The sequence below is a fragment of the Pongo abelii genome, chromosome 17 (assembly GCF_028885655.2).
Source record: "Pongo abelii isolate AG06213 chromosome 17, NHGRI_mPonAbe1-v2.0_pri, whole genome shotgun sequence".
NCBI classification, from domain to species: domain Eukaryota; kingdom Metazoa; phylum Chordata; class Mammalia; order Primates; family Hominidae; genus Pongo; species Pongo abelii.
In genome coordinates, this window is record NC_072002.2 from 1,222,231 (window position 1) to 1,285,378 (window position 63,148).

Here is a 63,148-nt window from a genome sequence, read left to right on the forward strand (position 1 = left end):
GACATGTTTGGATTTTTCTAGAGGACAGTAAAAGCGAGATTAATGAGCTTTGAATTTTTTATTTTTTTTTTAGTTATCTGTAATTTAATTTTATTTGAAATATTTACAGTTCATATTCTGATTATATAAATGATTGCATATTGTAAAAGATTAAGAAAGTATAGAAAGATTAAAAGAAAAAATTTAATTATGCTAACCACAAGATATAACAATAACAATATTAATTCAATATTTTCCTCTTCCAGTAGACTTCTTTTTGGATTTTTACCCGTGTTTAACCAAATAGGCTTCATAGCTTTTATTTTTCCCTTAAGTTTTTACTATGGAAATGTATAAGCATAGCCAAATGTAATATGACTAAAATAATTCTGTGGAAGCATCTCCCAGCTTCAAGCTTTGTTAATATTTGCCAGTCTCTGATCAACTCTCTGCCCCTTTTTTTTGTTTCAGTATTTTAAACCAAATCTCTAACATTGACTTAGAATAATATTGTTTGACTGATTGTCATAATTGTCAAACATTGATGATCATAAATTGCTTGTATCCAAGACCGTGAAAGGGAAATGCCAGCAGCTACTCTAAGGTTTTCATTCGTTGCAGCTTACAGAATGGTCCTTACTTGAGGACGCTAGGGGACGCAAGAGAGTTTTACCTTGGAGAAGGATGGTGATGAATTTTTTGTTCCAGTGTAGAGTTTGCCTTGCTTAAGTTTTATAGCTCCTTGTTTCTTATTTCTCTTTATCTAAATTCATACTCTGAAAGTTCTTCTATTTCTGGGACCATGTCATATTTTTCTCTATGTGTCCAGCACATCGTACAAAGTTGTTAAGTGTTTATGGTTAGAGTAGCTACTCAACAGACAGCTGGCATCAAGGATTTGCAGTGTAGAATTGGAGCTAGGTATCAAAATAGAATAGAAATAACCCCTGGATAGATTCCTTAATCTCACTTAATATTGGTAGGTTATATAATCCACCAACTATTTCAGAATATTGAAGAGTTGAAGAGCAATGATTGGTTATGTTTTGATAATCTAAAAAAGATTCCTAAGAAACAAGTTGTTAGAAATGATAGCAACATTGATAGACCATGCCTTATAACTGAGATTCTGATTCCAGGTTTTTAAAACAGGTTTTTAAAAATTGTTTCCACAGTAAAATTGACTATTTTGTTATTTTTGGGGTACAATTCTTTACAACACAGGCATAGTTTGTGTAACGACTATCATAGTCAGAAAAAGAACATTTCCATTACCCCAAAAACTCTGCTCATGTCTTCCCTCATAATTACCCCTCACCATACCTGTAACCACTGGCAACTACCATAAGCACTAAAACTCTATAGCTTTGTCTTTTCGAGAATGTCATATAAACGGACTGACGCTATATGTAAGATTGAGACCGGATTCTTTTACATAGCAAATTGCTCTTGACATTCATCCAAGTTGTTATACGTATCAATGCTTCATTTCTGTTTACTTCTGGTTAACAGAAGTATCCAGTTTATGGATATATCATAGTTCATCTACTCACTGGCTGATCGACATTTTCCCCCACTTTTTGGCATTTCTGAATAGAGCTGATATAAACATTCATGTAAGGTTTTTTTTGCTTATTTCTGTAGGATACGAAGCCAGGAGTAGGGTTACTGGGTCATATGGGAAATGCATGTTTAACTTTATAAGAAACTGCCAAACTCTAGTAACTGTACCATTTTGCATTCTCACCAATGATGTAGAAATTTCCAGTTTATTTACATCTTCATCAGCACTTAGTATTTTCCTTATTTTTTTATTTTAGCCATTCTAAGCATTGTGAGTTTAATTTACATTTCCCTAATGGCTAATGGTGGTCAGCAGATATTACTTTTTTGTTGTTGTTTCTTTGCCATCCTTATATCTTCCTTGCGGAAGTGTCTGTATGCATGCTTTGCCCAGTTTTACAATGGGTTATATTTTTCCTATTGTTGATTTTTGAGAGCTATTTATATATTCTGACTATAAGTCCTTTGTTGGATGAGTGATTTGCAAATGTTTCTTCTCAGCCTGCAGCTTTTCTTTTCATTCTCTTAATAGTGTCTTTTGCAGAACAAAATTTCTAATTTTAATGACATCTGATTTATCAATGTTATCTTTTTTGAATTGTGCTTTTGATGTCATATCTAAGAAGTCTGCCTAGCCCCAGGTCATGAAGATTTTCTCTTGTTCTAGCAGTTTTATGGTTTTACACTTAAATCTGTGATCCATTGTGAGTTAACATTTTAACAATATGCGATGGTTAAGTTGGGGTTTATTTCTTTACATATGAATGACCAACCATCCCAACACTACTTATTTGGGTTTATTTTTGTACCAAGTTCTGCTAAATTGATCTATGTGTGTCTCTCTTCACCACTACCAAGATATCATTTTTACTGTAGCTTGATAGTAAATCTTAAGAAAGGATAGTTTGATTCCTCCAAATTTATTCTTTTTTTTCCAAAATTGTTTTTAGCTATTCTGGTTCCTTTGCCTTTCCATATGCATATTAGAATCGGCTTATTTATATCTACCAAAAATTCAGCTGGCATTTTCATTGACATTATGTTAAATCAGTAGATCTGTCTTTATCTCATTGAGTTTTCCAGTTCATTAATATAACAAGTCCCTTCATTTAAGTGTTCTTTATTTTCCTGCAATAGTGTTTCATGATTTTCTGCATACAGATTTACACATGTCTTGTTTAGACATATGCCTAAGTATAATCAGCCAACTGATCTTCGACAAAGTAAACAAAAACGTAAAGTGGGGAACGGACACCCTTTTCGACACATGATGTCGGGATAATTGGCGAGCCACATGTAGGGGAATAAAACTGCATTCTCATCTCTCACCTTATACAAAAATCTACTCAAGGTAGATTAAGAACTTAAACCCAATTCCTGAACTATAAAAATTCTAGAAGATAACACGGGATAAACCCTTCTAGACATTGGCATAGGAAAGGATTTCAAGACCAAGAACCCAAATGCAAATGTAATAAAAACAAAGATAAATAACTGGGACTTAATAAAACTAAAGAGCTCTTGCATGGCAAAGGGAGCAGTCAGCAGAGTAAATAGCCAACCCACAGAGTGGGACCCCTGACCCTGACCCCTAATCACTGACCCTAACCCTAACTCCTATCCCTAACCCTTAACCCTAACCCCTAACCACAACCCTTATCCTCACCCTAACCTAACCCTAACTCCTAATCCCTAACCCCTAACCTCTCTTAACCCCTAACTCTAAACGTTGACTCCTAACCCCTAACTCTGACCCCAACCCCTATCTCCAACCCCTAACCCTAAACTTAACCCCTAACCCCTAACCCTAACACCAACCTTAACCCTAGGTTCGTTACTACGTTTGTATTCACTATTTCAATGTTGATTATTATGACTGCTGTCTTAGGACTGCACGGCAGCGAGGGGATTGCGGATCTTATATTAATATTTTTGTATTGAGGCAGTGCATTAGCATTACAGGTGCTTGTTACATGAGGAATAGGGGTGTCATATTTTGGGTGTCATGTCTGCATTAAGAATGCTGCATTTGTCTTCCGAGGCAGCGGTGTGGATCTCGCACTGCGGCCGCCTCGCCTTGGCTGGGGAGAATCTCGGTGGGCAGGATTCAGAGGGGCTTTTGGTTTCCCGTTTTCCATACTGAACCCTTCTAACTGGTCTCTGACGCTGATTATTCAGGGCTACAAACAAGAAGGGTTTTATTCACCGTCGATGCGGCCCCGAGTTGTCCCAAAGCGAGGCAGTGCCCCCAAGGTCTGTGCTGAGCAGAACGCAGCTCCGCCCTCGCGGTGCCCCCGGCCCGCCCGCCCATATCTGTGCTGAGGAGAACACCGCTCCGCCTTCGCTGTATCTCCCAAGTATGTGCAGAGGAGAACTCCGCTCCGCCCTCGCGATGTTCTCCAGGTCTGTGCTGAGAAGAAAGCAGCTCCGCCCTCGCGAAGACCCAGCGCCGGCGCAGGTGCAGGGAGGCGCCCAGCAGCGGGGCAGGTGGCACCACCAGGGGGGTCCTCAGTCCTGGAGCGTACGCATTCCAGAGGCCACCCAGACCATTCCCCGCCGCCTGGGCGCCCAAGCAGCAGTCGCTCTCTGTGTGCAGGCAGCAGCTGCCTGACAACCCCCGAGCCCCTCGCGCTCCCAGCATCGCAGAACCAGGGCCAGGTTTCCCAGTGGCTGTGGCCAAACCAGGCATTCTGCCCGGCGTTAGCGGCTGCACAGGAGCGAGAACTGAGAACCCGCCGCTCAACTCCGCATGGGGTGACTGCCGGGTGCCCGTGCCAGCGGCCCCGATCTCCCTCAGGTGGAGGAGTGGGCGGGAGGCACGGCGTGGGGGCCCTCAGGCTGGGCGCGCGGGCGATCAAAATTAGATTTTGATTAAATCTAATTTACATGTATTTTATTTTGTTATCTGTGCTTTTCTGTCATATTTCAAAATACACTTAAAACTCAGAGGTCATAAAGGTTTACCTTGTGTTTTCTTCTAAGAGTTACATATTTTTAGTCCTTAAATTTAAGTCTTTTATTAATTTAAAATTAATTTTTGTGTATACTGCAAGGTAGGGGTCTAACTTCTCTCTTGTGCACTGACATCCAGCTGTTGAAGAGACTGTTCTTTCCTCCCTTGACTAGACTTGGCCACCTTGTTGAACAGTCATTGACCGTATATGTGAGCACTAATTTGTAGGATCTCAAATCTGTTCTATTCTATTGGTCTAAAAGTTTATTGGTCTTATGCCAGTACCACACTCTCTTAACTACTGTAGATTTGTAGTAGGCTGTGAAACTGAAAAATGTGAGTTTTCCAATATTCTTTTTCAAGACTGTTTTGTCTGTCAGATCCTTTGAGTTTTTGCATGATTTTAGAATAAGTTTCTCTGTTTCTGCAAAAATGCCTTTGGAATTTTGATGGTACTGCATTGAATCTGTAGATTACTTTAGATGGTATTGTCATCTTAACAATATTGTCTTACAACCCATGAACGCAGAATGTCTTTCCAGTTATTTCCACTCTCTTTAGTTTTTTTCAGCAAAGTTTTGTGTATACCATCATGGTTAGATTTATGCCTGAATAACTTATTCTTTGATGCTATTATAAATGGAATTTTTAAAAATGTTTTCATAGTTCTTTACAACTATACAGAAATATAGCTCCTTTGCCTATGTTTGTTTTGGATCCTGCCTCTTTTATTAGTTATAAATGGTTTTGTGTTTTGTTTGGAGCTTTATACACCTATGATCATGTGTAGATATAATTTTACTCCTATTTTTTATTTCTAATTTAGATGCTTTTTATTTCTTTGTCTTGCCTAATTGCTCTGGCTAGAACTGCCAGTGCTGCGTTGAATACAAGTGGCAAATACACCATCCTTGTCTTGTTCTAGATGTTAGGAAAACAGCTTTCAGTGTTTCATCATTGATCATGATATTAACTGTTGGTTTTTTATACATCCCTTTGTCATGTTGCAGAAGTTCCCTTCTATGCCTAGTTTATTGAGTATTTTTATTATAGAAAGGTGTTATATGTCATCAACATTTTGTCTGCATCAATTGAAATAATCACGTGCTTATTCATTTTACTGTGACAGTGTATTACACTGATTGATTTTTTATATGTTGAGCCACCCTTGCATTTTGGGGATAAATCTCACAGGGTGATAGTTTACAATCCTTTGATTATACAATATTGCTGCTAGTATTTTGCTAGTATTGCTAGTATTTTGCTGAGATTTTTGCTTATATATTCATAAGGGATATAGTGCTGTAGTTCTCTCTTTTGTGCTCTCTTTGACTTTGGTATAAGGATAATGCTTTTATCAAAAAATGAATTAGCAAGTATTCCTTCTTCATATATTTTGTCAGAAGAGTTTGAGAAGAAATGGTATTAATTCTTCTTTAAATGTTAGGTTGACTGAACAGTCAATGCAGCTATTTGGTCATAAATGTTTCTTTGTTAAATCGCTTTCAAGTACGAATTCAATCTCCTAGGTTATAGGTCTATTCAGATTTTCTCTTTCTTCTTGAGCCACTTTGGTAGTTTGTGTCTTTCTAGCGATTCATCCGTTTCATCCAGGGCCCCTAATTTGTTGTTAGACAGTTGTTCACAGTATACTCCTGTAATCCTTTTCTATTTCTGTAAAGTTGGTAGTAATGGCTCAGCTTTCATTTATTATTTTAATAATTAGTCTTCCATATTTTACTCAGTCAATATAGTGAAAGGCTTGATCTTTCAAAGAATCTTTTTTGGGTCAAATAATTGTGTACCTTCTGTGTATTGATTTATGTATTCCCCTATAATTTCTCCCTCTCTAAAATGGAAAATCAACTGTAATTCAACTGCTTTGCATGTAGTTTCTCAGGACTCCTTAAACCTGCGATTCCCTGGGCCACAGTCATTCATATAAGCTCAAAATAATCCTCTTTAAAATCCCTCAAAGAGTTTGGTTTCTCTTCTAAAATTTTGTAATGTAAATTATATGTAAATCATGGTGGTTGGCATTTTTCCACGCATCAGTAAGTTGTCTCACAGTGACCAAATGCAACTTGCAGAAAATAACTTGATATTATCTTCAAAATAATAGCAATCTCACTTCAGATGTTCTTTATCCAACATAGATTTAATACCTAAGAGATAACCTATAACATAAAGATTCATTAATTATGTCATCTTCTCCACCATTATCCATGATGATCACATACTTTGGAATTTATTCTATGGAGAATAGCCTAAAGTGAAGTCATAATAATGATCACATTGATATGCATTATCTGTCCTTTCCTTTTTTATTTATTTTTTTTGAGACGGAGTCTTGCTCTTGTTGCCCAGGCTGGAGTGCAATGGTGTGATCTCAGCTCACTGTAACCTCTGCCTCTGGTGTTCAAGTGATTCGCCTGCCTAAGCCTCTCAAGCACCTGGGATTGCAGGTGCACACCACCATACCTGGCTAATTTATATATTTTTAGTAGAGACGTGGTTTTGCATGTTGGCCAGGCTGCTCTCGAATGCATTATGTGTCTTCTGAGAGTGGTCAGGGGATTCATTCTAGCTTAATTGTCACTTCTTACAGTGAGTGCTGAGGTTTGTATTCAGATTTTACATTTCGAATGTATTTATTAGGAGCTGATTACACTCGTTTACACTCTGACCAAACTATATGAATTCTATAAATTTTAATTCTATATGACTTCTCCAGGTACATATCATATTTTCCAAGACCCATGATTATTTTCATGGTGGAGCTACAAGATTCAGCAAATAGTCATATAGAATATACTGAAGTTCAAGATTGTGATAAAAGTAATAATTTTCTATTATGATATCTGCATACTTGCATGCAATATGTGTATGCAATACTTTAAATGTAAATACACTAAATTTTATCTATTGTTTATCTGAAGCTCAAATTTAACTGTATCTTTTGTTATCTCTCAACTCCAGTCCATGGGAACCGTGGTGTTCTTCTGTCCAAGATTAGCTCCAACTACCTCCAGGGATCCATTGGAGAAAGACACCAGTTTTTGAGCCAATTACTACAATTCTTATAATGTGGACACCATTGTGTCTTAAAGTAAATTTTTTTCTTACTATTCTTGTATCCAAAATGACAGTAAAACACAAACAATATGACTGTGTTGATACGTGTTGGTGGCACCTATTAATTATTTGGTTCTGGCACTGAAGATAAATAGGTGTATTTATGAGATTAATCTTTTAGCTCGAGAATAACAACCACTTAATAAAATATAAAATTTTCCTTTTCTAAACTCAAATTTAGATTAAATTTTTTTTTCAAGGTGATGGATTAGAGACTTTAAGCATGCTTCAGCCACATGGACATAGCACAATAGTGCATAAATGTCAACTCTCTGAGCTTTAATTTAAGAAGTAGAATAGGAATCCACCAGAATCATGAAGGAGATGCCAGATCCCGGGAAGGAGAATGGAGGCAAACTGCCCCCATGATGACATCCAACTAATAAAAGTGAGTGAAGTACCAGTAAGTAAAATATATTTTAATATACTCTAAATATGTATGCAATATATATATTCTAAATATAAATGCAGCCAACATTGGAGCACACTGATTGGAACACACCTCAATGACAGTGTTAGACTGATCATTGATGCACAAAACTAATAAAGAAATTCTGCGTTTAAATTCAATGCTTGACCATTTGGAATTACAATACACTTCACTCATCAACCACAGAACATATACTGGAGTATCATCTGCGTGTAGATGGGTATACTGCTCAAAGCGATTTACAGATTCAATGCTTTTCCTATCCAACTACTAATGTCATTTTTCACAAAGTAGAAACCATCTAAAATTTATATGGAACCTAAAAGGAGTCTGAATAGCCAAGCCAAAACAATACTCAGGCTAGAGACATCATATTACATGACTTCAAACTATAATGGAAGACTATAGTAATCAAAACAACATGGTACTGTTAGACAAACAGACACATAGACCAATGGAACAGACTAGAGTACTAGAAACTAAGTCCACATGCCTGCCACCATCACATCGTTAACAAAGTTGATAAAAGTAAGCAATGGGAAAAAGACGTTTTATTTAATAAATAATGAGGGGATAACTGGCTAGTCATAAGCAGAAGAATAAAACTAGACCCCCATATTTCACCAAATACAAAAATTAACTTGAGATGGATTAAAGAGTTAAATGTAAAATCTCAAGCTATAAAACACCTAGGAAATATTTTTCTTGATAATGGCCTTGGCAAATAATTTATGGCTAAGTCCTCAAAAGCAATTGCACCTAAAACAAAAATTACAAGTGGGATTTAATTAAACTGAAAAACTTTTCCACAACATGAGAAACTATCAAGGTAGTAAAGAGATAACCCACAGAATGAAAGAAAATATTCACAAACTACGCATCTAACAGAGGTTTATTATTCAGAACCTATAAGGAACTTAACAAATCAACAAGCAAGCAGCAAGTAACTCCATTAAAAAGTGGGCAACAGGACATGAACAGACACTTCTCAAAAGAAGACATACACACAAGCACCCAACAAACATATGTAAAAGTGCTCATCATCACTATTTATTAGAGAAATGCAAATCAAAACCGAAATGAAATACCATTTAACACCAGTCAGAATTTTTTTGAAAAGTCAAAAGAAAAACACATATCAGTGACGATTTAGAGAATAGAGAACACTTATACACTTTCTGAAGGAATGTAAATTAGTTCAGCCACTGTGGAAAGCAGGTTGGGGATTTCTTAAAGAACTGAGAGTTGAACTACCATTCAACCCAGTAACCCCATTACTGGGTATATACCCGAAAGAAAATAAATATCCTACCAAAAAGACACATGTAGCCATATTTTTATCACAGCAGTATTCACAATCACAAAGACATAGACTTAACCCAGTCGTCCATCAGTGGTGGTCTGGATAAAGACTCATGGAATACTATACAGCCATAAAAAACTCAAAATTATGCCATTTGAAACAACATGGATGCATTGTTTCCAGCAAACTTATGCAAAAGCAAAAAAACAAAAAATAAAAAACCGCATGTTCTCTCTCATAAGTGGGAGCTAAATGCTAGGTACAGATGATCATAATACAGAGGAGCAGGAGGGGCCGGGACTGGTGGCTCACGCCTGTAATCCCAACACTTTGGGAGGCCAAGGTGAGCGGATCACCCGAGGTCAGGAGTTTGAGACCAGGCTGGCCAACGTGGTGAAACCCCACCTCTAATGGAAACACAAAAATTAACCGGGCATCGTGGCTGGAACCTGTAATCCCAGCTACTCGCGGGTCTGAGGTGGAGAGTCACTTGAGCCCGGGGGGCGGAGGTTGTAGTGAGCCAAGATCGCGTCACATCACTCCAGCCTGGGCGACGGAACAAAACTCTGTCTCAAAAACAAACAAACAAACAAACAAATAAAAAACAAAGAGGGAGGAGGGAGGGAATGCAGATTGATTAAAACTACCGATTGGTTAGTGTCCTCTCTACCTCGGTAATGAATTCATTCATTTAATTCATAATTCATTCATTCAATTCATAATTCCGTTCCCCCTGACAAAAAAAATATTCACTTGTCATTAAAATCTCTCTGCATCTTACTGATTTCAGATAGAAGTTAAATTTCACCTTAATAATAGAAACAAAAGAACTACTTAAACTGAAAAAACTAATAAACGTTTGCTCAAATTTACTGACAGAGTCATGGGTACTTCATAATGTAACATTCTACCAGTTTTAAGTAAAATAAATAAGGAAACAATCTTATTTCCATCGCCTACCGGGAGGGACGTGCCCCCGCTCCCAGGTGAGTGGGACCCTGCGCTCTGGGAGGGTTGCGCCGCGGACTCTGGCACCTCTTGTTGGCAGCGTCGCCGTTGCAGGCACAGGGCAGGCATTGGGGGTCGGGCAGCGGGCCAGGCCCAGGCGACTTCTTTGCCAGCAGCTGGGCAGGTGCGGAGAGGGGCGGAGCTGTGCTGCCCTGGGTAAGGGAGCTTCGCGGTCTGGATGGTTCGCCACCCCTGCCCCAGGAGGGCGCTGCAGGAGCTGGGTGGTGAAGCGGAGGGACGAGGGGACGCAGGCCAGGGCAGGTGGCCCCTTAGACCTGGGTGATGCAGGAGGGGCTGTGGGAGACCAGAGAGAACCCGGAGCAGAAACCGGGAACTGATACCTCTGGCTGAATATTTGTCCTCTTGCTGAAGTTTGAAAGTCAGTTATTTCATTAAAGTTTAATTTTATTATAAAAATAACAACTATTAAAAATTCCCTGTAGTCACTGGAATGATGAATTTTGGTACAGTTTCAGCATAACAATCTTTAGAGTTTTTAGATATTCTAATTATTCAAATTGCGGCCATGCTTCAAAATATATGCCGTATATTTTTATGGCATCCACCCCTGTGTCCCTGTGTCCCGCATCTTCCTCTGGGTTCCTGCTGGCTCAGGACACGAGCTTCTTCCTCCTTCCGCAGACTCAGATCAGTCTGTCCTCCCTCCGGCGCCTGAGGCGGTCATGGGGACAGCCTGCCCTCCAATAGCCCGAGAAAGCCCGGCCTGTGCCCTGTGCTCGGCGTGCTGTCCTGGCTCGTGCCCCTCAGAGCACAGGTGCGACAGGTGTGGAAGGACCCAGCACCAGGAAGCAGTGAGCGGATGGATGTTCCAGGGATGTGGGCCTGCTGGCAGCCAAGAACCCATTGCCAAATTCCATGGCATATTTTTGGATATTTTTCCCTTATATTTTTGTGTAAGGCTTTCAGATTAAAACATTTTGAGTTTTTTTAAAAATATAGTATAAACTACAATTCTGACTTCTGTATTTTACATGTTGATAGCAAGTCTTCACACCGTTTTTTGTTAAAGGGGGCTATTCCTCTCCATAAGTTGGCCTTTGCACCCTTGCTGAAGATCATTTTGAACATATATACAAGGCTTATATGGAGAGGGGTGTCTCTATTATTTATTATGTCTACATGTCTTGATTTAATACATTTCTTTTTAGATTTTCTCCTTTTTACTTTTTGAGACAGGTTCTCTGTCATCCAGGCTGGGGTGCACCGGTGCGACCATGGCTAACTGCAGCCTTGCTCTCCCAGGCTTAAACAATCCTCTCACCTCAGCCTCTGGAATAGTTGAGACTACAGTTTCATGTCACGTTGCCAGGTTAATTATAATTTTCATTTTTTTTTTGTAGCGATGGGTGTTCTCACTATCATGCCCAGTGTGGTTTGATCTCCTGGGTTCAAGCAATCCTCCTACCTCAGCCTCACAAAGTGCTGATGTTACACGTGTAAGCCATAGAACCTGTCCTCAAAATGCCACATTTGAAAAGAGTTCAACAGCACTGCAATTAGTTTTTGATTTAAAAATTGTGAGGGCTCCACACTTGACATTATTTTACAAGTTTAATTGGCTATTTTCAGTCTTGGGATTTCATATGTTCTAGAATTTTGTATTTCTGCAAGTAAATATTGTTATGATTTATATAGCTATTGCATTTAATCTGTTGTTGATTTCATTAGTATAGACAAGAACATTGTTTTCTAATTTATGAATATGGGATATCTTTTCAATTGTCTAATCTATAAATATAGAATATCTTCCCCATTCTTTGTGACTTTTCTTCAGCAACATCTTGCAACTTCTAGTATACTAGTCTTACATCTCTTTGCTTGTTTATTCCAAAGTCTATTCGTCTTAATGCTATTTTCAATGGAATTTTAAAAACTTGGATTGTACACTGTAATGAAGAGAAACTCACTTAATTTTGTATTCTGCAATTTTGCTAAATGCAACTATTAGTTCTAAAATGTATTGTTTTCAGCATATAGGATTTTTTGTATATAACATCATATCATAAGTAACAGGAAATTTTACTTCTTCCTTTAGAATGTGGACCTTTTCTTTTTTTCATTGCCTAGTTGTTTTGCCAGGACCTTCACTGCTATTTTTGAATATATGTGGCAACAGTGAATATCTTGCCTTATTATTAATCTTAGAGGATAAACTTCCACACTTCAGAATTCAGTATAATATTCGTGATGATGGCTTTTGTTTTTTTGTTTTTGTTTTTTTGAGCTAGAATCTTGCTCTGTCACCCAGGCTGGAGTGCAGTGGCATGATCTGGGCTCACTGCAACCTCCACCGCCCGAGTTCAAGCTATTCTCATGCCTCAGCCTCCCTGATAGCTGGGACTACAGGCACACACCACAACGTCCAGCTAATGTTAACATTTTTTGTAGAGACAGGGATTCACCATGTTGGTCAGGCTGGTGTGGAACTCCTGACCTAAAATCATCCACCCACCTCAGCCACCCAAACTGTTGGGACTATAGGCATGAGCTGTTGAACTCAGTTGGTGATGAGTTATTTACATATCTTTTGTTATGTTAGTTTCTTTTTATTTCTAGTTTATTGAGTGTTTTTTATCTTGAAAGTTGATTAATATTGTCAATTGACTTTTCTGCATTATTTGAGATGATTTTGTGGTTTATATCTTTACTCTGTTAATATGATATATTAAATTGATTGATTTAAACTCTCATTCCAATATGGCCAAATAGAAAGAGCTCTGGTCTTCAGCTCCCAGTGTGATCAATACAAGATGGGTGATTTCTGCATTTCCAACTGAGGTACCTGATTCATCTCATTGGGACTGGTTGGACAGTGAGTTCATCTCATGGAGGGTGAACTGAAGCAGGGCAGGGCATCAACTCACCCAGGAAGTGCAAGGGGTTTGGGGGATTTTCCTTTCCTAGCCAAGGGAAGGCATGACAGACTGTACCTGGAAAAACAGGACACTCTCACCCAAATACTGCACTTTTCGCACACTCTTAGCACCTGGCAGACCAGGAGATTCCCTCCTGTGCCTGGTTCATTGGGTCCCACAACCATAGAGCCTTGCTCACTGCTAGCACAGCAGTCTGAGATTAACCTTCATGCTGCAGCTGAGCAGGGGAAGTGAATCAGCAATTTTTGAGGCCCGAGTAGGTAAACAAAGTGGCCAGGAGGCTTGAACAGGGTAGAGCCACTCACAGCTCAGCAAGGCCTGCTGCCTTTATAAATTCCACCTCTGTGGGCAGGGCATAGCTGAATAAAAGTCAGCAGAAACTTCTGCAGACTTAAACGTCCCATCTGACAGCTCTGAAGAGAGCAGTGGTTCTCCTGACATGGTGTTTGAGCTCTGAGAATGGACATACTGCCTCCTCAAGTGGGTCCCTGAACCCCATGTAGCCTAACTGGGAGACACCTCCTAGTAAGGGCCAACAGACATCTCATACAGGTGAGAGACCCTCTTCAATGAAGCTTCCAGGGAAGGATCAAGCAGCAATATTTGCTGTTCTGCAGCCTCCTCTGTTGATATCCAGGAAAACAGGGTCTGGAGTGGACCTCCAGCGAACTCCAACAGACCTGCAGCTGAGGGACCTGACTGTTAGAAGGAAAACTAACAAACAGAAAGGAATAGCAGCAGCATAAACAAAAAGGACATCCACACCAAAACACCATCTATAGGTTACCAACATCAAAGACCAAAGGTAGATAAAACCACAAAGATGGGAAGAAACCAGAGCAGAAAAGCTGAAACTCCTAAAAACCAGAGCACCTCTTTTCCTCCAAAGGATTGCAGCTCCTCACCAGCAACGGAACAAAGCTGGGGGGAGAGTGACTTTGACGAGTTGACAGAAGGAGACTTCAGAAGGCTGGTAATAACAAACTTCTCCCAGCTAAAGCAGCATGTTTGAACCCATTGTAAGGAAGCTAAAAACATTGAAAAAAGGTCAGACAATGGATAATTAGAATAAGGAGTGTAGAGAATACCTTAAATGACTTTATGGGCCTGATAACCATGGCACAAGAACTTTGTGACACATGTACAACTTCAATAGCTGATTCAATCCAGTGGAAGAAAAGATATCAGTGATTGAAGAGCAAATTAATAAAATAATGTGAGAAGACAAGTTTAGAGAAAAAAGAGTGAAAAGAAATGAACAAAGCCTCCAGGAAAAATGGGACTATGTGAAAAGACCAAATCTACGTTTGCTTGATGTACCTCAATGTGACAGAGAGAATGGAACCAAGTTGGAAAACACTCCTTAGGATATTATTCAGGAGAATTTTCCCAATGTAGCAAGGCAGGCCAACCTTCAAATTCAGGAAATACAGAGAACACCACAAAGATACTTCTGGATAAGAGGAACCCCAAGATACTAATTGTCAGATTCACCAGGGTTGAAATGAAGGAAAAAATGTTAAGGGCAGCCAGAGAGAAAGGTCGGGCTACCCACAAGAGGAAACCCATCAGACTAACAGCAGATCTCTAAGCAGAAACCCTAGAAGCCAGAAGAGAGTGGGGGTCAATATTCAACATTCTTAAAGAAAATAATTTTCAGCCCAGAATTTCACATCCAGCTAAACTGTGCTTCATAAGTGAAGGAGAAATAAAATCCTTTACAAACAAGCAAATGCTGAGAGATTTTGACACCCCCTGGCCTGCTTTAAAAGAGCTCCTGAAGGAAGCACTTAGCATGGAAAGGAACTACTGGTACCAGCCACTGCAAAAAATATGCCAAATTGTAAATACCATCGATACAATGAAGAAGCTGCATCAATTAACGGGAAAAACAGTGAGCTAACATAACAATGACAGGATCAAATTCACACATAACAATATTGACATTAAATGTAAATGGGCTAAATGCCTCAATAAAAAGACATAGACTGTCAAATTGGATAAAAGGTCAAGACCTATTAGTGTGCTGTATTCAGGAGACCCATCTCACATGCAGAGACACACATAGGCACAAAATAAAGGGATGGAGGAAGTTCGACCAAGCAAATGGAAAGCAAAACAAATTAAAAATTAAACAAAAGCAGGGATTGCAATCCTAGTCTCTGATAAAACAGAATTTAAACCAACAAAGATCAAAAGACACAAAGAAGGCCATTAAATAATGGTAAAAGGATCAATTCAGCAAGAAGAGCTAACTACCCTAAATATATATGCACCCAACACAGGAGCACCCAGATTCATAAAGTAAGTCCTTAGATACCTACACACAGACTAAGACTCCCACACAATAATAATGGGAGACTTTAACACTCCACTGTCAATATTAGACAGATCAACAAGACAGAAGGTTAACAAGGATATCCAGGACTTGAACTCAGCTCTGCACCAAGCGGACCTAATAGAAATTTACAGAACTCTTCACCCGATATCAACAGAATAAACATTCTTCTCAGCACCACATTGCACTTATTCTAAAATTGATCACATAATTGGAAGTAAGCCCTCCTCATCAAATGTAAAAGAACAGATATCACAACAAACTGTCTCTCAGATCACAGTGTAATCAAATTAGAACTTAGGATTAAGAAACTCACTCAAAACGGCACAAATACATGGAAACAGAACAACCTGCTCCAGAATGGCTACTGGGTAAATAACGAAATGAAGGCAAAAATAAAGATGTTCTTTGAAACCAGTGAGAACAATGACAAAAAACACCAGAATCCCTGGGACACATCTAAAACAGTGTGTAGAGGGAAATTTATAGCACTAAATGCCCACAAGAGAAAGGAGGAAAGATCTAAAATTGACAGCTCCACATCACAATTAAAAGAACAAGAGAAACAAGAGCAAACAAACTCAAAAGCAAGCAAAAGGCAAGAAAGATAAGAGCAGAACTAAAGGAGATAGAGACACAAAAAAACCCTTAAAAATTCATGAATTTAGGAGCTGATTTTTGAGAAGATCAACAAAATTGGTAGACCACTAGAAAGACTAATAAAGAAGAAAAAAGACAAGAATCAAATAGACACAATAAAAAATGATAAATGGTATATCATCACAGATCTCACAGAAATAGAAACTACCATCAGATAATACTATAAACTCCTCTACGCAAATAAACTAGAAAGTCTAGAAGAAATGGATAAATTCCTGGACACATACACCCTCCCAAGATTAAACCAGGAAGAAGTTGAATCTCTGAATAGACCAATAACAGGCTCTGAAATTGAGGCAATAATTAATAGCATACCAACCAAAAAAATCCAGGACCAGATGGATTCAAGAGTGAATCCTACCAGAGGTACAAAAAGGAGCTGGTACCGTACCATTCCTTCTGAAACTATTCCAATCATTAGAAAAAGAGGAAATTCTCCCTAATTCATTTTATGGGACCAGTATCATGCTGATACCAATCCCTGGCAGAGACAAAACAAAAAAAGAGAATTGTAGACCAATATTGTTGATGAACATTGATGTGAAAATCCCCAATAAAATACTGGCAAATGGAATCCAGCAGCACATCAAAAAGCTTCTCCACCATGATCAAGTAGTCTTCATCCCTGGAATGCAAGGCTGGTGCAACATACACAAATTAATAAATATAATCCATCACATAAACAGAATCAATGACAAAAACCACATGACTATCTCCATAGATATAGAAAAGGCCTTTGACAAAATTCACAGTCTTTCCTCATGAAAACTCTCAATAAACTACATATTGATGAAATGTATCTCAAAATAATAACAGCTATTTATGACAAACCCACAGCCAATATCATACTAAATCAGTAAAACTGGAACCATTCCCTTTCAAAACTGACACCAGACAAGAATGCCGTCTCTCACCTCTCCTATTCAAAATAGTGTTGGAAATTCTGGCCAGAGCAATTAGGCAAGAGAAAGAAACAAATGTATTCAATTAGGAAGTCAAATTATCTCTATTTGCAGATGACATGATTGTATATTTAGAAAACCTCATCGTCTCAGCCCAAAATCTCCTTAAGCCGATAAGCAACTTTAGCAAAGTCTCAGGATAAGAAATCAATATGCAAAACCCACAAGCATTTCTATACACCAATAATAGACAGAGAACCAAATCATGAGTGAATTCCCATTTACAATTGTGACAAAGAGAATAAAATACCTTGGAATACATCTTACAAGGGATGTGAAGGACCTCTTCAAGGAAAACTACAAATCACTGCTCAACAAAATAAAAGAGGACACAAACAAACGGAAGGACATTCCATGCTCATGGATAGGAAGAATCCATATTGTGAAAATGGTCATACAGCCCTAGGTAATTTACAAATTCAATGGCATCCCCATCAAGCTACCAATGACTTTCTTCACAGAATTAGAAAATACTACTTTAAAGTTCATATGGAACCAAAAAGAGCCCATTTCACCAGGAAAATCTAAGCAAAAGTACAAAGCTGGAGGCATCACACTACCTGACTTCAATCTATACTACAAGGCTACAGTAACCAAATAGCATGGTACTGATATCAAAACAGATCTATAGACCAGTGGAACAGAACAGAGGCCTCAGAAATAACACCACACATCTACAACCATCTGATCTTTGACAAACCCGACAAAAACAAGCAATGGAGAAAGGATTCCCTATTTAATAAATGGTGCTGGGAAAAGTGGCTGGCCATAGATAGAAAGCTGAAACTGGATCCCTTTCTTACACCTTATACACAAATTAATTCAACAGGGATTAAATACTTCAATGTTAGTCCTAAAACCATAAAAACCCTAGAAGAAATTCTAAGCTACACCATTCAGGAAATAGTCATGGGCAAAGATTTCATGACTAAAACACAAAAAGCAATGGCAAAAAAAGCCAGAATAGACAAATCAGATCTAATTAAACTAAAGCGCTCTTCACAGCAAGAGAAACTACCACCAGCGTGAACAGACAACCTACAGAATGGGAGAAAATTATTGGCAATCTATCCATCTGACAAAGGGCTAATATCCAGAATCTACAAAAAACTTAAACAAATTTACAAGAAAAAAACACCATCAAAAAGCGGGCAAATGAAATGGACAGACACTTCTCAAAAGAAGACATCTATGCAGCCAACAGACACATGAGAAAATGCTCATCATCACTGGTCATCAGAGAAATGCAAATCAAAACCACAATGAGATACAATCTCACGCCAGTTAGAATGGCGATTATTTGAAAGTCAGGAAACAACAGATGCTGGAGAGGTTGTGGAAAAATAGGAAGGCTTTTACACTGTTGGTGGGATTGTAAATTAGTTCCACCATTGTGGAAGACAGTGTGGCCTTTCCTCCAGGATCTAGAACTAGAAATACCATCTGACCCAGTGTTCCCATTACTGGGTATATACTCAAAGGATTATAAATCATGCCACTATAAAGACACAGGCACACGTATGTTTACTGCAGCACTATTCACAATAGCAAAGACTTGGAACCAACCCAAATGTCCATCAATGATAGAACTGATTAAGAAAATGCAGCAAGTATATACCATGGAATAGTATGCAGCCATAAAAACGGATGAGTTTTTGTCCTTTCCGGGGACTTGGATGAAGCCAGACACCATCATTTTCAGCAAACTGTCACAAGGACATATAACCAAACACCACATGTTCTCACTCAGAGGTGGGAATTTACCAATGAGAACACTTGGACACAAGGCAGGTAACATCACACAACGGGGCCTGTCAGGGGCTGGAGGGCTAGAGGAGAGATAGCAGTAGGAGAAATATGTAATATAAATGATGAGTTGATGGGTGCAGCAAAACATCATGGCACGTGTAAACCTATGTAACAAACCCGCACGTTGTCCACATGTACACTAGAACTTAAAGTATAATAATAATAAAAAAACAAATTGATTTACATGTGTTGAGCAATACTTACATTGGAGAGATAACTCCTTCTTCGTCATGGTGTATAATCCTTGCAGTATGTCATTGAATTTGGTGTTCTAATGTTCCGAGGAGAATTTTTACATCAATAGTCAACAGGAAAATTGATTTCTAGTTGTATTTTTTTTCCCTTAGTGTCTTTGTGGGTTTCGGTGTTGTGTTAATGCTGGGCTCAAAAAATAAGTTGGAAATTGTTTTCTCTTTTTCATTTTTCTGAAGTAGTTTAAGAAGGGTTGGCGTTAACCCTGCTTTAACATTTTGAAAAAAAAAATATTTAATGAAGTGATCTGGGCCTGGGCTTTTTGAGGGGAGGTTGTTGTTACTACTTATATGCCTATTCAGATTTTTTTATGGTTTATTTTTAGTATAATCTATATTTCCAGACATTTGTCTATATCTCTTAGCCTATCACATTTTTTTGGCATATACTTGGAATTAAACTTTTATAATCTCTTCTTTTCCTACTTTTATGGCATCAGTAGTAATAGCTCCTCTTTTATTTCTGAATTTAATTATTTGAGATATCTTCTTTTTTTCTTTTAATCTAACTGTCAGTTTTCTTAATCTTGTCAATAAAACCAAACTTTAATTGATTTTTCTATGGCTTTTAATTGTTATTTATTTATAACTGCTGAAATTTTTATTCTTTACTTATGTTTGGTTACATTTACTAGTTGATTTAGATAGATTTTTTTAAAGGTACACATTTACTACTACAATTGAATACAGGCTTTAGATGTATTCAATAATTTTGTTATGCTTTGTCTCCAGTTATGTTGAAATTTTCACTGTGATTTCTTCTTTAAACCATAATGTTGTTTAGGAGCATGTTACTTGATATTTAGGTATTTACAAATTTTTAAATTTTTCTTCTGGTATTCACTTCTAGTTCCATTCCATTTTAATTGTAAATCAGACTTCATATGATTTTAATTTTCTTGAATTGATTTCTTTGTGGTCTGTTTTGTGATATAGTCTCAAGAATGTTCCATGTGCGCACCAGAAGCATGTGCATTCTGTTGTTGAGAAGACCGTTTCTAAAATTCTGTTGGATTTGGTTAAATCACTCCTTGCTCAATCCTCTGTCTTCATTTGGTCTGCCAGGTCCTCTCCGTTATTAAAGTCTCCTATCATTTTGGTGGTGGTCTCTATTCCTCCCTTTATTTTTATTTATAATTTTGTTTTTCACACAGACGAAGTGTTGCTGTCTTGCCCAGGTTAGTCTCAACTCCTGGGCTCAAACCATCTTCCTGCCTCAGCCCCCGCCAAGATGTAGGGATTACAAACACGCGTGAGCCACTGTACTCAGCCTATTTCTCCTTTTAATTATTTCATTATTTGTGTTATGTGTTTGGAATAATTGCTGATACATGTGCATATTTTAATTATGATATCTTCTTGGAGATTTATCTTTATTGTATAATGTCTGTGTTTGTCTTTATGACAGTTTTTTGCTTAAAGTCTAATCATCTAATGTAAATGTGACCAACTTTGTTCTATTTTGGTTGCTATTTAGGATGATTTCTTTACCATATAGAATATAATTTTCCATCCCTGCACTTTCAATCCATGTTTATCATTAAATAAACAGAATTTATTGGATTTTATATTTTTATTTTTATAAACAATTTATAAACAGAATTTATTTGATTTTATATTTTTATTTTTTCAGTGACCTTGTGCCTGTTACTGGAGAATTTAACATTGTTACATATAAGGTTATTATTTGCAGTTAAGGAATTACTACTGCCATTTTGTTAATTATATTGTGTTTCTTTTGTAGTTCTTTTATTTATTTATTTTATTTCTTGCTGTCTTCCTTTTTGTCTAATTAATTTTTGTACTAATATGTTTTTATTTCTTTTTCTTTTGTCTACATTCTGCATGTATTAACTTTGTGACTACTATGCAGATTGCATGAAACGTCTCAAAGTTATAACAATCTAGTTTAACCTGATGTTATCTCCAGCAGCATATAAAAACTCCAGTCTTTTACATGACTGTCTTTCCCAACACACACGTTGTTCTTGATGTCACAAATTAGGCCTTTTTTAATGACGTATTCTTTAACATACATATAAAATATTTTTGTACATTTTGTGTCAAATTCTATAAGGGAATTAAAATTACTTACCAACTTCACAATAATACAGGATGCTATATTTCTCTATATATTTGCTTTACAACAGAGTTTTATAGTGTTTTATGGCTTTTTTGGTACTCTCATTTTTTAATCTCAAAGGACTTTCCAGCACTTCTTGAAGAACAAACCTAGTGGTCATAAACTCCTTCAGCTTCTGTTTATCTGAAAAAATCTTAATTTCACCTTAATGTTTCAGTGAGAGTTTTGCCATATATAATGTCCTTGGTTGGTAATTTTTCTCTTTTTTTTTTGAACTTGAGTGTATCATCCCAAATTCTGAACTGCAAAATATCTTTAAAGACATCTGTTGATAGTATTAGTGGTGTGGCCTAAATTAGTATGTGTTTAGGCCATACAAATTAGTGGCCTAAATTGTATGTGTTTAATCTTCTTTCTCTTGAAATTTTTGAAGTTTTTTCTTTGAAATATTTAACAGTTTTTTATTGTGTCTCACTTTGGTTTTCCTTAAATTTATGCTGGTCAAAGTCCACTAAAGTTCTTGAGTGTGTTTGTCCATTTCTTTTTTCAGATTTGAGCAGTTTTTGTCCGTTAATTTTGTTTGTTTATTTATTTATTTTGAGATGGATTCTCACTCTATTGCCCAGACTAGAGTGCAGTGGTGTGATCTCAGCTCATTGCAACCTCTGCCACTCAGGCTAGAGTGATTCTCTTGCCTCAGCCTCCCAAGTAGCTTGGACCAAAGGTGAGTGCCAACAGGCTTGGCTAATTTTTGTATTTTTTCTTTTTTGGTAGAGAAGGGATTTCACTATATTGCCAGGTGGATCTTGAACTCTTGATCTCAAGTGATCCACCTGCCTTGGTCTCCCAAACTGCTGGGATTACAGGTATGAGATACCGTGCATGGCCTGCCTTTTGTATTTTTAATAACACACTTGGGACGTGTTATTTACTGCTACTTGCCTATTTCTCCCTTTTGAAACAGCAATGTCTGTCCTTTGCCTTTCCCACCATTGTATTTCAAAAACACAAAACATGTTAGATTTCATAGATCCACAGCTAAAGAAAAAATTGCATTAGAATGAATTATACCTTGACTTTCACCCATATGAGGTTTGGACAAGATTTTGAAGTTAGATTTTAAAGTTGATTCTGGAGAGAGTTTAGAATTATAGAATCTAGTAGATGGAATGTTTGTATTTTATGTGGAATTAAAAATAAATTGGGGACATAAGGCATAGTTTTCATGTTTTTGTATCCCTTAAAACTTTATGTTGAAAATTAATCCCCAAAGCAGCAGTATTGGGAGGTGTGGTTTTTCGGGATGTGTTTAGGTCAGCAGTGCTCTATGCTCATAAATAGATTACTGCTCTTATTAAAACGTTTGATGAAGGAAGCTCGGTCAATTACACATTATAACTTCTCTCCACCTCGCATTAATTCATAGAGTGAAAAAAAATGACCAATGGATTGTCTACTTATCTCCAGTCATTCACATTTTTATAAAACTTAACCTAACACTGTAACAAGTGTGCAGATACAAATGTTCATAAGTCATTGTCCATGATCTTGTGTAATTTAATAGAAGATATAACAATAAACTAAAAACTTCCAGGACACATGGCACTTACAACTGTTCAGGAAATGTGAAGATAATAAAAGTACAAAAAGAGGGAGCTTCAGTGGCATCATTGCATGTTTGATGTTTATGGGAAGTGAAGGAAAGAGCAGGCTGGGGGGAGGGTTCACATACGGTTTCTAGGGATGACTCAGGACTTTTTCATTGAGGTAACCATGATGGTCGGCACTGAGGAGAGTGGTGGTCTTGGTTGACATAATCACAGAGATTTTCTAAGAAGAGACTTTGTTGTCCTGTTTGTTTTTCCATATATGCATTTACTTTTTTGATAAAGGACACATCTTCAAATAATAGTGCTATAAAAGTGCTTTTTATTCCATAGAATTGGAATCTCTGTCATATTCCTTCCTGTCTTCTGGATTTTTGCCTGTTTTTTGGGTTGCAGGCGCAGGTACTGTCACATGAGCATCAGTAACTAGGCCTTCATCTAAATAGTGATGCTCCTACCATGACAAACTTGTTCTCTACAGACATAAATTGGGAAGATGTTCTCTAGATTCGCCTCAAATAGAAGCCTGCTGTTTATCTTAACATGATAATGAGCAGCTTCTTCCCATGCACCACCTGCTCTTTGAACATACTACAAGCCATTGCCATTAATCCCAGAACCTACTGGTTGGTGAATTTCAAACTCACTCATTTTAGTTATACACTATGTGTTTTCTTCCTCTCATGGATTACCAACTTCTGTATTAGTAGTGACTGGCTCTACCCCACTAAAGCTAAATCAAATGTAACCTGGGCAAGAATTATTTTTCTTATTTACTCATCTGTTACCAAATTTACTCTTTTAATTAATATAACACTTGGGATAACATTTTCTTTTATTCATCCATAAATGTGCTTCATATGGATATATCACACATGGTGTATAATTTGACACAGTGTTAATATTGTTTTGATCTTTGTACATTGATTTTGTATCCTGAGACATTGCTGAAGTCGCTTATCAGCTTAAGGAGACTTTGGGCTGAGACAATGGGGTTTTCTAGATATACAATCATGTCATCTGCAAACAGGGACAATTTGACTTCCTCTTTTCCTAATTAAATACGCTTTAATTTCCTTCTCCTTCCTAATTGCCCTGGCCAGAACTTCCAACACTATGTTGAATAGGAGTGGTGAGAGAGGGCATCCCTGTCTTGTGCCAGATTTCAAAGGGAATGCTTCCAGTTTTTGCCCATTCTGTATGATATTGGCTGTGGGTTTGACATAGATAGCTGTTATTATTTTGAGATACGTCCCATCAATACCTAATTTATTGAGAGTTTTTAGCATGAAGGGTTGTTGAATTTTGTCAAAGGCCTTTTATGCATCTATTCAGATAATCATGTGGTTTTTCTCTTTTACACCAATAACAGACAAACAGAGAGCCAAATCATAAGTGAACTCTCATTCACAATTGCTTCAAATAGAATAAAATACCTAGGAATCCAACTTACAAGGGATGTGAAGGACCTCTTCAAGGAGAACTACAAACCAATGCTCAAGGAAATAAAAGAGGATACAAACAAATGGAAGAACATTCCATGCTCATGGGTAGGAAGAATCAATATCGTGAAAATGACCATACTGCCCAAGGTAATTTACAGATTCAGTGCCATCCCCATCAAGCTACCAATGACTTTCCTCACAGAATTGGAAAAATCTACTTTAAAGTTCATATGGAACCAAAAAAGAACCCACATTGCCAAGTCAACCCTAAGCCAAAAGAACAAAGCTGGAGGCATCACACTACCTGACTTCAAACTATACTACAAGGCTACAGTAACCAAAACAGCATGGTACTAGTACCAAAACAGAGATATAGATCAATGGAACAGAACAGAGCCCTCAGAAATAACACCACATATCTACAACTATCTGATCTTTGACAAACCTGAGAAAAACAAGAAATAGGGAAAGGATTCCCTATTTAATAAATGGTGCTGGGAAAACTGGCTAGCCATATGTAGAAAGCTGAAACTGGATCCCTTCCTTACACCTTATACAAAAATCAATTCAAGGTATATTAAAGACTTAAATGTTAGACCTAAAACCATAAAAACCCTAGAAGAAAACCTAGGCATTACCATTCCGGACATAGGCATGGGCAAGGACTTCATGTCTAAAACACCAAAAGCAATGGCAACAAAAGCCAAAATTGACAAATGGGATCTAATTAAACTCAAGAGCTTCTGCACAGCAAAGGAAACTACCATCAGAGTGAACAGGCAGCGTAAAAAATGGGAGAAAATTTTTGCAACCTACTCATCTGACAAAGGGCTAATATCCAGAATCTACAATGAACTCCAACAAATTTACAACAAAAAAAACAAACAATCCCATCAAAAAGTGGGCAAAGGATATGAACAGACACTTCTCAAAAGAAGACATTTATGCAGCCAAAAAACACATGAAAACATGCTCACCATCACTGGCCATCAGAGAAATGCAAATCAAAACCACAATGAGATACCATCTCACACCAGTGAGAATGGTGATCATTAAAAAGTCAGGAAACAACAGGTGCTGGAAAGGATGTGGAGAAATAGGAACACTTTTACACTGTTGGTGGGACTGTAAACTAGTTCAACCCTTGTGGAAGTCAGTGTGGCGATTCCTCAGGGATCTAGAACTAGAAATTCCAATTGACCCCGCAATCCCATTACTGGGTATATACTCAAAGGACTATAAATCATGCTGCTATAAAGACACATGCACACATATGTTTATTGCGGCATTATTCACAATAGCAAAGACTTGGAACCAACCCAAATGTCCTACAGTGATAGACTGGATTAAGAAAATGTGGCACATATACACCATGGAATACTATGCAGCCATGAAAAACGATGAGTTCATGTCCTTTGTAGGGACATGGATGAAATAGGAAATCATCATTCTCAGTAAACTATCGCAAGAACAAAAAATCAAACACCGCATATTCTCACTCATACGTGGGAATTGAACAATTAGAACACCTGGACACAGGAAGGGGAACATCACACTTCAGGGTCTATTGTGGGGTGGGGGGAGGGGGGAGGGATAGCACTGGGAGATATACCTAATGCTAGATGACGAGTTAGTGGGTACAGCGCACCAGCATGTCACATGTATACATATGTAACTAACCCGCACATTGCGCACATGTACCATAAAACCTAAAGTATAATAATAATAAAAATATATATATATTGTTTTGATCTATTTAGATGTTTGCACGTTTATTTTATCTCAATGTTTGTTCTCAGGAAGAGTATTTTTCTTCATAAACTAAACTTTCAGGAAATTTTAAATGCATTTTACTGAGGTAAATATACTCAGTTTACATTGCTTTTGTGTATTAAGGCACATTTTTCCTCAATCCTGAAAATAACTTTTGAAATATATGTAATTTTAAATTTACATGTTTTTCCCTCAGAACTTTGAAGACCATAATCTACTGGATTCTTGATCTTATTCACACATTGAGAAATAGGTTTGTTTTCATTGCTTTATAATTAATTTGAATCTTATCTTAGATGGCTTTATGTGATTTTCTCTATTTTGGTATTATGCCTTTAACTATTGTTTTTCTTTTAATAGGTATGCCTTTAAGCTATTATAATTAATTATTTTAATAATTATATTTTTTATTCCCTATTTGACATTCACTCCACTTTATTTATTTAAACTGGTACTTAAACTACATGACTTATTCTAGATTTTCATGTATTTTAATTTTTCATATTGTTTATTTGTTTATCCCTATTGGGACTCCTAAATATTCACTTCATCCTACCTTCTAATTCATAATTCCTTTTTTCATTTATGTAAATTTTCTATTTATTCTATCCTTTATGTTGAAATTTTTTTACATTTAAAATTTTTACCTAATTATTTTCATAATATACTTTATTTTTTCTTACTTTTAAACTTTTCCTCTACTATATTTAATCATTATAACTACTTATATTATTTCTATAATATATATACAATTTTGAGATTTATTAAGAGCTAATGGTACAGCCGTATTTTGATTAGTAGTTTGTTACTGAATAACTTTGATCTTGATGACTTTTGCTTTGTATATCTTAAAAAGAATAGTAGATTTCATTTTATTATAAATGACTGACCTCAAATGATGGGGTCATTGAAGATTCTGTGTAGAGGTATTTTATTCCACTGAAAAGATATCTGTAATGTGAACAATGCTCCCTTTGCAGACACCTGAAATGATTAAGTCAATGTATTTATCTAAATTGTCCTGATTAAAACACAGGGTGTACATATGAACCAGAAACTAATATGAGGATTGGTGTTAATTCCCAAATCAACCAAAGAGGAGAAACACCACCTCCACTAACTACTCTAACCTATTTTTTCTAAACTTTTGTAAATGTAAGGATTCTTGTTTTAGATAACATAGTCAGATACAAATACTCCTGCATCTATGCTGCTGTGACATTATACACACCAATCAGACATGTTCAATTCTAAAAACTTGTGCTTCCCTTATTAGCAATTCCAAAAGGTAGCATCAACTTCTAGTCTAATTTTTATTCTACAGCTTTGCTTCTTTATTCTTTCCTGAAAAATTATTTGTGGAGGTAGATGCCTTTGAAGTTTCTCATCATATATGGTTAATTCAGGTTGAAAAGATAAGATTATCAAATTTTTGCCAGAAATTCTGATATACCCACATTACATCTTTGAAATCATTGGTTGTCACACTCCTGCTGACATGTGCGTTTAGGAGAAGTATATAAAAGTCAGTGCTTTGCAGTTTCTGCGGGGTTGAAATAAACAATACCGGACATCTTGGCCACTGAGGCTCACATGTAGATTTTCATTCCCAGTCCCATCACTTAGATTCAGGGACACCTTCCTGAGGGGCTTTTGGTCGAGGCCTTCTTCAGAAACTTTTGTTCAGATCCCTGTTTCGGGAGAAGAAATGGAACTTTGATAATAATTTTTACACATTCTTATGAATACTCCATGCTTTTTACTCTTGCTCATGCATTCTCCTCTACGCACACCTGCCCCATTTTTCACAAAATTTCCGGCCTGTTTTTAATGAGGGGGTCACCTCGGCAGTGAGACTGTGCCCCATGTTTGCACTGATCCATCTGACCCTTTCCTGGTGCTTTTCCATGAGGAAAAAACGGAACAATGAGGAGTCGGTGCTTCATGTGATGTTGCCTGTTGCTTACCACACTCACAGAAAGGAAGACAAAAACGCTTAACTATTACTTTGATGTGGGCCTCTTGCTTTAATTTCCAACTCTGATATCAAGCAGTTTAGCTCTTCCCAGCTCAGCTCAGCTCTTGAAATTTCAAGGAAGAAATTCTGTTTTTATTGGTCTAACTTTTGTGTCATTTATATAGAAAAAATGTTAATAAAATTGCATCATATATTTAAAAATTGAATGCCTTCTGTTTTGCCATTTAACTGAGGAGAAAATTTGTGTAGCCTATTGGAACTATTAATGGTGAAGCTCCAAGTACTAATATTTAGAAAAATTAAGGAATCAAAATCCAACTATTTCTTATAGCATTTCTTTTTTTATAAACTTTCTATTTTATTGTTTGTAATTTAAAAACTTCTGTAGAAAATAGTTTAAAATTTTCAAAGTTAATACAAAATTAATTTCAGAATTTGTGTTTGCATAACCGTTTGTTGTAAGTAGCTAATATTAATAAATTTTAATCATCAACTATTATCTGAGCTGCACATTAAAAACTGTGTTAATATTTGCTCCTGCCTAAAATATAATACATATTTACGTAATCTAAGTTACTAAAAATTACATAATTTTGCATAGTAACATACACACATATAAATAATCAACATACACAGGTCAATTTTTTTCTATTTCTTACTTACATTTTCTGTTTGATATTTGTATCAGAACAAAGTGTTTATGTCCTACTATCATAAATGGGTATTTGCTTATTTTGCATTTTGTTAAGTTAAATAATCAGATATATGCTTAGCTTCCCCTAGGTTAAATTTTTTACGTAATTGTTATTCACATAAATAATCCAGAAAATATTTAAAGTTTTTAAAAATTTTTCAGTGCCCTCACTGTACATAATATAATTCTATTTGTCAAAGTGTTAGTGCTGTTTGCATGATATAAAACAACATTTTAGTGGTATCGACTAACTACATTCCTGTAGGCATAGCTTACTTTTGTGTTCCTAAAAGTGCTTGCAAATCAGTTCCATGCCACAAGCCTTCGTCTTCAACCAAATAAGAATGTCTCAGAGACCCACAGAAATAACTGCGCCAAGTACTCTTATAAAGAGGCTTTGATAGAATGACCTATATAACTTTGAGACACTATCACTGGACTAAGTTATTTCTCTAATTCTAGCAGAGAAGCATATGTGCTTACAAGATACAGTAAAACAAATATTAGTAAAATAGGAATGAATGAACTGATGATGGATGATAATAGGTTTTGTTTGGAATGTGAACATAAAACATTCCTGCTATTATTTCCTTGATATCTAAACATGAGTTAATGAGAGCTGCTGTTACATGTTATACACCCTTTAGAAGGCTTGTGGTTTTTGTTCTTATCTATATGCATAGTTTTCTGTATTTGTGATTTACAATCTCAGCACTTTTCATAATTATAGCTATATTTGTAGTTGCATACAATTGAGTTGCATAGTTGTAGTCCGTAGCCAGGGGATGGGCAAGGAGATGCAAACAATTCCAGAGTGTTATTACCTTCTGTTCCAGTGGACGTTCTTGAGGCTTCATTGCTACCTGGCACTCATCTTTCATGAGATCCTTTGTGTTTCCGCAGCCTCTGGCATACACCTAGGGTGTGGGTTTGCCTGGAAGCCAGCATCTACCTGTAGAAAACAGGGTTTTCCATGACCTAGTCATTGAATAGACTCTTCATCTACCTCTGCTGTTGAGAAAACATTGTTTCTTCTTCAGGAATTTCCACCTTCTTTATCAAGGACATCGTGTCATTCTTCAGGGTCACAGAATGCTCTACAGCCTACTTCCTGGTATCCACAATGGAGGAGATTAGTTGCACCTGAATTCAAGGAATATTCGAGAGGGGTTACAGTTGCAGAATTCCAAGCACCCTCAGTCTGACAGTGCTGATGTTGGAAAGACACATGGGGACTTGCCACAAGGGAGGCATTTTGCAGGGAGGCCTCAAACGCAGGGCACACCCCTACAGGAGGGCTCTTCTCCTTGTAACAGTCACTTAGCCACTAACAGAAAGGCAACACTTAGAAAATTTAAATGAGGACCAAAATACTAACTCTAATCAGTTTATTATCTCAAAGAATTGGAAAAACAAATTTTTCCAATAATAGGGTATTAGAAGGGTAAACAAAGTATGCCTCTTCTTTGGAGCTACATATATGTATTAAAAATGGGATATACAAATAATTTTTTTATGACATGGAGAAGTGCTTATGAGAAGATATACCATTAAACATATTAATTAAAGGCATACATTAAAAGGTATAACAAAACTTATACATTAGAGCTTAAAATTTAAAATGTGCAGAAATATGACTGAGAGGAAATATGCCGAATTATAAGAATCGAGGTGTTTCTTATAGGAATCAGGATCCTGTGAGAAACTGAATTGCCTTATTGATTCTCTTGTACTCTTATAGTTTCCAAATGTTCTACAGAGAGTGTAATGTAGGACCGTAGTCAGGAATAAGCATCTCTTTAAATAAGCAGTAGTGAAGTTCAAAGGAAGGGTGCGGTATGGGTCTGTGTGTTTCTTTTAAGATCTAATTTTTTCCACGTAGTGCTTCAGAAAGAAGAAGGCAATTTCAACAACTTAACCCCATCATCAAGAGGGTGTTACTTAGGTACATTATGGGAGGTCATAGATAAACAACCAGGCGGCCACTAAGCCTCAGAAAGTCCGTGATATCTATTGGCCTGTGAGATGATGGTCTGCATTTCCTTGAAGGAAAAAAGCAGGTTTTAAAACACCAGAACCGAGTCAAATGCTAAGTTTAAATAGAAAGATTAGAAAGGCTTATGCATGAGAAAAAGATTCAGAGTATTCAATGGTTAATTCTGGCTATTTCTGAGTAATTTAAAATTACCTTTAATTTTTTAAATTTTAAGTCCAGGTGCGGTGACTCATGCCTGTAATCCCAGCACTTTGGGAGGCCGAGGCGGGTGAATCACTTAAGACCAGGAGTTTGACAGCACTATGGGCACCATGGCAAAACCCAGTATCAACCAGAACCACAAAAATTACCCAGTTGGTGGTGTCTACTTGTAGTCCCAGCTATTTCGGAGGCTGACGCATGAGAATCGCTTGACCCTAGGAGGTAGAGGTTGCAATAACCCAAGATCTCACCACTGCACTCCAGCCTAGGTGACAGAGCAAGACCTTGTTTCAAAAAAAAATTATTTTAATTAGGAATCAAATAAGTTAATTGTCAACTTACACTCTATTTACTTTTTAAACATTTCAAGAATTGATATTATAATTTTGTGTCAGTTCCTTATAAGAATCAATAAAATTATTTTTAAAATCCAACCAATTTTAAAGCTGTTATTTCATTAGACTCCCTGGCAAGAAAGCCAGGGGAGGTTAGAAAATTTGGAGAATGTAGAGGGAAGTTTGGGAAAAGTAGAGGAATGTATGGAGGGCAGAAGGCGTGAACGTCAGGGAAACCCTCCGCTAGGTCAGTCTTCAGATGTGTTGGTGGACTTCTCCACTCAGCCTTGGTCATGTTTGCCAATGACCACATCTTGTCTTCTGACTGAATGCTACTTTCAAGAAGCTGGTGTCTAGAAATCTTTTCTCAATTTTAGTGTCTTTTATTATTCAGAGGTTGAAAAGCAAGCCTCCACCTAAAGTGCCAGTCCTGGGGCCTTGATGAGACCCTTTGCTGAAGAGAACCTCCACTTGACGTGGGGGTTCTTATTTTATACAAAATGAGGACAAGAGGGAGCAGTCAAGCAGCAGTAAACCAAATCTTAAGCAAGAACCAAACTCTTGGGGGAGTTTGTTTCTTTCTGTCACATAGTGCGCAAGTTCTGGAGAGATTATAGAGGTGAAGAATAATAAAAGATTTTATTTTTGAAATATCTTGCATGGTTGTCCAGGTTGGAGTGCAGTAGCATGATCATAGCTCACTGCAGCCTAGAACCCCTGGGCTCAAGTGATCCTCTGTCTGAAACTCCCACACAGCTGGGACTACAGTTGGGAACCATCACACCTGGCCAAACTTTTTTAATGTTTAAAGTTTTTTGTATAAATGGGGTCTTCACTATGTTGACAAGGCTGGTGTCAAATTCCTGGCCTCAAGCAATCCTATCCTCTCAGCCTATCAATATACCAGGAATACAGGTATGAGCCACCGTCTCTGGCCAGGCCCTTTTTAATGTTTTATTCTCCCAAATTCTTCTCAGAAAAGTCAACATGCACCAAGTATCAGCTGAGATTTGAACTTCAATCCTGAGGTGAAATCAGTTGCAAAATTCTCCATTCCCAACAAGGGTTAAATGGAGAAAGAAATGGTGAGAGGGGGCAGCTTGATTCTGGCCATGCTAACTGGGCACCTATTGTGTGCTGACAAGACCCACAGAGCTCCTTCCAAGCTCCAGCTGCAGCGGACAACCATGGTGTAGAAGGCATAGCACAGAGGAGGGAGCCTTAGCAAGCGGAGCACCCCTCCATGGAGTATTGACACTCAGCCAATTATTTCCATCAATGCTGGTTTATTCTGCCCAAGGGAATACTTCATAGCACAGAGGAGGGAGCCTTAGCACGTGGAGCACCCTTCCATGGAGTATTGACACTCAGCCAGTTATTTCCATCAATGCTGGTTTCTTTCTGCCCAAGGGAATACTTTTGGGCTGTCAGGAACATCACACTAAATGTTCTGAAAACTAGTAGAAGGTATGAGGGGTTGCATTAAACCATTGTGAGCAAGAAAATGTATTCAAACTTCTTAGATTTGGTTAAAACAAACTTTTACTAAAAGGCAGCACAGAGTAAAGATTGCCTGTGGGAATTTAAAAACATCTTAGAAAACCACTCCTTTCTCAGTTTAAGAGGAAAGGCTAAAGGCTTCTGTGGGATAATAAGAAAAAACCATATTTATGTAATACTTTGACTTTCTATTGGTCTTAACCACCGTTGCTACATAATTATTCCAAAATGTTTCTCTTATTTACACACCGTACTGTTCAAAAGTACCTCACCGATACTGTAACCTCCAACTAATCCACCTCATAGTCCCTGACCACCACAGAGGCCTATTATCCTCTGCTTTTTACTGTCCCTCTCCCCAGTCCAGCAAACTCATTTCTGCATAAACCTTCCTGCATAAACGTCCTGCATAAACCTCCTGGGTATCTGCCCTTATTTATCTGCACCCTCTGCTGAGATTGTTTTGTCTTCACCCATCCCAAACCCATCCATACTTCCAGTGCATTACCAGGGGTAATTATCTCATCCACCCAGCCTGATTTTTAAACTTACCTTCCTGCCCCCACCCTCTCTCCACTCTGAACAAGCTTTAACTAGGTTCTTGTTAAGTTTTGTGGTTCAGAGAATCTGATAGTGTGAGTTTCCCGAAGTAAAGATAATGCCTTAATAATTTTCACTTTAATTGCCTTTTGTGCAGTGTTTTGCACATAATTTAACACACTAAATCCTCCCTGGGTAAATGTATAAAGCTTTGCAATGTCGTATTTCACTCCCTTAGAGTTTGACTCTTTTCCCATAAAACCATCCAGAGTCCCGTCTAACCAGAAAGAAAATGCTCGTGGTGGTTACCTAACATTGCTGAGAATTCCCCATATGTATGGGGCAACTGGCTGCTTCTCAGAAACTCCCTCTTTCTGGCAGACATCCCTGCTGAGAATGGAAATAAATGCTGTCTATGCCAACTCTCTAGGACAGTATCGGTTTCATCTAGACTAGTTTTCACAATGAGGAAACAGCATGCACACAAGTACTTTATTCTCACTCTTTGACCCTTGGGTTTATTAACAAGGTGAAATTATACAGACGAATAAATTAGTTTAAATAAAAAAACAAAAAAAAATGTAACTGAGGGAAGAAATTGAAAATGCAATAAAAATAGAAGATATTCAGGAATTCAATGTTATTGGTGCATAGAAATGCTACCGATTTTTGTACGACTGCTTTTTACTGTCACTCTCCTCAGTCCAGCAGTCTCATTCCTCTTCCCGCATAAGCCTTCTGGGTTTCTGCCATTTTTTATCTGCACCCTCTGCTGAGATTATTTTGTCTTCACCCATCCGAAACCCATCCATACTTCCAGTGCATTACTGGGGTAATTATCTCATCCACCCAGCCTGATTTTTAACCTTACCTTCCTGCCTCCACCCTCTCTCCACTCTGAACACGCTTTTACTAGGTTGTTGTTAAGTTTTGGGGTTCAGAGAATCTGACTAGGATGAGCTTCCCGAAGTAAAGATAATGCCTTAATAATTTTCACTTTAATTGCTCTTTGTGCAGTGTTTTGCACATAATTTAACACAATAAATCCTCCCCGGGTAAATGCATACATCTTTGCAATGTCGTATTTCACTCCCTTAGAGTTTGGCTCTTTTCCCATACAACCATCCAGAGTCCTGTCTAACCAGAGTGAAAATGCTTGTGGTTGTCACGTAACATGGCTGAGAATTCCGCGTATGTATGGGGCACCTGGCTCCTTCTCAAGGACTCCCTCTTTCTGTCTGGCATCCCTGCTGAGATCGGAAATAAATGCTGTCTATGCCAACTCCCTAGGACAGTATCGGTTTCATCCAGACAAGTTTTCATAATGAGGGAACAAGAAGCATACAAGTATTTTATTCTCACTTTTTAGCCCTGGGGTTTGTTAAGAAGGTGAAATTATACAGAAGAATAAATTAGTTTAGCTGAAAAAACAAAAAAAATAGGTAACTGAGAAATTGAGAATGCAATAAAAATAGAAAATGTTCAGGAACTCCATGTTATTTGTGCATAGAAATGCCACTGATTTTTGTACATTGGTTTTGTGTCCTAAAACTTTACTTGCTTATCCATTCCAGGAGGCTTTTCAAGTTTTCTCCAAAAGGAGTTTTGGAGAGTCTTTAGCATTCGCTACATAGAGACTCATATTGCAAATAGAGAGAGAGAAATCAATTTTTTTTTCTATTTGGATGCCTTTTTTTCTATTATCTGATTGCTCGTGTAGGATTTTTAAATCTAATTAAATTGTGTTTGAGCGATTTTTGTACATTTTAATATGTCTGTAATTAATTTTATATCTGAATAATGTACCCTCATAAAGGAATGTGTAACTGTTTTATTTAGTTGTTTTATTATTGATGCACATTTGATTTGTTTTCAGTTTGGAAAAGTACCAAATAATGCTGCTTCGAGTACTTTTCTGCATTGCAAACTATGCTGGCATTTCTATTATACCTAATAGTGGAGTTGCTGGGTCCTAGAGTGTGGTTAAGTACATCATGTAAGTTAGGAGATACTACCCAGAAGTTTTTGAATATGGTTATAACAGTTTACACACAGAACAGTATAAGAAACTTCCAGTTGCTTGACATCATCACTAGTATTTAATTTTATCAGTTTTCAAAAATGTTAACTATTGCATAGTGGTATTAAATTGTATTTGTAGTATGCATTGCTCTGATTCATAAGGATGTGGATATGTTTATCTCTCTACTTGTTGGCCCTTCGGTTCTGTATGTGGAACTCCTAGTCACATGTTTGACAATTTTGTTCAATGTATTGCATCGTTGTTTATTAATTGATCGTATTTAGTTAAATAACCTAGATATAAGGCTTTCGCCACATAAATATATGGCAAATGTAGACTTCCACTCTGTTCTTTCTTTTCTACTCTCCTGAAGGTTTAATTTCTATGAAGAGAAGGTTTTAATTCTAATAAGATCCAATTTATAATATTTTTGTCTTGATGGCTAATGCACTTTGTGTCCTAAGAAATCTTGGTCTGTGCCAAGGTCATGAACATATTTATCGATGTCATCTACTAGAAATATTGTTTTCAACTTCACCTTAAAATTTAAAATCAACTTATCATTGAAATTTGTTAATGATGTAAGATAGTATTTCTTTCTCACATAACCAGTTGACCCAAGGCTATTTACCTAGAAGACTGTCTTCTCTCCACTGCTCTTCTGTGCCTCTTTTGTAATATACAAAATATCCAATTGTGTGGGTCTGAGTTGGACTCTCGAGTTTTTCTAGTTTTCTTTGTGCCTATTTTGGCATTACTAACATACATAGCTTTTATTACTATAGCTTTAATCTAAGTCTGAATATATACCATTGTAAGCTCACAAGCTTTGTTATTCTTCAGGGCAGTTTTTACAGTTCTCTGATTTTGTATATGTATTTAAAATTTTTAAATTGATTAGACAGCTTCCACAAATTTTTGCCAAAATATTGTATTGTGAAAATACAAATCTATAAATCAATTTGGAGAGAAGGTACATAGAAACAAAGCAAAACAAAACACTAATAATCTCCAAACCAAACTTAAGGAGAACCCCACAGTAAGAAAAGAAGTTCCAAAATTGGAATAAATATTTGCAACCCATGAAATTACAAAGGGGCTCACACATACACTGTACAAAGATCTCTATCTTCTTTTTTTTTGTTTTAACAGAGTGTCGCTCTGTCACCCAGTCTGTAGTGCAGTTGTGCAATCTCAGCTCACTGCAATCTCCATCTCCCAAGTTTCAGCAATTCTTCTACCTCAGCCTCCTGAGTAGCTGGGAGTACAGGCATAGGCCACCATGTCTGGCTAGTTTTTTTGTGTGTGTTTTTAGTGGAGACGGAGTTTCACCATGCTGGCCAGGTTGGTCTTGAAATCCTGACCTCAAATGATCCACCTGCCTCCGCCTCTCGAAATGCTGCAATTAAAGGTCTGAAGAACCACAGCCGACCTGTAAAGATGTCTTAAAAATTAGTTAAAAAACAAACAAAACAGAAAAAGAGAAAAAAGAAATATCTATGAAGTTAAAAAGAAAAAAAAAGGCAAAAGATATTATTTTACAGGTCTAGTACCCTGTGCCCCTCACTGTAATGGGGATGGACATGGGCTTCACAGGACATGAAATGCATCAAACAGTTGCTGGTTGAACGTGATAAATTCTTGTGGGACCAGCCTCAAGAGCAGAGCCCGTGGTGCATTGTTTCATCCCCTAGCCCTACATAAAAAAACCTGGCTGCGCCATGCTCTATGCTTACCTGCATTGGCCATTGCCAGAGCCCTGAGCACCTATGCACACCTAAGCCTGCCCAAACTCACCCCATCCTAATATTCTTTCTGGTATTGAACATGACAACATGTCGTCACTGAACATGTGCTTATACAGTTTTGTGTTCAATACCTTATTTTACAACAGGAAGACTGAGGCCCAAAAAAGCCAAAGACTGGTCCAGATTGCAGAAATTGGGCAGAACACAGAGTATTATGAAGGGAGCCAGCTTCCTAGGCTTTGCATGCACCCCACCCGTCAGATTTGCTTTGGAAATGAGCGCCCCTAAGTCCTGGCATACCCTGTGCTCTACTTTCTACCCGGGCATTCTACTATTCCACTTCTCACATAGGTGTGCAGGCATGCACACACAAACACCACACACACACACACAAGCTTCTAAAGTGGAGATCATGGACGTGAGGTTAGGGAAGAGGAAACCAGAGAAGTGACAAAAGGGGAAGAAATAGTAGAGACAGCTTTGCCATGATGCAGAGGCATCTTCCCCCCAGCTACACTTCCAGGAGCTGACAGCATAGGCTGAAAGATCCTCCAGGTTCCCTGGGTTCTGCCGGGCCTGGGGACCTCCCCAGCTGTTTCGAGAGGACAGGACTAGGGTTGTGACTCCCACCTCTGTGGGCACCTGGAACTAAAATGACCTCTGCCCTCCCCCACCACCCCGTGTGATATAAAGACAGGCTACGCGAAAGAAAGAATCCGTTTTCTCCCTCATAAATGGGGGTACTTGAAGGGAATAATATCAAGGATTTCAGATACTCATAAGTGTCTCTTCGCCTTGGCTTTTCATTGGTAACTCACTGCGCTTTGAGACTCTAAGAAGAGGCTTTTCAGTTTCTAGAGGTCCTTCAGAGAAGAGAGAGGCCTAGAGACTTGGACAGATGAGGACTTGGAATAAAGCAGAATGTGACAATTCACTGGGCTCTGGAGTGTGGGGCCGAGGAAAAAATACTAGTTTTTGGGGTGTCCTTGAGATCTTCATTCGGAAGTGGAAGAAAATAGTGTCTCTGAATGCTGTTAAAATGTTTAATGAGTACACAGCACATCCAAAGAGGCTGAGGAAAATAGGAATCAAGGGAGGCTTCCTAGGTCACTTTTATGGCCCTTGGAGCCTTCAAATACTGCTCCTTTTTCCCAGGGGTCTCTGAAGAGCCACTGCCTTGAGAATCCCCCAATACAGGTACCTGTTTTGTGATGCTTCACCCTGGGGCTACAGTGCTAGTGACAGCCTCTAGGTGGCGGCAGACTCCGTGTTTCTTGTGCCCGCTGGGCTTTACTGGAGCAGCTGGAGCCAGAGGCAGAGTCACGCTGAGGTCCTGCACCTCCTGTTATCATTCATGATCTCCAAATTATTGGGTGGCCAAAAGCAGGGAGAAGGGCTTTGTGATTTTCCATGTTATTTTACTCAGCGACTCTTTCCCTAGCACTCACCCTGTGGCAGCTACCTTGGTAGGTTCACCATGTGGCACCAAAAATGATTATGTTATCCCTGCCTCTCCGCGGGGAGCTCACAGTCTAAGGACTGCAGGACAAAAACACTAAAGCAAGTACATGCAAAATAAAAGAGCATTTTATAATGGAAATAAAGTGGAATGTTGGGAGGGAGGGTTGGGGAGAGGTTGCCTGGAGGGGACATGAATGCCTTGCTGAGGTGACATTATGTTGAGACCAGAATGGCAACAGCGAGCCAGTCCTGTGGAAAGTGTGTCAGGAAAAAGCCACTCTTTGTGAAGAGACTCACAGGCATAGGTGAGTTCGGCAGAGGAGGTTAGGAAGGGACCAGTGTTGCTGCAGGCAGCCTGAGAAAGAAAGGAACAGAGTGGAGGGAAGATCCTGGGGCCTGAAAGAGGAGGTTAGTCATTTGCTCCTCTCTGACAACATGGCCCTGAATTTTAGCACATTTTGACAACAAATACTATCTCACAATATTTGTGAATAAGAATCTCGACATAGCTTAGTTTGGTGTCACTGCCTCAAGGTCTCTTACTTGGGTGGGGCTCTGATTTCAACTGAAGCTGGATTTTGGGGAAGATCAGCCTCCACTCTGCCTCATGGAAATTGGCACGATTCAGTGTGAACTGAGAACCCGAGTTCCTTCCTCTCCATTGGTCTGGGCATCTCCTCAGTTCTCTATCATGTGTGTCTGTACCTAGAGCATCTTAGGACACTGGAGATCGCTTCCTCCTCTTGAGGATTACAATAGAGAGATGAAAAATGAAAGAGATAGGCAGACATGTGCACAGAAAAAGAGAGAAAGGGAGACAGAGAGATTGAGAGAGGAAGCACAAGACAGAGCAAGTAGGAGAAAAATAATATTTTTTTTAAAAATGTAACTTTGGAAGTTGCAACAGACTATGTGATTTCCTCCCCCATTCACATTCCAGAACCTTAATGCCAAGTGTGATGGCCTTAAGAGTTCAGAGGTAATTAGGTCCTAAGAATGAGGCCCTCATGATAGAGATTACTGGCTTTGTAAAAGAAACCGCAGATGGCTGTCTCTCCCTCTCTCTGCTAAATGAGAATACAACCTGAAGTCCACCATGTGTATTCTCACCTCTGTCTCCCATGCAGTAACACTAACAGTTTCCTCATCTGTCCTTTCTACTTTCTTTAAAAGAGGATGCTGATTGCAGACAACACGTGACAGATGCATTTCAAATCACAAAGGAGTTGAGATATACGTGATTTTAGTTTTAAGTAGAATTTCCTGAAGAGTTTTAGTTACAATACCATGTTCAAGAGGATGGTAGTGAAACTCATAGTAAACACTTGGCAAAACATAGGTTATGGGGCAGCCATCTGCTAGAAACACTTCATAGGGGTTTATATATGAAACGTGAAATATCATAGGTTTAATCCTGGCACAGAAACAAAACCAAGTGCACTGCCCTTGAACAGCTGACCAGTCCCCAGCACAGGTCCATATCAAGAAACGGATAAGAATGAATCCATTTAACCCCAGAAAGGTCTTCATTTGCCCAAATTGAAAACCAAATTTCACTCAGGAAACTAATGTTGGGTTTAATTAAATATAAGTCGGTCATATGTTTTCAAAATTAAATTATATGTGCGTTTGCTTGTCTCTATAAATATGTCACCAACTTTGCTCATGGCTCATCTTCTGTATTTTTTGGCTGATTTTCAATGGTTTTCTTATATTGTATGTATGAATAGTTATTGAAATAGTCTTAATTTCACCATGTGTTTAATTATAAATCTATACTTCCTTTGTGTGAGAGAAAATCTTTTGTGAACCAAATTTAATTTTTGGAAAGTTTCATAACTCCATATTTTTTTCTTTTAAAAATTGTAATTGTGGTAAAAACTCATAATGTAAAATTTACCGTCTTAATTCTTTTTAAGTGTATATTTCATTAGTGTTAAGTACATTCACATAGTTATGCAAAAGACCCGTAGAACTTCTATGTCTTGCAAAACTAAAATTAAATGCCTTTTAAGACAATTGCCCATTTTACCATCTCTTCAGCCCTTGACAAATGCCATTCTAACTTTTCTTCCTATGAGTTTGTCTACTTAAGGTACCTGATTATGAACGGAACCATACACTGTCACTTTGTTGCTGGCTTATTTCAATTAACATGATATCCTCAATAATTATCATATAATGTGTCTTTTTAAAGACTGGATAATGTTCCACTTTGCGTATGCGCCACTTGTTATTAAACTCTTCATTGGTCAAGGGACATCTCGGTTGTTTCTGCCTTTTGGCTTGTGTTAATAATGCTGCAATAAATTTGGATGTGCAAATATCTCTCCCGGATCATGTGTTGTATATTTTAAATATATAGCTAGAAGGGGGTTTGCTGGATTATATAATAATCTCATTTTAATTTTTTGGAGAGCTTTCATACTATTTTAAAAATCACTTTGAGATGATAGATTATTGTGATTTTGCTTTGCATTTTTCTAGAAGAGTGATGTCGAGTATCCTTTTAAATGCCTAGTCATTTCTATATCTTCTTTGGAGAAAGTCATTTCAAACATTTACCATTCTAAATCAAGTTATTAACTTTTTTTGTTGTTGAGTTTTAGGAGTTTATATATTTTGAAAATTACCATCTACCAAATATGTGAATAGAAAATATTTTTACTCTTTTCTGTTGTATGTATGTATGCACGTATATAACTCTATACAAGACAGGTTCTTGGTATGTTTTCATGGCCACTCTCAAACTTTTGGCCTCAAGTGATCGTTCTTCCTTGGCCTCCTAAAGATCTAGAATTATAGGCATGAGCCACCATGCCCAGGTTTCACCCACTTATTAGGTGACATTTGTATGTCACTAAATGTTTTCTTTGATGTGTAAAATATTTGAAGCTTAATGTAGTCCCTTTTTTTGTTCTTTTCTTGTTTCTTATGAATTTGATGTCATACTTAAGCAAAGTTTTAAGACTTATGTCATAAGCTTTTCCCCTATGTTTACTTCTAAGAATTTTATTAGTTTTTATGTTTAAGTATTGAATCCATTAAAAAAAACTTTTCTTTTTGTATATGATACAAAGGAAGCATTCAACTTTATTTTTTTCTCTGTAAATATTCAATTTTGAAAATTCTTTGTTAAAGAGATTTTTATTTTTCTTTTGTGTGGTCATGGAAAGTTTATGGAAGACTATTTTATCACATATGCAACGGTTTATTTCTGGGATCTCTATTCTGTTTCATCATCTATGTATCTGTTTTTGTGGCAATACCATATTGTTTTTATTTTTATAGCTTTGTATCATGATTTTTAATCAGAAAATATAATAACTCTTTGTCCTTTTTAAAGGGTGTTTGGCTAGTCACATTTCCTAAACAACGTTTAGAATTATACACAAAAGTTCTGCAAAAATATATACCATTGGGATTTTGATGAAAATTACATTACATTTTTATATCATCATGAGTAGTACTGATAACTTCTTTTTTTTTTTTTTTTTTTTTTTGGAGGTGGAGTTTTAATGAGTCAGTTAGGCTGAAGGGCAGTGGTGTGAGCTGTGCTCACTGCAGGCTCTGCATCCCAGGTTCAAGCAATTCTCCAGTCTCAGCCACCAGAGTAGCTGGGATTGCAGTCATGCACCATCACTTATAGCTAACTTTTGTATTTTTGGTAGAGATAGGGTTTTGCCATATTGGCCGGGCTAGTTTCAAACTTCTGATCTCAAGTGATCCACCCACTTTGGCCTCCCAAATTCCTGGGGTTACAGGTATGAGTCACACACCTGCCCTGACATCTTAATATTAAATCACCTCACATTTCAGCAAGACTATATGTAAGATTTTGTGTAATTTCCTCTTATTTACGTATTTGCCAAATTTTCTTGCTTTTGATTTCTAGTTTATTTACATTATATGACTTCACTTTTCTTAAATTTAATAAGACATGTATCCTAACAGAATGCACCATGTGTGATTGAGAATATTGCATATTTTGCTGCTTTTGATTGCAGAGTTCTGTAAATGCTGGTTAGGTCTATAATGTTCAGGTTTGGCTTTCTTCCTGATATTACATCTGACTATTCTAGTCATTATTGAAACTGGAGTCTTGAAGTCCACAATTGTTGTGTTGCTATATATTTCTTGCTTGACTTCTGTCAATATTTGTTTTACATATTTGAAAGACGAGAATCAGTTGAACCTGGGAGGACGAGGTTGTAGTGAGCCTATCGCAAGATCGTGCCACTGCCCTCCATCCTGGGAGACAGAAACTCTGTCTCCAAAAAAAAGGAGAGACGTCAGTGTTATCTACAGTAATAAAAAATTTAATGTATTTTTTGTGAAAATCCCAATGGTATATAATCGCAGATTTTTCAAATTATATTTATATGATTTATAAATTATTGTTATAGATTCCTTTCAAGTCAACACATCTCACCGTTACAGAATACCAATCTGTCTCGTTAACACTTGACTTAAGATATATTTTGTTTACTATAATTATTACCATGACGCTCCAATTGTAACTACTTTTTGTATAATATATATTTTCTTTATACTGTTACTTTCAAGTTACTTGCGTCCTTAGAGCTAAAGTGACTCATGTAGAGAGCACATTGCTAGATCTTCTTTGTTCTTAATCCATTAAATTATTGATTCATTTCTTTAAGTTATTTAATTTTTATATTTGAAGCAATTACTGCAGTTAATGAAGTTACTATTATTATTTGTAATTGTCTTCTGTGTTTCTTGTAGATGTGTTATTTATCATTTTTTCTCTTACTGCTTTATTTTTGTTTGTTGATTTTGTAGTGACGTGATTCAATTTCTTTCTCATTTGCTTTTCTATACATTCTACAGGTTTTTTTGGTAATCATCTTGAGAAATAAAGACTATATAAATCATCTTAAAGTTATGACAATATATAACAACTATATTTCAACTGAATGCAAAGTTGTACCTTTTCATATCCCCCTGTGTTATTAATATCACATATTATCTTTTCTTAATATCTATGAACACACATTTATGCAGATTTGTGCTACATTTTTTAAACTCCATGGCAATATTTTGAAAGTTTTTGCACCATCGTTATGATAATAGAGATTTTTATACCTGTTTATATATTTATCTTTAATAGAGGTTTTTCTATTTTCATGTGCTTTTATGATGCTGGGCAGAATCATTTCATTTTTGGATGTGATAGACTTTCTTTAACATTTCCTTTAGGACTGTTCTAGTGGTTAGTAACACACTCAGCTTTTATTTATTTTGGAAAGGCTTTTTTTTTTTTTTTATTTCTGAAGTGAAATTATTCCAGTTGAAGGATTTTGTTTGGCAGTATTTCTTCTTCTTTAATTATCTTGTCATCTGGGGATTTCTCAGCTACTTTTTAAAAATAACCTCTTTATTACTTTTCTCCTATATTGTTTTTCTTAGACTCCTTTTATAAATACAATGGTCCACTTGATGATGTGCAGTACGTCCCATATTTTTTCTCTATTTAAAATATTTGTTTTCATGGCTCAATATTTACAACTACAATGTCATCAATTGTGTGATTTTTTCTGCTTTATTGGTCTGCTTTTGTGACTGTTGATTGAAATTTTAATATAGTTGTTGTGTTCCTCAGATTCACAATTTTTGTTGGTTTCTAAAAATCTTTTTATTGATATCTCATTTTCTTTATGTATCACTTCTTCTAATATTATTTTGTTGTCTATGTTCTGTTTGTGTTCATTAAGCAGTTTTTTTCTAATTACATTTTATTGAAAACTGCACTGAATGCTAAATGTCCATCTTTACAATGAACATCTACAGTAACGGTAACTCACACTAAAACAAATCATAGTTCTGATAGGCATTATTTTTCTGTTCGGGACAATTTTAAAGTTTTTCTTTTGTCACAAAAACAGGAATGTACCTAATGAAAGGCTCAAAACAGGCCATCTTTTTAAACAAAAAGTCAATGATTCACAAAAGACTATGAATAGAACATGTAACTAATTGATGTAAATCTAATAGGATTTGTTAAAATCAGTCACATCCATTACATCTGAAGTGTTCTTCTATAAAATACGTGAAGAAAAGAAGATTTTATCAGTGTCTTAAAAAGTGGGTTTGTTCATAGACAATCTGATAAGTTACCATTAAAACTGTTTCCTCTGACATAAGGAAATGCAACATTATTTTTCTTGAACCGTTTTAGTGCAAGACTTTCCACTCAATAAAATAGCAGAGCATCTGAAACTGAGAAAATATATTTTATTACAAACAGCTTGTGAAATTTAATACTGCTTTATTTATTATTATTTTTTTTTTGCATTATCGGAGGCTTTTACTGAACTTACAACCAACTTGCCCGCTCAGTATGCAGTTCAGATGTGAGAGACGTTTCTCTGTACAGGAGCCGGTACTGTCTTCAATCCTATGTGTGCAGATGTCTAACACAGGCAAACAGTTTACTCCACATTTTCTAGTAATGTGATCTTCCTATTAGCAAAAAGCGGTAACCAGTCCCTGTAGACTGAAGGGACTCAAGTCACAAGATGTGGATTTCCTCCTCATGGTTTTTATTTTGATGTTGGAAGTCTTGATGCAACATTCTGAGCAGGGTGTTCCGGTCCTGCTCTGCCCAAGGGACTGATAAAGGAAAAAGTTCTATATATTCTTTGTGATTTGACTCACAGATGAATAACTTAACACACAATAATGGAAGTTGATGCTTAATAAATCACACCCTATTATTTCACAGCATCCGTAAGCAGACGACATCTTCAGTTTTCTAACTCTTGTAGTTTTAACACTGCAACATCAATGATGTATATGTCCAGAATCAGCTAAAAAGAGCGTCAGATTCTTTTTCTGTTAGTTCATCTATTTTTCACTGTCCTTGTTCCCAAGTGTATCAGAATGATTACCCGCCGGCATTCTCTACTATTTCTCGTTGGGGTGCTCTCGATTGTCCTCGTGATTGTGGGCTGGTTGGGAGAGGGCGCTTGGGAAGTATGTGCCACTCTCGGGAGTTTGTGAGTCACTGGGATGCATCCAGGGATGATCCCTTCCATGGATGCAGGAAGTCCTCCTGGAGCCACGCCGACGATGACTGGATGAATTGCTTGCTGGTCTGTTACTGACCAAAGCACAGATATGACAAAGAATTCCTTATTCACAGTTTCTTAAGCTTCCTGGGATGGGACCTGTGATGGCTCAGCGGATCTCGGTGGCAGCTGCCTCCTTCATCTCCAGTGACGCCTGCTCGCTGTAGCAGGCAGTGTGAGGAGTGCAGATGAGATACGGAACATCTTCAATGGACCCTGAGCCAAGCTAAAGGGCTATGACTCATTCACGTCGAGGGCTGCCCCTCGTATCTTGCCCTCCTTGAGGGCCTGTGCTAAGGCTTTCTCATCCACCAGGCCAGAACGGGCTGTGTTCACAAGGAATGCTCCCTGCCTCATCTGCTTTATGGTAAAGTCATTGATGAGGTGGTGTTTATGTTCGCTGAGACTGCTGTGCAAGGAGACGCAGTCGCTCTGATACAGCAAATCCTGCTGTGTGTAGATCTTCTGCACGCCCAGGAACAGCTCGATTCCATCCTGCAAGTAGGGGTAATAAAATATGACGCTGAATCCAAAGGCGGTGGCTGGAACTGCAAAAGCCTGCTGCGTGCGACCGTAGCCGATGAGGCCCAGCGTCTCCCCACGAACAGGGGCCACTCCCGAGGCCACCTCGCAGATCTGCTCCACGCTCTGAACCCGCTTGCCTTCCCACAGTGCCTGTTACAGCCATGTGTTCCTCTGGTGCATGTTGAGGATGTGGCAGATAGTGGAGTCGGCTGTCTCTTCCACGGCTGCGGACGGGATGTTGCACACAGCAATTCTGAGCTCGCCAGCAGCCTTGATGTTTACGTTGTCGTAGCCACTGCCCACCCGCACGATCACTCTCAGGGCCTTGAAATTTGCCAGGTCCTCCCTGGTGGGGGTTATGGTGTGGTACATCATGGCGCCCACGACTCTGTTTAGAACCTTCTCGTGGATCTCCTGCGTGGACTGCACGTCACAGAAGGCCACGGTGGCCAGGTCCTTCAGGATGGGCATGTCCACAATGCAGTCGCGGCCGTCCAGCAGCGCCACCACAGGGCGGGGGTGCACGGGGCCTTTCATGATCTGGAGGCGAATTCCTACACAAATTCTGTCCAATCGCTCTCTCTTAAGTTTGCGCTTATCCACAAATGTCATTCTTTAGGGAACTTTGCAATTCTCAGATCAAAAGGCAAAGCAGTCCTCTAAGAACTTAGGGGAACTCGGAGGCGTCTGCGGGCATGACTCCACTATGAATCCTATATAAATTTGTTCAGAAAATCTATACTTCACACGATGGGCTGTCCATCTTTGTAAGGGAATACAGGTTCATTGGTTCAAAGCAATTTAAGGTGATGAAACCTGTTTGCTTGCAACTCAGCCACCATCACACAATCAATCAAAGAATCTCACCACGACCCCAGGTCTGGAGCTCCTGGAGTCCGCGAACGCTGGAAGTGGATGAGGTTTCGGCCCGGTGCAGCCTGGTCCTTGCTCCTGCTCTGAGCCTGGGGCCACCAATGTGTCCGGCATGGTCTCCAGGCTCCTCCTTTCCTGGTGCCCCGCGTACCGGAGGAGTGCCGGTCTCATTAAGCGACTTTGATAATTATTTTGATTTTTAAACTATATAATGCAAAAACAAAAACAACCACAACAAAAGAATAAACCTACAGATTTTGACCTTTCAAGATCAACAAAGATTTTTAAAGGTCAATATTTGTAGGTTTATTTTATTTCTTTAATTGGGACATGTTTTCTCTGTTTTCTGCCTTCTCTGTACACCCTGCAATCTTTTGATGAGATTCAGAAATTTATAAAACAACTGTGTAACGTAGTATGTAAAAAGTTTCTTACTACAAGATAATACAGCAGTCAGTGAGGCTGAATATTCTGGTGCTTCACTAACAGGGTCTTCGATGTGTCTTCTCTGGCCTTCTGTGTGTATTTTTAAGGTAAATATATTTTTCCCCTTATTTTCCAGACACGGTAGTCCTTTGCTTCCGCAGTTGATTGCAGTGTTTGTATCTCTGAGGCTGTGATAAGCATTCAGCTTCTTTTCTCAGCAGTCATAAGTTGTCGTTCTTATTACTCTGCCATTTTGTTTAGCACTCCCTGTTGGGGGAGACAGAATCTAGTCACCAGCGGTAGCCCCAAAAGCCAAACCTTTGAACATATGTTCCACTATTCTCATTGTATACTGAGGGAGATACTAAAAGTTGGAAGTTTTCTCTTGAGCCCAATTTCTGGGAAAGAAGAAGGGATGTGGTGAATGTAAGCCAGACCTGGTTGCCTTGTACAGCAGCTTTTCCAACCTGACTTGTACTGTTATTTTTATGGCTGTGTTTTATTTTAGGCTTTTAGCAGCCTGCAACCATGGTTTTCAGGTTCTGTCTCTAGTGATAAGCAGAAAAGGGGGATGAGGAAAGGGCCTTGCTGGCTCAACCAGAAACAGAAACTAAGAACTCATGGCTGTGGTCTCCCTTGGACGCCCCTGTTCCACAGTAAAGGAAATATCTTTGGAATGTAAAAAGAGAGAGAATAATAGGCATCACCCCAATAGGAAAGAATGAACAAATAACAAAGATGAGAGGTGCAAAGGCCAAGGAGAAAACTTTAAAAATGTGGTGTTGGAAGTTCTGCTTCAAAGAAATTGGTTCTGGAAAATACTAGATTTACTTCTTTTGCTGCCACAGATGGAAATTTCCTACCTTACGCTGATTATGCTCCTAAATCTTCTAAGGCTTCTCTTGTTCCTCCACTAACATTCCAGGGCATTCACAGTGAGAGCCAAAGTTCTCCTCTTCTTTCTGTTATTCCCGTGAAGGCCTTGTGGTCTGAGTGCTTTTCCATTGTTTTTTGGGATCTGAGGAAATCTGCACATTTTGCGAGACTTTTATTTTAAGCTGTTTTGTAAAATCTGTGCCTCACGTCAGAAGTTGTGAGAGTAAAAGTGCAGACTTTGGGTTTTGGTTCACATATTTCAGAAACACAAAGGACAAATGCTTCTGCTTCATAATTTTCAGTCCTGTGATTTCAAATGTGATCGTGTAAAAATATCGGAAAAAAATTTATCAGAGCCAAAGCACTTCAGCACATATGATAAAGTTGAATCTTCTATTTCACTTTATTCTTTTTTTCATCTCTGGTAATGTAAGTCAAAAAGTTTTCTTTTCCTTCGTAGAAACTAACTTAGAAATGTGAACTCTCTATGCCAAGCGCCTCACTTGTGGAATAGTTTATTGTAACCACTCATTTCAAAGAATTTTTAAAGACCTTAGTGCCATAAAAAAAACTTAGAAACTTGCCAAGAATAGAATAAATTCTTAATTGTTACATTATTTCTTAATGAATTATTTTATTAATTAATCTTATACAAAGCTTACTGGGACTGTGATCTGTACGTTTTCCCTGTCTTATTTTTATGTATGCCAAATTAGCGTATAATTTTAGCTTCAGGAGTTTCAGAATAGCACACTTGAATTTATGTGTTATATAAAAAGTTAATTTGATAGTGTGCACATCACATTAAGAAAAGTTTTAGTTTGTGTCTAAATTCACTGCATAGAAAAACTTATCATTAGTGTTTCCATTTACTTTCCTCAACATTTATCTGAATGATAGTATAATTTATTTCTGTTTGCTTACTATATTGTGGTGTTCCACAGCACATTTTACAATATTCAAGTTCTTCCCATATTTAAAAATGTAAGTCTTTTCTTTGTTTTTAAAAAAAATAAATTATAAGCCAGTGCAGTGGCTCACGCCTGTAATCCCAGCATTTTAAGAGGCTGAGGTGGGTGGATCACGAGGTCAGGTGTTCAAGACCAGCCTGGCCAACATGGTGAAATCCCTTCTCTACTAAAAATACAAAAAATGTAGCCGGCCGGGCGCGGTGGCTCACACCTGTAATCCCAGCACGTTGGGAGGCCGAGACGGTCGGATCACAAGGTCAGGAGATCAAGACCATCCTGGCCAACATGGTGAAACCCCTTCTCTTCTAAAAATACAAAAAAATTAGCCGGGCGTGGTGATGGCTGCCTGTAGTCCCAGCTACTCGGGAGGCTGAGGCAGGAGAATGGCGTGAAACTGGGAGGTGGAGGTTGTAGTGAGCCAAGGGCTCACCACTACACTCCAGCCTGGGTGACAGAGAGAGACTCTGTCTCAAAAAATAAAATAGAAGAAAATAAATTATAGCCTTTCCATTTGTATAAAATGAGGAGTAATATATAAAGAACATAATAAAAAATGTTTCTAATATCATTGAAATCTTTATTAAAACTTTCTTCTAAATGCTCTTTATGGGAGATTATAATGCATTTTTTGTGCAATTTTGTTACTCTAACCACATGCTAATAATTCAAAATCTGCTCTTTATAGGTGCCCAGTTTTGGTTGAACATTGTAGCTATCTACAAAGAGTCTTCTTCAGTTGTGTGCTTTGTTTATTCAGTATTTCACAGGTTAATGTTTATTTAATATTGTTTTCTAATATTTTATATTCCTGTATTTCCTTGTTAACATAGGCTGCCTTATATCATTTAATTGTGTTTTTAGATTCTGCCTATGTATTATAATTTTGTATGACTATATTCAACTGTATACACTTTCAAGGAGTGTAGAAAATAAGTCAAATATTGATCAACCATATGCCTATTGCCAACATAATTCTCTGTTCATTTGCCTGTATAAACATTACTCATACTTTATTTATGACTTGTGTATTTGTTTTATGAGTTGGTGGTCAACTAATTTTTTAATCATCTCTGGGTGAGTAGTTGTGGAAATTGTCCTAATTTCCACTTCTATGAATTAATGAATCTATATTACTTTTGTGTGAAGGAAACACTTCTGTGATTTGCAGGTAATTTTTTTTTTTTTGACCTCTGAACTTTTTATTGGCCTCCTTCTCCCCAAAGGGACCTTGCTTCTGCTGGCTCAGCATCTCAAAACGTCAGCGTTGTTGGTCTCAGACAATACTTTGCCGTCCACTATCCTGCGGGGGCGTTGTTTTGGATGGTTTTCAGGTATTTGTTGCTGTCCAGAGCATCACCAAGGGTGAAGTCCTCCCCGTCTTATAGCAGGCGGCAGTAGGTGGCAATCTCAGTCTCCAGTTTGACCTTGATGTTCCACAGGGCTTTGTGCTCCTGGGCCTGGTTCCTCTCTTCCCGGGTTTGTGCCAGCTCTGACTCCAGGTGCAGCAAGATCCTGTTGATCTGCTCCATTTGCATCTACCTCCCTCAGGCTGCTCTCCAAGCTGGCCTTCAGATTTCCCATCGAGTCCAGATCAATATCCAATGACTCGACTGTACCTCTCAGCTCCCTGATCATCCTCTCAGCAGCTCTGATCTCAGTGGACTGCATGGTGAATACTGTGGTGCTCTCCTCAGTCTGCTGGCACCAGTACTTGTCCAGCTCCTCTCAGTTTCTCTCAGCCATCTCCTCATATTGGGCCTGGATGCCTGCCACGATCTTGCTAAGGTCCTGAGACTTGGGGACATCTACCTCCATGGTCAACCAAGAGCTGGAAATCAGGCCTTGTAGACCTTTAACTTCCTCCTCATGGTTCTTCATGAAGAGCAGCTCTTCCTTGAGGGCCTCGATCTCTGATTCCAGCAGAGAGTGAGTGACACTGGTGTTATCAGTGATGTCTCTCTCCACAGACTGGCACATGCCCAGCTCTGCCTCACACTTTAAGGTTATCAGAAGCAAAATGATCATTGTCAGTCTGCAGGACGATGCGGGCACTGTCTGCAGAATTGGCAAAGATCTTTTTATTAGCCTAGTTCTCTGACTTTCTGACAGTAACAAACGATTTTGATTACTGTAGATTTTTAACATGTTTTGAAATCAGTAATTGTAATGCTTCCAACTCTTTTTATGTGGTCCCTTGAAATTCCGTATACTTTGGGAAGTCACATTCTCTGTTTCTGTCAAAAATAATACTAAGAATTTCCTAGGGATTGTATTCAATCTGGAGGTCACTTTGTGCATAATAGACAAGTTCAAAATATTAAGTTTTCGAACTCTTGAACAAAAGCATGTTGAAGAGTAAATTGTTTAATTTTCATGTATTTGTGAATTTTATGAATTTTCTTCTGTTATTGATTTTTAGCTTTAATCCATTTTGGTCAGAAATTATAATCTGTAACCTTCAACTTTTTTATTATACTTTAAGTGCTAGGGCACATGTACAGAAAGTACAGGTTTGTTACATAGGTATACATGTGCCATGTTGGTTTGCTGCACCCATCAATTCATCATTTACATTAAGTGTTTCTCCTAATGCTTTCACTTCCATAGCCCCCAACCAACAAGCAGGAAATAGTGTTTGATGTTCCCTGCCCTGTGTCCATGTGTTCTCAATGTTCAACTCCTACCTATGAGTGAGAACATATAGTGTTGGTTTTCTATCTTTGTGACAATTTGCTAAGAATGATGGTTTCCAGCTTCATCCATGTCCCTGTAAAAACGTGAACTCATCCTTTTTTAAAGTCTGCGTAGTATTCCATGGTGTATATACTCCACAATTTCTTAATCCAGTCTATCGTTGATGGATATTTGGGTTGGTTCCAAGACTTTGCCATTGTGAACGGTGCCACAATAAACATACGTGTGCATGTGTCTTTATAGTAGCATGATTTATAATCCTTTGAATATATACCCAGTAATGAGATTGCTGGGTCAAATGGTATTTCTTGTTGTAGATACTTGAGGAATTGCCACACTGTCTTCCACAGTGGTTGAACTAATTTACACTCCCACCCACAGTGTAAAAGCGTTTCTATTTTTCCACATCCTCTCCAGCATCTGTTCTTTCTGACATTTTAATGATTCCCATTCTAACTGACGTAAGATGGTATCTCATTGTGGTTCTCATTTGCATTTCTCTGATGACCAGTGATGATGAGCAATTTTTCATATGTCTGTTGGTTACATAAATGTCTTCTTTTGAGAAGTGTCTGTTCATATCCTTTGCCCACTTTTTGATGGGATTGCTCTTTTTTTTTCTTGTAAATTTGTTTAAGTTCTTTGTAGATTCCAGATATGAGTTCTTTGTCAGATGGGTAGATTGCAAACATTTTCTCCCATTCTGTAGGTTGCCTGTTCACTCCGATGATAGTTTCGCTGCTGTGCAGAAATTCTGGAGTTTAATTAAGTTTCATTTGTTAATTTTGGCTTTTGTTGCCATTGTTTTTGATGTTTTAGTCACGAAGTCTTTGCCCATGCCTATGTCCTGAATAGTATTGGCTAGGTTTTCTTTTAGGCTTTTCATGGTTTTAGGTCTTACATTTAAGTCTTTAATCAATCTTGAGTCAATTTTTGTATATGGTGTAAGGAATTAATCCAGTTTCAGTTTTCTGCATATGGCTAGCCATTTTTTCCAGCAACATTTATTAAATAAGGAATCCTTTCCCCATTGCCTGTTTTTGTCACGTTTGTCAAAGATAAGATGGTTGTAGATGTGTGGTGTTATTTCTGAGACCTCTGTCCTGTTCCTTTGGTCTATATATCTGTTTTGATACAAGTACCATGTTGTTTTTGTTACTGTAGCCTTGTAGTATAGATTGAAATCAGGTAGCGTGATGCGTCCAGCTTTTCTCTTTTTGCTTAGGATTATCTGGCCTATGCAGGCTGTTTTTTGGTTCCATATGAAATTCAAAGTAGTTTTTTCCAATTCTGTGAAGAAAATCAGTGGTAGCTTGATGGGGATAGCATTGAATATGTAAGTTTTCTTGGGCTGTATGGCCATTTTCACGATATTGATTCTTCTTTTCCATGAGCATGGAATATTCTTCCATTTGTTTCTGTCTGCTTTTATTTCATTGAGCAGTGGTTTGTAGTTCTCCTTGAAGAGGTCCTTCACATCCCTTGTAAGTTGGATTCCTAGATATTTTATTCTCTTTGTAGCAATCTTGAGTGGGAGTTCACTCATGATTTGGCTCTCTGTTTGTCTGTTTTTGTTGTATAGGAATGCTTGTGAATTTTCACTTTATTTTGTATCCTGAGACTTTGCTGAAGTTGCTTATCAGCTTAAGGAGATTTTGGGTTGAGACGATGGGGTTTTCTAAATATACAATCATGTTATCTGCAAACAGAGACAATTTGGCTTCCTCTTTTCCCTAATTGAATATCCTTTATTTCTTTCTCTTGCTTGATGGCCCTGGCCAGAATTTCCAATACTATGTTGAGTGGGAGTGGTGACAGAGGACATCCTTCTCTTGTGCTGGTTTTCAAAGGGAATGCTTCCAGTATTTGCCCATTCTGCATGATATTGGCTGTGGGTTTGTCATAAACAGCTCTTATTATTTTGAGATACGTTCCATCAATACCTATTTATTTAGAGTTTTTATCATGAAAGCCTGTTGAATTTTGTCGAAGGCCTTTTCTGCATCTATTGAGACAGTCGTGTGGTTTATATGGTTGGTTCTGTTTCTGTGATGAATTATGTTTATTGATTTGCGTAAGTTGAACCAGACTTGAGTCCCAGGGATGAAGCCGGTGGATAAGCTTTTTGATATGCTGCTGGATTTGGTATGCCAGCATTTTATTGAGGATGTTTGCATCGATATTCATCAGTGATATTGTCCTAAAATTCTCTTTTTTGTTGTTGTTGTGCCTCTGTCAGGCTTTGGTATCAGGATGATGCTGACCTCATAAAATGAATTAGGGAATACTCCCTCTTTTCTATTGATTGGATTAGTTCCAGAAGGGGTGGTACCATCTCCTCTCTGTACCTGTGGTAGAATTTTGCTGTGAATTCTTCTGCTCCTGGACTTTTTTTGGTTGGTAAGCTATTGATTATTGTCTCAATTTCGGAGCCTGTTATTGGTCTATTCTGAGATTCAACTTCTTCCTCATTTAGTCTTGGTGGGGAGGTGTATGTGTCCAGGAATTTATCCATTTCTTCCGGATTTTCCAGTTTATTTGCGTAGAGGTGTTTATAATATTCTCTGCTGTTAGTTTGCATTTCTGTGGGTTCAGTGGTGATATTCCCTTTGTCATTTTTTATTGTGTCTATTTGATTCTTCTCTCTTTTCTTCTTTATTAGTCTTACTAGAGGTCTATTTGTTAATCTTATCAAAAAACCAGCTCCTGGATTCACTGTTGAAGGGTTTTCTGTAACATTCAATTTTTTAAAAATACTTTTAAAATTTTTTTGCCTAATATTTATTTTTAGGAAAATGTTTTATGAGCTTTTGACAAGACTGTGAGTTTTGTTTTTGTGTAGAGTGGTCTCTATGCATCTCTTACATCTAACTGCTTTAGAGTACCTTCATGTCCCGTGTTTTCTTTTTAATATTCTATCTGGCTTTATTATTAATTACAGAATTGGTGTATTAAAATATTGTTCTCTGTATATTGCTGCTTTTTGCTTGTGTTCTGTTAAGATATTATTGATTTATTTTAAAATCCTCATGTGAGGTGCATATATGTGTGTGTGTATACATAATTAGGTATATACACACAATTATATAAATGTGTATAATTGTCATAGGTTTCCAGTGAATAAACCCTTTTAATATTTTCTCTTTTGTTTTCTTTGACAGTTTTAATTTATAGTACATTTAATAAACTAAGACCGTTATTTAAAAAGTATTTTGCATAATATAATTGTGACATAGTCTGTCTTCATTTGGTTATGATTTGCACAAAATTGTTTTGATTCATCTCACCACTTTTAGTCTGTTTTTGTTACTATATAGTATGATGGCTCATATCTGTCATCTTAGCATTTAAGGAGATTGAGGTGGGAGGATCAGTTGAGTCCAGGAGTTTGAGACCAGCCTGGGAAACAAAGCAATACCATGTCTCTAAAACAAACAAACAAACAAATAAATAAATAAATAAATAAATAAATAAATAAATAAATAATTTGAGTCCCCTGTAGACAGATGTAGTTAGAAGTACTTTTTTTTAATCTCTGTACTCAATTTATGACTTTTGGTTGAGAAATTTAGTTTGTGAGTAGTTACATAATATCCTACATTTGAAGGAATTACTTCGGACACTTTGTGGAGTAACAGTTAAATATTAAATTTGAACTCTATTGAACATGGTCTCAAACAATGGTCACCAAGTCCCAGAACAGGTTGTGTGAGCCCCCTGAGGCCTCCATCCAGCGCTGTTTCAGATAACTCTCTATTTCAATTTATTCCTATATGTTAGTTATTGAAAAACAATAGACAATCACAAAAAAACAAGTTGACCTTTTTGTGTTCCTTGAGCGCAGTCATGAGGCGACCTGCTGACTGGACTTCATGCCAAATAACTCATTACAAAAAGAGCTAGGGTTCCAGACTGCGCCAAAGCTTCATGAGATCCCTCCTCATCTGTGCATGGACGAGTGGCCAATCTGGAGCCCAGGGTGTTGCTTCCCAGTCTGGTGGTGAATCCTCCATAGTCTGGTGGGTGTAAATATATATATCTCTTTTCCCTTCTCCCCATCCCATTGCAAGTTGCTTATTGTATATGTGCTTTTTATATCTGCATTGTCATTTAAGTGGAATAAATTTTGTTAAACCGTAAAGCTACTGTGCATGTGTGTTTTTTCTTCTCCTGTTGTGTGTTCCCCGCACAGAACATTTTTGGCAACACGAACAGGATGAGAAAGCAAAAACAAGCCATTTTTTGGCTGCAGGAACCAGACTGGGAGCTCGGGGACTTCCCATATATTCGGATGGAAACTCCCCCCAGTTTTTTCCCTTGGCCATTGACAGGTCCAAGGGAGTTGGCCTTTGTGAAAATTAGGAATCTAAATTAGTGCATTTTGAATCATTGGCTGTGTGAGAGGTGCTGCAGGAAATCCCAGTTGCTAAATGGGATGCTGAGGTAATTTCGTGGTATGGATGGTGCTTGCTTCCTGCTTATAAGTTAATGTGTCAATATAGGGACTGGTTGCTACAAGAGAAATTTATGCCGGAAAAGAAAAATTCTAATCTGACTTCCAGACTGGCCCTGGTCCAATGCCAGGTCTATGTCTTGACTGATCAGGCTCCGAGCTATCAGCCTATTGCTGAAAAAAGCAGCTGTCTGAGTGGCCCAGTCAGGGTAAAACTGAAGAATTAGTCAGTTTTCAGGGCTTGGAGAGGGTAAAAACTCAAATCCTATCTCAAGGACGGGAAGTTAACTCTAGTAAAGTTCAAGGACGTGCACAAACTGTAACCTTCCTTGGCATCCTATGGAATGCAGAGAAACAGTCCATTTTACCAAAGGTTAAGGTTAAAATACTAGAATTTGCAGCCCTGCCACTGAAAAGGGGGTCTAAAAATTTATTGGCTTGTTTGGATTCTGGAGACATCTTATTCCCCCCATGGGTAACATTTTGTGACCTCTGCAGGCAGTCACTAGAAACTGCTATGAATTTCACTGGAGAGAGAAAGAGCATGGCTTTTCAACAAGCCAAAGAAGAGGAGCAACTGGCCCTGGATCTATGGCCCTTACAGGATGGGTCAATAGAACTGCAAGTTACTGTCCTATATCAACATGCTAATTGGAGCCTTAGGTAGAAAAAAGATGGGAAGAGGGTACCTTTGGAGTTTTAAACCCAGAAGCTGTCAGAGGCTGACAAAGCTTATACTCTCTTTGAGAAGCAGCTGTTGGTCTGCTACTGGGCTTTACAGGAAACAGAACACCTTTGTTTTAATCATGATGTTTTTATGAGGCCCCAAATTCGTATCATGACATGGGTAATGACCTCCCTCAAAACCCATTGGATAGGGTACACTCAAGAAAGTAGCATCATAAAATGGAAATTGTACTTACAAGACCAGGCTAAGCTGGAATTAAAAAGGGGTATCATTTTTCCATCAGGATGTGCAAAACTTGCCAACTCAGGAAACCACCGAGTAAGTCCTGCAGAGAGGGAAGGAAACCTCCCCTGCCCAATGGGGCAAATCCTTTAAAGAACTAATCCCAGAGGATCAGAAACACGCTTGGTTTACTGATGGTTCCACTAAAGACATTGATGGAACCCGATGCTGGGAGGCCGTGGTTTATAATCCTGTTAAAAACATAAGCATTTCTGATGAAGGGAGGGGTGTGAGCAGCCAGCTGGCTGAACTAGAAGCCGTCCTCCGAGCTATTCAGGAGGAGGCCAGAGGGATTTTCTACTTGTATACCGACCCTTGGTCAGCAGAAAATGGTCTTACTACCTAGATGCCCGAATGGCAATGAAACAAATGGTGAATTGCGAATAAAGAGATTTGGAGAAAACAATAATAGGAAGATGTCTGAATCCTGGCACACACTACCATTATTGCTGTTTTCCATATTGATGCTCATGCATCTCTGCTTTCTCTAGACAGACAAATCAGCAGGAAGATCAACAGGCAAAAGTTTCCATCATAAATGCAAACTGGAATGTGGGTGAATGGATTACAACACGTTCAAGCCTGGCAATGAGACACATTATAATGTATGGTGGTATAATTGATAGTGATTATCGGGAAGAGTTAAAGTTCACTTTACACAATATCACTCCAGATTCTTTTGTTACAAGACTGCCGATGTGGGTTGCTCAATTTTCAGTGGTACCTGGTACCTTGTTAACTATTAAACCCTGAGGAAATCTCTGCCTGAACAGAGGTTATGTACAGAACTGGGAAATTCAGATCCACTGGTATAGATAGGTTAAATCCTGGAGCCAAAATATGGTTACAGCCTCCATCAGATCCCGCCCCTAAGGCTGGTGACCTTTTAGCTATGGGAGCAGAAAATAAAGGGGTAGTACAATTTCCTAAAAATGAAAAACAATATCATGTTCCCCTTCATTTTTGTTGTTACAGAGAATGAGCTCTCTGCTAGTAATCAGTACCGGGGTAATCATGTGTGAGGCCAAGAATGAGTTCATCAACTGGGCAGCAACCGCTGCAACAGAAGCCAACCGTAGTCAATGCTGGCTATGCATCAAGTTGCCAGAGGCCACAGGAAATGGACTACCTTGGAGAATTGCCCTTGCCAACATTTCTGAATGGCTCTGTCATTACCAGTGGGGCCAAAACAACACTTGCAATCCAACCTGGACTTCCTTTGCTACTTTAATAACATCTTAATACACTATAGTTATGGTAAAACCATTGTTGTCTCCTGGGGGGCCCTCTGGGTATGCAGATCCTATGGGTGGCCTTACCTGTCCCCATATTGGATGGGGTGATTCACTTGAGGGTGCCATTAATTCCATTCGCCATCCGGGATAATATTCCCGTCTCCAGTAATCTAGATGCTTACAAACATAGCTGGTTATGAACGTGCCAGAATCCCTGGTGGTGGTACCCTATCACAGTATTCTTCTGCTGCCCCGGGTACAATCTTGCTTCAGGAATAAATTAAAATATTAAGCCTACATGTAGAAAAAGCTCTTAATGATAGCAGCACTGGACTTCTGTTGTTATGAGAAGAATTTGCTCAGCTGCGTACTATTGTGTTGCAAAATCGAATGGCATTAGGTATGCTTGCAGCAGCCCAAGGAGGGCTTCGAACCTTGCTGCATACTGAATGTTGTGTGTATCCCTGACAGTTCTCACAATATTACTCTCCTTGCCCAAGACATACAAGGACAAGTAAAACAGTTAGAATCTAACCGTCAGGACCCCATCATGGACTGGCTGTCAAACTGGCATTGGCGTTGGCCATGGTGGGTGTGGTTTTCATTAATTGTGGTTTTAATTCTCCTCTACTTACCTTGTGTCTGTAATCTATACAACGTGTGCCTTCCCAGTATATCTGTAAAAATATTTTTTCTACAATTAAGTGTCAAATTGAGACTGAATGAGGAGGAAAAGTTAAATATTAAATTTGAAATCAATGAACATGGACAGAAACAATGGTCACTAAGTCCTGGAACAGGTTGTATGAGCCCCTTGTGGAATTCATCCATCACTGTTTCTGACAAACAGTTAATGAAAAACAACAGATAGTCGCCAAAACAAGTTGACCTTTTCGTTTTCCTTGAGTCCAGTCTTGAAAGGCCCTCGTGAGTGGGCTTCACGCCGAACAAATCTTTACCAAAAAAGCTAGGGTCCCACACTGCGCTGAAGCTTAATGAGACCTCTCCTTGTCTGTGCACGGATGGGTGGCTGACTCTGGAGCCCAGGCTGATGCTTTCCTATAGGCAAAGCCCAGGGAACAGAGGAGAGTCACATCAAATAGTTGATGAGTCAAGAGATATGTCACAGGGACTCCTGTGTGAAGGGTCCAGACAGGAAACTAACATCGTTTTGGTGCTGAGCCCAGCAATACGTTATAATGTCTTCTGAGGGAAGAAAAAAGGGAAAAAAACTAATGTCACTTTGATGTTAAGCCCCGTGATATGTCACAATTTCCACTGCAGGAAGAACCTAGGCAGAAGAGAATAGTTACTTCAGCTAGGTGCTGCCTCCATTGATATGTCACAATCCCCACTTGAGCAGGAATCAGTCAGCATAAGAAAGTCACATCACCTGAGTGATGGGTGCAGAGATATGTCACAATGTCCCTTGTAGGCAGAGCCCAGGCAGGAGAGCTGCATAACGTGAGTGTTGGACCCAGCAATATAGCATATTTGGTAGGGCCCTGGCAGAAAAATTACAAAACATAGGTGCAGCACCAAGTGATATGTTATAATGTCCCCTGCGAGCAGCACCAAGGCAGGAGAGGAGACTCACATCACTTGGTTGCTAGGAGAAGTGACCTGTTACATTCTTCTTAGTAGGCAGGGTGCAGGCACTTTTTCTAGGTGAGGAATGCAGAGAGACGTCACAAGGCCCCCTGAGAACAGGGCTCAGGCAGTAGCCATCAATTCCCTAGGTATTATGCCCAGCAGTATGTCACAGTATCCCAGGCAAAAGAGGAGAGTCACATCATGTGGGCGCTTGTCCCAGTGATTTGTCACAATCTCTCCTTTTGACAGGACCCAGGCAGAAGAGGAGGGTCACATAACCCAGGTGATGAATGAAAAGGTGTGTCATAATACTCCTGAGGGCAAAGCCCATTCAGCAGAGTTCTAAGTGTTGGATCCAGCCACATGTCACAATACACAAGGTATGCAGGACCCAGGTAGGAGAGGAGGGTCACATCTTGTAGGTGTTGGTTCCACTGATACATAGTAATCCACCCTAAAGCAGAGACAAAGCAGTAGAGGACAGACAAATCACTTTTTAAAAGGAGGGCCAGGTAGGAGAGTCAAATCACCTATGTGAGAAGCCCAGTGATATGTCACAATCTTCTCTGATGGAAGAATCTAGAAAGAAGAAAGGAGACACGTCAGGTAAGAGTTGAGCCCAACGACATACCAAAATTCTTCCTGTAAGCACAGACCAGGCAGGAGAAGAGTCACAACACCTGGGTGATGAGCACAGAGATATATTTCAATGTCCTTTACAGCCAGGGCCCACACCGTAGACTTTCATGAGCTGAGTGTTGGACCCAACAATATGTCACAATATCCCATGTTACAAGCTCCAGGCAGGAAAGTCACATGACCTGAGTGTGGGGCCCAGGGATATGTCACAATATCCCTTGTAGGCAGTGCTAGGGCAAAAGAGGAGACTCACATTAACTCTGTGTAAGACCAAGAGATATGTCAAAATGAGCCCTAAGGGCAGTGCCAAGGCAAGAGAACAGAGGCACCTCACATAGGTGCTTGGTTCAATAATGTCACAATTTTATCTATGGGCTGGGCTAGGCAGAAGACTCAAATCACTCAGGAGCTGGGTGATTTGACATATTTCACAGTTACACTTCCAGGAAAGTCCAGAGTTGAGACTGACAATCCTGCACATGTCCCATATCTAGGTGTGAGAGCAAACACATTCTGTATGTTGGATCTAAGTGTTCAAGTCACAGTCTCAGTGGTGCACTGGATCTGTGCATGGCAGCTTCAGTCTTTCCTGAGGACTGTGGCCCCATAATCGAGTCACAGCCTCATGTGTCTAATGAATGCTGGTTTTAGAGTCACTAACTCAAACATGGATCGCATCCACTTATAAGAGTCAATTGTTCAATTTTCAACTGCCTCTTGGTGTGAGATTCAGAACCTCAACATTGGGCCGTTTTCATGTGAAAAGATGACAATTTTTACTCTTGGCTCAGAGTAGATATGAGTGTGACAATCTCACCTTTGTTCTGGGTCCTGTCAGGACACTCTCTTCACCATATGAAGCCTTTATAGAGTATACATGAATGTAACAATCCTGTCTGAAACCCTAAGCAGGCACGGCCCCCAACTTGTACTTTTAGCTTTAAGCCCTGTTATGACAGTCAACATCTTTCTAATTGCCTTCGTCCAAATAAGAGTTCTTAACTGCCTATGAGCTGTGTTTAAAAATGAGTCACCATCCCACCTGTGGCTGGGTGTTCACATATAAAAGTCACAATCCCAATTGTGGACTGGGTCTGAATGTGTAATTCAGGACCTCAAGAGTGGGCTCTCTCCACTTGTGATAGAGACCATCCTGAATATTGGTGGGGTGTGCATCTGAGAAGCATAATCTCACCAGTCTGCTGAGTCCTGTGGTGACAATTTCTCTACCATATGCACATTGTTTACACAATATGCAAGTCAGTGGTAGTCCTCTGTGTGACATATCACTGGGTCTTGCACACAGGTAATTTAAGCCTCCTCTCCTGCCTTGGAATGCTCACAGGAGGCACTGGGACATACCACTGAACCTAATATTCAGGTTATGTGACTGTCTTTCCTGTGCAGGGCATGGTGGCATATCTCTGCACCAGTCACCAGATGGTGTGACTCTATCTTCTGTCTAGTCTCTGCTTACAGGGTGAATTGTGACTTATCACCAGGCGCAGCATTTAGCTAATGTGGCTCTTCCCTTTTTTCAGGTCCTGCCCACGGAGGGAGATTGTGACATATCGATGGGTAAAAAACCAAAATGATTTTACTCTTTTGTCTTGGCTCTGTCCTTAGAAGGCATTGGGACATATTGCTGAACGAACACCAATGTAATGTGAGTGTCCTACCTGAACCCTGTCCACAGGGAGCATAGTGACATATCTCTGAGCCCATGAAATATTTGATATGGCTCTATTCTCTTACCTGGGCTTTGCCCATTGGAAAGTTTGTGACGCATTTCTTTGTCCAGTGCTTAGGTGATGTGATTCTCCTCTCCAGCCTGAGACATGCCCACAGAAGTAAGAGTGACGTCTCTGGGCCTAGCCCTCAGGTGATGTGACTCTTATCCCTTGTTTCCGCCCAGGGGAGTCATTGTGATGTATTTTTGAGACCATTATTAGAATGATGTGACTCTCCTGATCTTACTGAGATCTGTCCACAGTGGGGATGATGATATATCACTTAGGTGAGCCCACATGTGATGGGACTCCCTTCTCATGCCTGTGCCTTGCCCCCGGGCTAATGTGACATATAACTGGGCCCCTCCCCTAGGTTATGCAGCATATCCCTGTGATA

General features: G+C 38.5%; 2 pseudogenes; one reads left to right on the forward strand and one right to left on the reverse strand.

The window, feature by feature from the left end:
• PONPYGV1R-PS1815 (vomeronasal 1 receptor ponPygV1R-ps1815 pseudogene) lies at positions 23,331 to 23,872 on the forward strand (annotated as a pseudogene).
• LOC129053744 (C-terminal-binding protein 2-like) lies at positions 45,363 to 47,113 on the reverse strand (annotated as a pseudogene).
• Positions 47,114 to 63,148: the final 16,035 nt, after the last annotated feature.